The 71,736-nt window shown below is 43.2% G+C and overlaps 3 protein-coding genes and 2 long non-coding RNA genes across 5 annotated transcripts; 2 read left to right on the top strand and 3 right to left on the bottom strand.

Annotated features, from left to right (window-relative positions):
* The first annotated feature begins 28,177 nt into the window (after window positions 1-28,177).
* LOC123084894 (protein FAR1-RELATED SEQUENCE 5) lies at window positions 28,178-32,378 on the top strand. The gene is made up of 7 exons (XM_044506423.1): window positions 28,178-28,321; window positions 28,416-28,559; window positions 29,335-29,597; window positions 29,789-30,479; window positions 30,601-31,058; window positions 31,161-31,448; window positions 31,554-32,378. The coding sequence occupies exons 3-7, from the start codon at window positions 29,508-29,510 to the stop codon at window positions 31,854-31,856; spliced, it is 1,830 nt and encodes a 609-aa protein (XP_044362358.1). The 5' UTR covers window positions 28,178-28,321; window positions 28,416-28,559; window positions 29,335-29,507; the 3' UTR covers window positions 31,857-32,378.
* A 3,858-nt stretch (window positions 32,379-36,236) lies between these two features.
* Window positions 36,237-39,157, top strand: LOC123081639 (uncharacterized). Its single transcript, XM_044504185.1, has 12 exons — window positions 36,237-36,455; window positions 36,771-36,863; window positions 36,949-37,017; window positions 37,103-37,207; window positions 37,302-37,415; window positions 37,503-37,610; window positions 37,690-37,846; window positions 37,931-38,125; window positions 38,223-38,321; window positions 38,404-38,657; window positions 38,739-38,814; window positions 38,915-39,157. The coding sequence occupies exons 1-9, from the start codon at window positions 36,449-36,451 to the stop codon at window positions 38,293-38,295; spliced, it is 921 nt and encodes a 306-aa protein (XP_044360120.1). The 5' UTR covers window positions 36,237-36,448; the 3' UTR covers window positions 38,296-38,321; window positions 38,404-38,657; window positions 38,739-38,814; window positions 38,915-39,157.
* Window positions 39,158-40,271: 1,114 nt separating this feature from the next.
* LOC123084889 (uncharacterized) lies at window positions 40,272-41,545 on the bottom strand. Its single transcript, XM_044506422.1, has 5 exons — window positions 41,354-41,545; window positions 41,148-41,246; window positions 40,814-41,070; window positions 40,642-40,717; window positions 40,272-40,554 (listed from the first exon to the last, which is right to left on the bottom strand). Exons 2-5 carry the CDS (start codon window positions 41,148-41,150, stop codon window positions 40,435-40,437), a joined length of 456 nt encoding a protein of 151 aa, XP_044362357.1. The 5' UTR covers window positions 41,151-41,246; window positions 41,354-41,545; the 3' UTR covers window positions 40,272-40,434.
* A 101-nt stretch (window positions 41,546-41,646) lies between these two features.
* LOC123084890 (uncharacterized) lies at window positions 41,647-43,010 on the bottom strand. Its single transcript, XR_006439442.1, has 4 exons — window positions 42,856-43,010; window positions 42,564-42,752; window positions 42,134-42,425; window positions 41,647-42,062 (listed from the first exon to the last, which is right to left on the bottom strand). It is a non-coding gene; the product is annotated as an uncharacterized lncRNA (long non-coding RNA).
* Window positions 43,011-43,229: 219 nt separating this feature from the next.
* Window positions 43,230-44,204, bottom strand: LOC123084893 (uncharacterized). The gene is made up of 2 exons (XR_006439443.1): window positions 44,004-44,204; window positions 43,230-43,898 (listed from the first exon to the last, which is right to left on the bottom strand). It is a non-coding gene; the product is annotated as an uncharacterized lncRNA (long non-coding RNA).
* Between the last annotated feature and the right edge of the window lie 27,532 nt (window positions 44,205-71,736).

Raw genomic sequence — 71,736 nt, 5'->3', positions numbered from 1 at the left:
TAAGAGATCTGAAAATAAAAGCAAGTAAAAATAGATTGTGAAGGCAAATTTAATAAAGAAGAGACCCAGGGGCGTAGGTTTCACTAGTGGCTTCTCTCGAGAAAAATAGCATACAGTGGGTAAACAAATTACTGTTGGGCAATTGATAGAACTTCAAATAATCGTGACGATATCCAGGCAATGATCATTATATAGGCATCACGTCCAAGATTAGTAGACCGACTCCTACCTGCATCTACTACTATTACTCCACACATTGACTGCTATCCAGCATGCATCTTGTGTATTAAATTTATGGAGAAACGGAGTAATACAATAAGAATGATGACATGATGTAGACAAGACCTATTTGTGTAGAAATAGACCCCATCTTGTTATCCTTAATAGCAACAATACATACGTGTTAGTTCCCCTTCTATCACTGGGATCAAGCACCGTAAGATCGAACCCATCACAAAGCACCTCTTCTCATTGCAAGATAAAATAGATCAAGTTGGCCAAACAAAACCCAAATATTGGAGAAGAAATATGAGGCTATAAGTAATCATGCATATAAGAGATCAAAATACTCAGATAACTTTCATGGATAAAAACATAGATCTGATCATAAACTCAAAGTTCATCGGATCCTAACAAACACACCGCAAAAAGAGTTACATCATATGGATCTCCAAGAGACCATTGTATTGAGAATCAAAAGAGAGAGAGGAAACCATCTAGCTACTAACTACGGACCCGAAGGTCTACAAAAGACTACTCACGCATCATCAGATAGGCACCAATGAGGATGATGAACCCCTCCGTGATGGTGTCTAGATTGGATCTGGTGTTTCTGGAACTTGCGGCGGCTGGAATTGATTTTCGTCATCTCTCCTAGGGTTTCTGGAATATTGGGGTATTTATAGAGCAAAGAGGCGATGCGGGAGGCCACCAAGGTGGGCACAACCCACCTGGGCGCTTGGGGGCCCAGGCGTGCCCTGGTGGGTTGTGCCCCCCTCGGGGCACCCCCAGGTGCTTCTCCGGCCCATTGGGTGTCTTCTGGTCCATAAAAAATCCACAAAAAGTTTCACTGGGTTTGGACTCCATTTGGTAATGATTTTCTGCGATGTAAAAAACAAGCAAAAAACAGCAACTGGCACTTGGCACTATGTCAATAGGTTAGTACCAAAAATGATTATAAAACATCCAAGAATGATAATATAATAGCATGGAACAATCAAAAATTATAGATACGTTAGAGACGTATTAGCTGGCCTTCGCTCGAGCCAGATGGCTGGCCTTAGCGCAGCGCGCGCAAGCAAGCTGCTGCACTACCGTGCCAACCTAGCTAGCAAACCTTGCAGACAAGCAGCTGGATGCATCCAGGAGGGTGTGTGCTAGCTTGGCTAGCTAGCGGCCGCGAGCGCCGCACGGAGCTGGCATCCGGGCTGCCGCAAGATAGGCTCCGCGCCGCCGGCGCTTTTGACATTGCCTTCTACTGGTGGTGATAGCTGCGTCCCGTGGTCGAGGATGACTAGGTGGATGGACCAGGGGTAGGAGGTCACTTGGGGATTCTTGTCCAGACTGACATGTAGGTCCCACAAGTCATAACGCCTAACTTGCCAGTCAAATAGACGACATTGACTTAAGGGGCGACATGGGTTGAAACGTGCCTATAACGACACTTGGTAGTTTATTGTGACGGATTAAGAATATTTTGGTATGTTTTTGCTGATTTTTGCTATTTTTTGTAGAGTAGTGGTTTCTTGGTAGGGCTGGTTGGAAAGTGGTAGTTTCTTGGTAGTGGTTTCTTGTAAGGAACAATGTACTAGTGACAAAAGGCGATTCTAGGTTGCGTTGTACTACTAGTGGTCGCGGGAGTGTATAGCTTGTTTTGTGGGTTCGATACCGGCCTAAAGCACGGCGGCCTTTTTTAAAAATATTTACCTTGCTGCGAGCCAATATTGTACACTAGGAGTTTGACTTTTGAAGTGAAATGGATGTGTCGCACCACAATGTGGGTGCACTAGATAGCTCAGCCACGTGAACGGGTTTTCCCTTCCATCATCTCATGGCTCGCGTACTAGAGTAGTACTAGTACTACTGCATAAAGTAGTAGCACTCTTGTATATCAATTCACATTGTGCAACGTTTCTCGCCTGCGTGCTCTCCCTAGCCGCACCTCTCTTGATGCTTCCTCATTAGCTACCATATTTAAACTAGCGCCTCCCAATTAAGCCTGAGGAGTCGGGGAAGCCTGGATGGCATTGGGAACTGTGCAATATGGCTTTGTACGTAAAGTGCTACTACTCTATAGCTTGTGGCGTTGGCATGGACTTCTCTCCATTATCAGCTCTAAAGTCCGTAAAAAAATTCCTCTTGATGTGATTTTTTTGTTTTGAAACGGAGGCAAAAGATTTGCATCATCTCATTCATAAAGAAGGAAGGACTAACAAACAAAGTTCGACGAAATCCATTACACCTCCACAAATGGAAGCAAAAAGCCTAGTTTCACTGTATCAAAGAACTCAAATGTTCTGCCCTGCAGTAACTGTCACTGATAAACAGGCTGCTAGTGTGTGCGAGAGAGAGAGGAGCGGCTAAGTAGGCCAGCTACATGCTTGAATAGAGCATAGAGAGTACGCACTACGTAGGTGTACTTCCCTTGCATTGATAGTACAACGATGGTTCTAGAGAACAGTAGTACCCTCTACTTGCGACTATAGCTCCTTGGCCTTGAGATTCAAGAGTTCAAAACTGGTGCACTATAGAAGTACAGTACATCGCACTACTAGTTGAGAAAGTACTACTGCTACAACACTACGTATAAGTAAATAATAGCCGCACCATCGCACTACCACTATGTGTGCCCGCATAACTTCCTTGATGAAGGACGAGGCCCTACGGTTACACTCTTATCTCCTCCTCACCAGTTCCCCTCCCCCCGAAGAGACCAAGGCAGTTCGTCGCTGCATCCATGGATTTGCTAGGCGGTTCTGCTCCACGTTGGGGCTGGGAGACCTTGGACGATGATCCTCTGGGAGAAATCGCACGCCACTCCAATGTCCTCACTGTCGCAAGACTCGGTGCTTCCTGCACCAACTATTTTAAGATGGTGCTTAAACAGACTTGGAAAAAGTCCATGCTTGTTGGTCTTCCATGCGTCCTCGAGGAGAAGGTTATTCTATGGGACAATCCATCGAATAGTCCACCGCTCTCTGGCCATGGTTGCACGTTGACTCTGCTAGAGTTGCCGACGTTGAGAGGTAGTCGGATTTTGTCTGATGAGCAAGTCAGTCATGGAGTTTGATCATGTAGTGTATATTATAAATATAGTACTTAATTAGTTATTCCATCCCATAATTTCTCCGCTGCCCACCTTCATACATATAGGTCTGGGTTGGTTCCAACAAAGATTGGCTTGCATACTTCCGGCCGAATACCACCATCATTTTGCACAACATCCACAGCAGTGCGGCCGTTCCCATAGACTCCTTCTCCACCATTGGGATCGGCCTTCCGGACTAGCTGGGCTTGAATACGTATGATGATGCCTACATGAGATTGAAGAGGATAGCAATTGCGGACCCGCCGACAAAGCGACGTGGCTACGATGATTACTATCTCATCACGGTGTTCAACATAAGGATTACCATGAATACAAAAGGAAGTAATGGTAGAGGCTGGCACAATGTTGGTCGCGGCAGATTTGTACCCCTACACGTGCGAAGACGTCATGTGCCATGTAGGCCGCATCTGAAGGAAATATGCCCTAGAGGCAATAATAAAGTTGATATTTATATTTCCTTATATCATGATAAATGTTTATTATTCATGGTAGAATTGTATTAACCGGAAACTTAGTACATGTGTGAATACATAGACAAACAGAGTGTCCCTAGTATGCCTCTACTTGACGAGCTCATTAATCAAAGATGGTTAAGTTTCCTGACCATAGACATGTGTTGTGATTTTATGAACGGGATCACATCATTAGAGAATGATGTGATGGACAAGACACATCCGTTGGCTTAGTGTCGTTTAGTTTTATTGCTATTGCTTTCTTCATGACTTGTACATATTCCTCTGACTGTGAGATTATGCAACTCCCGAATACCGGAGGAACACCTTGTGTGCTATCAAACATCACAATGTAACTGGGTGATTATAAAGATGCTCTACAGGTGTCTCCGAAGGTGTTTATTGAGTTGGCATAGATCGAGATTAGGATTTGTCACTCCGAGTATCGGAGAGGTATCTCTGGGCCCTCTCGGTAATGCACATCACTATAAGCCTTGCAATCAATGTAACTAATGAGTTAGTTGCATGATGATGCATTACGGAACGAGTAAAGAGACTTGCCAGTAACGAGATTGAACTAGGTATATTGATACCGACGATCGAATCTCGGGCAAGTAACATACCGATGACAAAGGGAATGACGTATGTTGTTATGCGGTTTGACCGATAAAAATCTTCATAGAATGTGTAGGAACCAATATGAGCATCTAGGTTCCGCTATTGGTTATTGACCAAAGATGTGTCTCGGTCATGTCTACATAGTTCTTGAACCCGTAGGGTCCGCACGCTTAACGTTTGATGACTATTTGTATTGTGAGTTATGTGTTTTGGTGATCGAAGTTTGTTCGGTGTCCCAGATGAGATCACGGACATGAAGAGGAGTCTCGAAATGGTCGAGAGGTAAAAATTCATATATTGGAAGGTTATAAACGGACACCGGAATGGTTCCGAAAATGTTCGGGGATCTTTCGGAGTACCGGGAGGCTACCGGAACCACTAGGGAAAGTTAATGGGCCTATTGGGCCATAGTGGAGAGAGGGAGGCTGCCACAGGAGGTCCTACCCCCAAGCCCAATCCGAATTGGACAAGGGGTGGGGCGCAACGCACCCCATTTCCTTCTCCCTCTCCCGCCTTTCCCCTTTCCCCTCTCCGTTGGAAGGAAGGGGCCGAATCCTACTAGGAGTGGAGTCCTAGTAGGACTCCCCCCCTTGGCGCGCCCCCCTTGGGTCGGCCACCTCCTCCTCCCCTCCTTTATATACGGGGGCAGGGGCACCCCAAAGACACAATAGTTCTTCTCTTAGCCGTGTGCGGTATCCCCTCCACTGTTTAGTCCTCCGCTCATATTGTCGTAGTGCTTAGGCGAAGCCCTGCACGGATCACATCACCATCACCATCACCACGCCGTCGTGCTGACGAAACTCTCCCTCGACCCTCTACTGGATCGAGAGTTCGAGATACGTCATCAAGCTGAACGTGTGCTGAACACGGAGGTGCCGTACTTTCAGTACTTGGATCGGTTAAATCGTGAAGACGTTCGACTACATCAACCACGTTAACCTAATGCTTCCGCTTATGGTCTACGAGGGTACATGGACACACTCTTCCCCTCTCATTGCTATGCATCTCCTAGATAGATCATGCGTGATCATAGGAATTTTTTTGAAATTGCATGCTACATTCCCCAACAGTGGCATCAGAGCTAGGTCTATGCATAGATGATATGCACGAGTAGAACACAATGAGTTCTAGGCCACAATAGCCATACTGCTTACCACCAACGTCTTATTTTGATTCGGCGGTATTATTGGATGAAGCGTCCTGGACCAACATTACATGACCACGTTCACGAGACCGGTTCTATCGACGTGCTTCGCACACAGGTGGCTGGTGGGTGTCTGTTTCTCAAACTTTAGTTGAATCGAGTTTAACTATGGCCGGTCCTTGTTGAAGGTTAAAACAGCACACTTGATGAAAAATCGTTGTGGTTTTGATGTGTAGGTAAGAACGGTTCTTGCTAAAAGCCTGTAGCAGCCACGTAAAACTTGCAACAACAAAGTAGAGGACGTCTAACTTGTTTTTGCAGGGCATGTTGTGATGTGATATGCTCAAGGCGTGATGAGATATAATTTTTTGTATGAGATGACCATGCTTTGTAAAAGTTATCGGCAACTGGCAGGAGCCTTATGGTTGTCGCTTTATTGTATGAAGTGCAATCGGCATGTAATTGCTTTACTTTATCACTAAGTAGTAGCGATAGTCGTAGAAGCAATAGTTGGCGAGACGACAACGACGCTATGATGAAGATCAAGGTGTCAAGCCAATGACGATGGAGATCATGACGGTGCTTTGAAGATGGAGATCAAAGGCACGAGATGATGATGGCTATATCATGTCACATATTTTGATTGCATGTGATGTTTATCCTTTATGCATCTTATTTTGCTTAGTACGGCGGTAGCATTATAAGATTACCCCTCACTAAATTTCAAGGTACAAGTGTTCTCCCTGAGTATGCACCATTGCTACAGTTCGTCGTGCTGAGACACCACATGACGATCAGGTGTGATAAGCTCTACGTTCTCATACAACGGGTGCAAGCGAATTTTGCACATGTAGAATACTCGGGTTAAACTTGACGGGCCTAGCATATGCAGATATGGCCTCGGAACACTGAGATCAAAAGGTCGAACGTGAATCATATAGTAGATATGATCAACATAGTGATGTTCACCATTGAAAACTACTCCATCTCACATGATGATCGGACATGGTTTAGTTGATATGGATCACGTGATCATTTAGATGACTAGACGGATGTCTATCTAAGTGGGAGTTCTTAAGTAATATGATTAATTGAACTTTAATTTATCATGAACTTAGTCCTGGTAGTTTTTGCATATATATGTTGTTGTAGATCAATGGCCCGCGCTAGCGTTCCCTTGAATTTTAATGCGTTCCTAGAGAAAGCTAAGTTGAAAGATGATGGTAGCAACTACACGGACTGGGTCCGTAACTTGAGGATTATCCTCATTGCTGCACAGAATAATTACGTCCTGGAAGCACCGCTAGGTGCAAGACCCGCTGCAGGAACAACTCCGGGCGTTATGAACGTCTGGCAGAGCAAAGCTGATGACTACTCGATAGTTCAGTGTGCCATGCTTTACGGCTTAGAACTAGGACTTCAAAGACGCTTTGAATGTCATGGAGCATATGAGATGTTCCAGGAGTTGAAGTTAATATTTCAAGAAATGCCCAAGTTGAGAGATATGAAGTCTCCAACAAGTTCTAAAGCTGCAAAATGGAGGAGAATGGTTCTGTCAATGAACACATACTCAAAATGTCTGGGTACCATAACCACTTGACTCAGCTGGGAGTTAATCTCCCTGATGATAGTGTCATTGACAGAGTTCTTCAATCACTGCCACCAAGCTATAAAGGCTTCATGATGAACTATAATATGCAAGGGATGGAAAATACAATTCCCGAGCTCTTCGCGATGCTAAAGGCTGCATAGGTAGAAATCAAGAAGGAGCATCAAGTGTTGATGGTTAACAAGACCACTAGTTTCAAGAAAAAGAGCAAAGGGAAGAAGGGGAACTTCAAGAAGAATAGCAAGCAAGTTGCTGCTCCCGGGAAGAAGCCCAAGTCTGGACCTAAGCCTAAAACTGAGGCTTCTACTTCAAAGGGACTGGTCACTAGAAGCGGAACTGCCCCAAGTATTTGGCGGATAAGAAGGATGGCAAAGTGAAAGGTATATTTGATATACATGTTATTGATGTGTACCTTACTAATGCTCGTAGTAGCGCCTGGGTATTTGATACTGGTTCTGTGGATGACATATTGTTGATTGGAAATAATACAGAATTTCTGGATAGCATAAAAGGATACGTGAATAAGAATTTTTCAATGAAAGACCTCGGTGAAGCTGCTTATATATTAGGCATCAAGATCTATAGAGATAGATCAAGACGCTTAATTGGACTTTCACAAAGCACATACCTTGATAAAGTTTTGAAGAATTTCAAAATGGATCAGTCAAAGAAAGGGTTCTTACCTATGTTACAAGGTGTGAAGTTGAGTCAGACTCAATGCCCGACCACTGCAGAAGATATAGAGAAAATGAAAGTCATTCCCTATGCCTCAACCATAGGTTCTATCATGTATGCAATGTTATGTACCAGACCTAATGTGTGCCTTGCTATAAGTTTAGCAGTGAGGTACCAAAGTAATCCAGGAGTGGATCACTGGATAGCGGTCAAGAACATCCTGAAATACTTGAAAAGGACTAAGGATATGTTTCTCGTTTATGGAGGTGAAAAAAAGCTTCTCTTAAATGGTTACATCGATGCAAGCTTTGACACTGATCCGGATGATTCTAAGTCACAAACTGGATATGTATTTATATTAAATGGTAGAGCTATAAGTTGGTGCAGTTCCAAGCAGAGCATCATGGCGGGATCTACATGTGAAGCGGAGTACATAGCTGCTTCGGAAGCAGCAAATGAAGGAGTCAGGATGAAGGAGTTCATATCCGATCTAGGTGTAATACCTAGTGCATCGGGTCCAATGAAAATCTTTTGTGATAATACTGGAGCAATTGCCTTAGCAAAGGAATCCAGATTTCACAAGGGAACCAAACACATCAAGAGACGCTTCAATTCCATCCGCGATCAAGTCAAGGAGGGAAACATAGAGATTTGCAAGATACATACGGATCTGAATGTTGCAGACCCATTGACTAAGCCTCTTTCACGAGCAAAACATGACCATCACCAAGACTCCATGGGTGTTAGAATCATTACTATGTAAGCTAGATTACTGACTCTAGTGCAAGTGGGAGACTGAAGGAAATATGTCCTAGAGGCAATAATAAAGTTGATATTTATATTTCCTTATATCATGATAAATATTATTCATGCTAGAATTGTATTAACCGGAAACTTAGTACATGTGCGAATACATAGACAAACAGAGTGTCCCTAGTATGCCTCTACTTGACTAGCTCGTTAATCAAAGATGGTTAAGTTTCCTGACCATAGACATGTGTTGTCATTTGATGAACGGGATCACATCATTAGAGAATGATGTGATGGACAAGACCCATCCGTTAGCTTAGCATAATGATCGTTTAGTTTTATTGCTATTGCTTTCTTCATGACTTATACATATTCCTCTGGCTATGAGATTATGGAACTCCCCAATACCGGAGGAACACCTCGTGCGCTATCAAACGTCACAACGTAACTGGGTGATTATAAAGTTGCTCTACAGGTGTCTCCAAAGGTGTTTGTTGAGTTGGCATAGATCGAGATTAGGATTTGTCACTCCGAGTATCGGAGAGGTATCTCTGGGCCCCCTCGGTAATGCACATCACTATAAGCCTTGCAGGCAATGTGACTAATGAGTTAGTTGTGGGATGATGCATTACGGAACGAGTAAAGAGACTTGTCGGTAACGAGATTGAACTAGGTATGTTGATACCGACGATCGAATCTCGGGCAAGTAACATACCGATGACAAAGGGACTGACGTATGTTGTTATGCGGTTTGACAGATAAAGATCTTCGTAGAATATGTCGGAACCAATATGAGCATCTAGGTTCTGCTATTGGTTATTGACCGGATATGTGTATCGGTCATGTCTACATAGTTCTCGAACCCATAGGGTCCGCACGCTTAACGTTCGATGATGATTTGTATTATGAGTTATGTGTTTTGGTGACTGAAGTTTGTTCGGAGTCTTGGATGAGATCACAGACATGACGAGGAGTCTCAAAATGGTCGAGAGGTAAAAATTCATATATTGGAAGGTTCTATACGGACACCGTAATGGTTCCGAAAAGGTTCGGGGATTTTTCTGAGTACCGGGAGGCTACCGGAACCCCCAGGGAAAGTTAATGGGCCTATTGGGCCATAGTGGAGAGAGGGAGGCTGCCACAGGAGGTACCCCCAAGCCCAATCCGAATTGGACAAGGGGTGGGGGCGCCCCCCCCTTTCCTTCTCCCTCTCCCCCCTTTCCCCTTTCCCATCTCCGTTGGAAGGAAGGGGGTGAATCCTACTAGGAGTGGAGTCCTAGTAGGACTCCCCCCCTTGGCACGCCCCCTGGGCCGGTCACCTCCTCCTCCCCTCCTTTATATACGGGTGCAGGGGCACCCCAAAGACACAATAGTTGTTCTCTTAGCCGTGTGTGGTGCCCCCATCCACAGTTTACTCCTCCGGTCATATTGTTGTAGTTCTTAGGCGAAGCCCTGCACAAATCACATCACCGTCACCGTCACCACGCCGTTGTGCTGACGAAACTCTCCCTCGACCCTCTACTGGATCAAGAGTTCGAGGGACGTCATTGAGCTGAACGTGTGCTGAACACGGAGGTGCCGTACATTTGGTACTTGGATCGTGAAGACGTTCGACTACATCAACCGCGTTAACCTAATGATTCCGCTATTGTTCTATGAGGGTACGTTGACACACGCTTCCCCTCTCATCGCTATGCATCTCCTAGATAGATCTTGCGTGATCATAGGAATTTTTTTGCAATTGCATGCTACGTTCTCCAACAGCATCTTCGCGTGACAAGCCAGGGGACTTGTTTCATCTGGTTGCCATCCTACGGTACGTGAGATTACAAACGGAATGCACAAACCATCATTTGCATCCCTATCGGTACTCCATTATTTTGCAGGGACCAGTCATCTGCCGATCAAAATAAGATCGCCGATCTTGGATGTGCATTTGCATCCGCAGTTCGGTCTAACCTGGCACCTTGTAGCTGACTTTGGTATATTGGGATCAACTATCTTAGCAGTCGTTACCCATGGTACCACTGATGTGCAACATGGTCAAACGATCTACCACGATCGGACCGTTACCATCTACCTAGGTATTCCATTTTCTCATTGTTGTGTGTTAGAGTAGTAGTACTTTTTAGTTATTTTCTTTTCTTGACTGGGACATGTTTACTATACCAGTACTACAATTTAGTAGTATTAGATTTTTTTTAACCCTCTCGCCTTCTCTTTCATTGTACTACTTACTAGTACTAGTACTTTTTTACCTTGGAGGACGCATATAGCTAGCTAGGCCCTTGAATACTTGAACCCACTAGGTCCCACCATTTTTGTTTTTCCATGTCTTACTAGCTCATCCATGTAGCCAAGAGTGCATATATATAATAAGCTGGTTATTTTACTTCCTCTATACTGGAGTAGTACTATTTGCTGCATAATATTACTGGCCGCCATATTTGAGCACAACATTATTATGCATGGACCTTGACCATGTACATCACCATGTGTCCACATCTGAGATGCCGCGTGTACCAGAAGAACGGCGCCGAGTTCGACCCTGAAAGTGCAACTAACCCCTGGGTGGTTTTAGTAATTCATAACAACATATTGCTCGTTGAACTAATATCCATTCAAGTTAAATATTTCAAAAAGTTCAATGATTGGCATGACATGGACTAGAGATGTGGACCCCTCAAAATGCTAAGGACATATGTTGGAAAAAGCTCAAGACTCTTCATTTCTATTTTAGTGATCCAAGATCACATTGAGTCCATAGGAAAGCCAATAATATTAAAAGGGGATGAGGTGTTGCCTAATGGTCGACTTGCCCAAAGTGCCTAGTGATATTGCTCCAAGACCCTCAGCCACTTTCTCATTTCCAAATATGTCCAAAACTCAAAGTCAAACTCAGCCCCACTGAAACATCCTATCCAGCACCACCGAGTTTACTTGACCTAGCCACTGCCAGAAACTCTAACACCTCGGTCACACCGATATGGATCTCGGTCTCACCCAGATGGCCTTGCAAACTCTTTGTTGCCTGTTGTAATTATTTCGATCTCATCGAAATGTGCAATCGGTCCCACCGAGTTTGCTTGACCAACTCTCTATTTGCTCTTTGCTGAAATCGGTCTCACCGAGTTCAAGCAATCGGCTTCACCGAGATGAGGTTTTTCCCTAGCCCTAGCACATCGGTCCCACCGAGTTGTTCCATCCGGTCCCACCAAGATTCCTAACGTTCACATTTTGAACTAAATCGGTCTCACCGAGTTCTTCTATTCGGTCTCACCGAGTTGGGTCAAATGTGTGTAACGGTTGGATTTTGTGTGTAGGATATATATACTCCTCCACCCCCCTTCTCCATATGTGAGAGAGCCATCGGAACGTGCCTACACTTCCAGCCTACATCTTTTTAGAGAAAACCACCTACTCATGTGTCGAGATCAAGAAATTCCAATCCAACCACAAGAATCTTGATTTCTAGCCTTCCCCAAGTTGCTTTCCACTCCAATCATCTTTCCACCATATCCAAATCTGTGAGAGAGAGTTGAGTGTTGGGGGGACTATCATTTGAAGCACAAGAGCAAGGAGTTCAGCATCAACATAGCATCTATTACCTTTTGGAGAGTGGTGTCTCCTAGATTGGTTATGTGTCACTTGGGAGCCTCCGACAAGATTGTGGAGTTGAACCAAGAAGTTTGTAAGGGCAAGGAGATCGCCTACTTTGTGAAGATCTACCCAGGTGAGGCAAGTACTCCATGGGTGATGGCCATGATGGGATATACAAGGTTGCTTCTTCGTGGACCCTTCATGGGTGGAGCCCTCCATGGACTCACGCAACCGTTACCCTTTGTGGGTTGAAGTCTCCATCAACATGGATGTACGATAGCACCACCTATCGGAACCATGCCAAAAATCTATGTGTCATCATTGCGTCTGCACTCTCCAAACCCTTCCCTTTACCTTCATATGGAATGTTTTGCTTTCCGCTGCTACACTCTTAGAATTGCATGTGTAGGTTGATTGCTTGACTTGTGCTAATTGCTAAAATCTACCCACAACTAAAATTGGGAAATGTTAGATTTTTATTTGGTCGAGTAGTCTTATCGCCCCCCCCCCTCTAGACCTACTTTCGATCCGACAGACCCCCATGATGCTACGTGGGTGCCGAGGAACACTCTTGGAGAGTACTCACTTTTCATTGGGGACAGCTACCCCATTGTGAAGCGGATGCCACCTTCCGTGCACAACACCGAAGGCCTGCTATTCATGAATCATGGTTGTGTCTTTAGTGCGCATCGCCAGATGAACGGCATGCTGGGACACACTATCCCTGATTTATGCCGCTTCAGCTTGGATGAGTCTCCATCGTGTGGAACCAGACTAGAAAGTTGCGACAATAATTCCCGTTGCCCACCGCTATGGATCGTGCCATCTATGAAGAACACCTGGGACTGGAACCTGGAGGAGGACATGGAGCCCATCTATAACGTGTAAGTGGAGTATGGTAAATTGTGAATGTAGCGCTATAAATATATGTAGACTAGTCGTACACAAATTTATCACATAAAGTGGAGATGAACTTGTGTGGCATACTGGCATTTGTCCTTTAAAATTAATTACTAGTAAATGTGTTATGTGTAAGTGCAACTTGTGTGGCTATTGCACGGGCTCCAACATGCTCTATGAGAAAAAAAGGTGGCACAGTTTTGGCTATAGGTGACGTGGCGGCATGATACAGTAGCGATCGTTCGTTGTAGTTGTAGTATTAGGACGACAACTCCTATAAACCTTGCGCTTGGCTCTTTGCCTCTTTGGGAGGTTCAACAGTCCGTTCTCCTATGAACCTTGCACTTGGCTCTTCGCCTCTTCAGAATGTCCAACAGTGATGATACTACAGTACAATATGCTTCTGGCAATCTGACACCGAATGAACTGCTGCATGTCCACCGCGAGGGCGAGGGAGAGGGAGAGGGCACTGTAGTCAAAACCCTCTTCTCGTCCTGCGAGCCACTGCACGCGTGGGCGAGGGAGAGGGTATAGGAGTATGTAGTAAGCAAGTTTCTCCTCTTCCTGTGAGCCACCGTGTGTGGGCGAGGGAGAGGGCGTAGTAAGCAAGCTTCTCCTCGTTTGGCGAACTGACAAGACACATCAAAGTAGTACTAGTCCATAATGCGTCCTTTCCGGTTAATATGGCTTAATTTGAAACGAGAAAAATACACTCGCGGTCAATGAATATAACAATACGCTCATTACATTCACTATATAGTCTTGCGGTAATTATACGATCACTAGCTCACCGTAGAGCACCGTATTCCACCCTGCTGACCGGCCACATAGCCGATGGGACACTTTTGTTGACTGGTTAAATTGACACCTGGTTTCTGGGTCCCACCTATCAGTTGGCAGAGCAAATAAATCAGTTAAACAAAACTTTACGTAGGTGCGACAGGAGTCCAACCTTTGTGCGCAACCCACCCTGGCTGTTTATGCGAGTGCATGCACATGTACTCCCTCGGTCCGTGAAAAATTGTACATCTAACATTAGAAATTTTTCCAACGAAGAGTGTACATCTGCACTTCCAATGCACTTAGCCTTTAAACCAATCCGCATTGATTGACTAATGCACCAATTTGTGCTATAGCTATAGGCTGCATGTCTATCCTTAGTTATAGCATGCAACAACTTTCATTTAGTCTTCTTCTCTCAATGGTCGCATGCACACATAAGTCAACTCGCCGAACGAGGAGAAGCTTGAGCATGAGCGTGTGTGTTGCGTCGTGTGCTGTGTGCCGCATAGATGCCTTGAGTGTTGTGTGTGTGCATGTGTATGTGTGAGTGTTGCATGCATGCATGAGGCTTTTACTCCCTACCATTGACATGTTCATATTTCAAGCTTCATTAAAACATTGCATGCAAGAATTAAGAGAAAACTCACCATGCATGTAGGTCTTTTGTTCCTCGCGTATGCATTCCAATTAATATGTTCGTAAACACAATTTACTTGAGGAAAATGAGCCCATTATTGAGTACTACTTTTGGAAAAAAATCTTCGGGCACTCATCATTTACTACTACCTTGGTTGATGATTTATTTTATTGACCTGTATATAAACCTCCGTCCTGGTTTATTGGTCCACTTCGTACTAAGTGTAAAATTTTGATCATAAATGTAACTAACAAAGTGTCATGCATGTCATAAAAAACTATGTTCAAATACGAATCCAATGACATGCATTAACATTTTATTAGTTAAATAGATGGTCAAAGTTTGAAACAAAATACTACTAGTACTCCTACATTATTGGCACCGGGTGCCTTGGCCAATGTTTCTTGTTGTTGGACAGGATGAGAGACTAGTTCTTCTCCCTCATATGTCTCAAATGTATCTACAATTTTATCTTGTTTATGCTACATCAATTATTATTATTATTATTTGGACTAACCTATTAATTCAGTGTCAGTGTCAGTTGCTATTTTTAGACATTTCAGGGAAATAAATTCTATGGAGCTTAAAGAAATCAAATAAAATATATCAAAAACATTCCATGGTAGAACAGCCAATGTGCCAAAAGCTCACTAGGAGGGGCCCACCAGTTTTCATGCGTCAAAATCGTGTGGACGGGGGGATGGGCATGTGAGGAGGTTGTGTGTCCCTGGGCCTCCGTTACAACGACTCTCGCCCCCTGTCTATAATAATATCCAAAAGTACCTCCCACATTTTACCCTATTTTTTCCGCCACATGAGTTCCTGATTTGAGGCGATCTTCATTTTAGCCCTTTTTGCCTTCCAGAGAGGGGAATTGATCTTCATTGACCTCTCTATCATCCCTTGCGTCGGTGTAAAAACCGGCGGATCTCGGGTAGAGGGTCCCGAACTGTAGACCTTGGGTCGATGGGGAACAGTAGACGTAGGACATGATATTTACCTAGGTTCGGACCCTCTTTAAGAGGTAAAACTCTAAGTCATGCTTGATTATATTGCTTATGTATAAGGGGGTTATAGAGTAGATCTACCACGAGATCAGACGAACTAAACCCTAACTAGTAGGATGGTTATTGTTCCTCCAGCCTATGCGGACTAAGCCCCTTGGTTTATATAGCACCAGGGGCAGTAGGGTTTACAGATAGTTGGTTATACGAAGGAAACATCATATCATCCATCATGACTTGTGGTGCACTTCAAGGCATAAGAAGTCTTCAGTCCGGATACGGTGCGGCCCATTAATCCGGTTCATGACAGGTAGGCTGGCCTCCCGAGGACCCCCTAGTTCAGGACTCCCTTACCTTGTTGATCATATGATGGTTGGTAGTAGTCCACCGTCGAGGTTGAGAGTTTTTACCATTAGCTATGATCTTACTCTCTCCCTTTATTATGTTCGTTTTCGATGATGATTGCAATGGGCTTTGCTAATGGAGTTTTTATCCCCATCATATTCTTTTCTCATAATTAAATCTTGCTCATCTATGAATTTGTTTGTGTTGGATTGAATCTTTTGGGAATCATTGAGATTAGATGATCCATTTCTAGTATAACTTTTGAAGATGCCCGTAGTGGCAATGGAATGACTCTATGGAAATAGTTTAGAATGATAAAGATTATATGGTGTTGTAGTACTATAATTTCTAGGACTGCCTGATGTGACATTGGGTGGCTCAATAGATTAAGATTAGAAATACGACTTTGAGGTGGTTGGCTATTCGTACACCTACGACATCTCATCCTACTTTGATCTAAATAAAAAAGAAACTTTGGAGTGATTCTTTACTGCGCTTTTGAGGTCATATCATGTTGTTTTAACTATGTTAATGATGTTGAGATTGGAATTATGAACCCTAGGCATTGTTTCCAAGCACTGAGGCACCATTCTACTCACTTCTACTATTGTTTACCTTGTTGTCCTATTTTATTCCAAAAAAAGACACTAATACCATCCATGTTACACATTTATTATAACTTCTTTGTCAAACTAGTGCACGTATACAATTGACAACTATATTGGGTGTGCTGGGGACACAAGATACTTCTTGTATCCTAATTGCAGGATAGTTTGAGTGACCACTTTGAACCAACACCTTCCATGGATTGATAAACATAGGTCATCCATTTGAGGGAATTTGTTGTTGTACTACAACCCTCTACGCTTGGGGGCCTAATAGGACATACAAGAATAGAAGAACATAATAGACATCAAGCTATTTTTGGTGTCGTTGCCGGGGAGGTGAGTGTTTGAAGGTATCTTCTTTAGATCCTGAAATTATATCTTTTAGTTCCTCGTCACTAGTTTGGCTTTTCTAAGAAAACAACAACAAAAATGAGTGCACTTAATAACCTTATAGAGCTTATATATCAAAACAATTGGTCTTCCTACATTAAGAAAATGCTCAATGTGTACTTTTAAAATGTTAAGTTTGTGTTAAAAGATCCTTGTCTTTTGAAACAGCATTCACATGTATTAAAAGATGTTCAGCGTATATGGAAAATTTTGCTTTATGGAAAAATTATTAGTAATTAAAAAGTGAGAAAAAACATAATAAACAAGAAAACTGAAGGGAAAAACTGAAAAACCAACAAAAAATTAGAAACCAAAAGGAAAAAAGGGGGAAAATAAAAATAACGGAATTGAAAGATAAAAAGAAAAAGGGAAAACACAACAAAGGGAATAAATAGAAACATCAGGGAAACCTGACAAAAACTAATTGAGAGAAAACATACATGGAAAACCCAATGAGAAAGCAAAAAAATAAGAAAAATAAATAAAAAGACTAAAAATTGAGAGCAACTAATTCAGCAGCGCTCTTTCGGGGCCCTCCCCAAGGGTCACTTGGGGTGGGCTGAGAGCATCCCACTTGACACGCTCTTAGTCATCCCCACGTGTCGCGCTCTGGACGCTCCCTTCAGATTTTTTTTGCATGCATTTTTGGCTTTTTAGATTGTTTTCCCGGGTTTTTTTCGCCTTTTCAATTTTTCACTAGTCTTTCTTAGTTTTTTGACAAAACAATGCATGAAAAAAAACATTTATGTTTGCTTTTGCGAGGGGTACGAATTTGCTTCCATGAGAGGTAACAAGAGACGACCAACTTGGCCGGCCCAACAGCAAGCGCTGATGTGAATAGCTTCGTCTATTTGACAGTCCACCCTTCCCTCCAGAAAAACTGACACCCCACAAAGACTCTTTAAAAAAAACAGTACCTGGTTTTTTATCACTAAATATGCACAAATTGCACTCGTTGAAAACTAGAATTACACATAAAAATAAAATAACCTAGTTACAAAAAGTGCAACCAAGAGTTTAATTATTTTTTTGGCGCCACTGTTTACACAGTATAATTGCAAAAATAAATCCCAATAAAGCATCCTTTCTACCATTTTCTAGAACTCCATCTGTTCTACCTATACTCTCGGATGACCCACAACATTGGTTTTCTTGAAGCCCACTATCTAATCCAAACCAATAACAAACATAGTATTTTGTAAAATAATTGTTGCTCACAAGACACAACACGAAACCATGGGAGCTATATCTCACTAAGTGCAAGTGCTCCTTTCATCCCACTTGGAATCTTCGTCTCCGCACTATAGCTCCTGGGCAAGCCCATTCTGTATTTATTTTTCATTTGTTGTGTTTCTTTCAGGTTCGCCGGGTTTAGTTCGTGGTTTTTGTTTTTGTTTCTGTGTGGGTTTCTTCTCCGGTTTTTGCCTGTTTTTTAGTTTGGTTTTGTATTTTCTTCGGGTTTTTATTTCTTTGCTTTTTCCTTTTTATTTTTCGCTTATCTTATGTTTTCTCCTTAGTTTTTTCTTGCACTGTTTTTTTCCAGTGGTCTTGTTTCCTTTTTCTCTTTGGTTACTTTTTTTAGATTCCTTTTTCACTTTTCTATTATATTTATTTTTTGCTTTTCCGTTTTTTCTTAGTGTTCATCAATTTTTTTGTTTGTCTTTGGTTTTGTTTTGTTTTTCTTCATCTTTCTTCGTTTCCTCATGCGTTTCCAAGGTTTTCTTTAGGTTTTCATTTTCCTTGGTTCTGAGATGTTTCTTTCTTCTGTTTCCTTGGTTTTCATTGTTTTCATTCATTTGTATTCAACACGTGTCTAATTATTATAGACATTTTTAAATGTTATTTATACATCCGAAACATTTTTATATAGGTTTAACATCTTTTAAATAAATGATTAACATTTAAGAAAATAATTTTTGATGGGTACCTTTTTCATACAGAATTTTCAGTGTATATCAGGAACATATTTAATACAAATTTAACATTTTTTTAAATATATGATTAACATTTTAATACAAGATCAACATTATTTAGAATTTAGGTTTTAATGTTCTATTCTTTTTAATGCATTTCTACATTTTTTGTATATATCCGGAACATTTTTTGTACATGTTTAACACTTTGTTAATGGACGAATAGTTTTTAAAATATTTATGTTTGATGTCTGTTTTTTAATACACATTGTACATTGAACATTTTTCATGCATGTTTATCATTTTTAGAATATATTATTAACATTCTCTTGATACATGATCAACATTTTTTGAAATTTGGTTCTTATGTCCTTGTTTTTTAATACACGTTCTAAATTGTTGGTATACATCAAGAACATTTTTGTGTACACGTTTAACATTTTTGTTATAGATAATTGACATTTTTTCTAAAACATATATTTTTGGATGTCTACTCTTAATACATCCTACTATCCAGGGGTAGTTACCCCACGTGTCTTATATACTATCATGTGGTACTAAATATATGATTTTATCATTCAAGATATGTTAATAACTATAGATAAGATAATTCAAAGTGAGTTATATGAAAAATTTACAAGTTAGCTCATGGTTTTTATTATACTTGTGAGATATATACATATTTGTATGTAAAAAGAAGCATACTTAAAATATGATACATATTACCTAAAAAGTAGTATATATACTACCTAAACATATTTATATACTACATACTACTCGTACGTATTCTCCGATTTGATAAATACTACATACAACATACAAAATTCAACTGGTGGTAACCATCACCGATGGTAGATAAAATTTGTCCTATATATATACGGATTGAGTATTCGTCACCCTGGGTGAGATATAGTTATTTTCCACACACCCCCCCCCCCCCCCCTCCCCTCTATTTTAACATCAATGCACTGTAATTTTAGTCTTTTTTCAAATGTAAACAGAGAACGTTAGAAAATATATAATCACTGTAAACAATATTTTATATTACGTAAAATTACAAATGTAAAAACATAATGTGAAATGTATGTAAAATACAAAATTTCTGGTCTTATGACCTATATTTTTTTCTTAAGCCAAATTTTATGCGATGAATCAATATCAATGTAAATATTTGTATTCCAAATGTAATTTACTTATGAAATTATCGTAATATTACCTCGGGTGAAGAAAAACTTATTCTGCACCATCGATGATGAAATCTAAATTCTTCATTTTTGATAACTTAATTTTATGTCTACTTTTTCAATACTCATTGTATATTTTTTGTATAAACGGAAACATTTTTTCTATACACATTTAACATTTCTCAAGTAAATGGTTAATTTTTTTCTGAATGTATGTAAAGTATATTTTGTAATATATATATGTTTAGAATATTTAGAAGTGTAAACAAAAGTAAAAGCAAAAATCAAAACCTAAAAAAAAGAAAAAAAAACAATAAAGTGGGCTCCTACGCAACTAGGCCGGCCGGTATGGCGCTCGCTTTAGGCGAGGCTATCGTCGAACTCCTATCGAGCCACATATAGGCACGCCCACTGCCTTCTTTGTATAGAGGACTACAGGTCCATGAAAACACATAGAGAAATATATACCGCAAGGGCTATGTCTCCCTTACTGCAAGACACATCCTCGTCTCATTGCTCCTCTAATGGGCCGACGCAATATTGTAGCGTCCTGTGGGTGGTTTTGGAAAGTTTCCATTGGCCAGTTTGTATCCGTTTGAGGTTTCCGTGTGGGTTCTTTCTTCTTTGTTTTTATATGTTTATTAGTGTCAATTTCTTCAGGGTTTTTCCTTTCTTGTTCAAATACATGTTAACTTTTAAAAATAATATATATATTCCAGATACATGTTAAACATTTTGTAGATTCACATTAAACATTTCGAGCAAATGTTTGACATTTTGTCAAATACAGTTTGAAAATTATATGCAGGTTGAACATTTAAAAATCAACTTTAATTTATTTTCGAAATACATGTTGAACATTTGTCAAACACATATTGCACATTTTTAAAATGGATGCTGAACTTTTTTAGAACACAGAATGAACATTATTCCTAAATGCCGTGGAATTTTTTTTGAAAACATGCAAACTATTAATCAAACGCACATTTTTTAGAAAATATTGAACATATTTCATAAATGTTATGACCATTTTAAAAAACGTGTGAAACATTTTTTTGTCATGGACTTCTTTTTAATGGTACAAAATATTTTTCCGAAATTAGGCGAATATCTTTTACATTGTATAAACCTTTTTACATAGGCCAGGAAGTTATTTTGAAACACACGAGAAGTTTTAAGAATGTTGAATAATTTTTTGAATGATATGATTTTTTTACAAATCTAGAAAAAAATTCACGTTACATAAACATTTTTTATGCACGGTGAACTTTTTTGAAATTAAGTAAATTCAATTTGTAAAATATATATACATTTAGAATATTTCCGGCTATAAACAAAAGAAAAAGAAAAAGCAAAACTAAAGGAATGAATGAAATCAACCGCAGTCGACTGGTCCGGCTCAATTGGAGAGTCCCTTGAGGCAAACGGTTCTACCGTCTCACCTACTAGATAGGAACTGCGGCTTGCCGCACCCGGCAGCACCGCTGCCGGGTACAAGTCATATCCAACCCGGTAATACATTCATCAAAGCATTACAAATATATATAAAAAATAGCATGATATTGCGGCCTGCCACACCCCACCTGTTCCCGTTTTAGCTAATCCGGTAATATACAATAGATATCTTCGAATTTTTAACGATCCAACATATGGTATATATTTATTGAGTCTAACAATCCAACACCTGGTAGTATTACTCAAAAACCATAAGATAATATTTACTTACAACAGTAATGGTCCAATTCAAAACATCAAATCTCGTTACAGACCATCGGTGCATTTGTTAACAATTGTAGCATGAAATACCTAAAGATCAAGGTTCCGTACTATATACCAAAAGCAGGCCATACAAGTTATTTATTTACACTGCTTCAATGCAGCATTGTACTAAACTATGTAGTTGGCTATGAGTAGCTTGCTCCAAACACCTTGTCATCTGATTTGCTTGATATTGCGATGGACGCATCTGTTGAAAGACATCTCGTGTTAGCCAAATTATGCATATAGTGTGTGTATGTATAGCAAGAAAACAATTTCATGCACTGGCCCCCTATAAAGGTTTTGGGCAGTGGGTGATAGGTGGTCATCCTAATCCTTAAAAATGAAGACACATATACAAACTTCCTTAAAGTTTGGTGACTGTTTCAGAGGGCATGGTTATGTCCATCCTAACTCATGAGATCTTATGTGTTTTCAAATCACATTAGTTATTACTGGTCCTTTTCGTAACATAGTCAGATAAAAGTAAAAAAGCACAAGATTATATGATAAATTCAAATACTTCTGACCAAATCCACGACCAGTTCAATGTTTGGCTTATAGAATGATTGGATACTACACCACTGATAGTTTTAATAACTAATATATGAGAAATTCAAATACTTTTGATTGAGTCCACAATGAGTTCAATGTCTGGCTGACGGAATGATGGGATACTACACTACTTAAAATTCGGACTCAGTAAGACTTGAAGGAATATGATATGTTGTCACCAATTTACTTACTTACCCTCCTTCCCTCATGATGTGAAGTGTAGCAAAGTTTGGTGAGATTAGGCCTGAACAGATATAAGAAAAGAGCATGAGCAAGAACAAATAACATATACATCTTTTATCGACTTGTCATAGATAATGTAGGATAAACGAACTAAATATGCTTTTGAAAAATAATGTGAATTTACACCACCTAAACAATTGAGAGATTAGTCATAATCCGAAAGCATTGTTCTCTATAGAACACTAATTAGACCATGTGAAATCAGAGCAAGAGTTTGACACGAACAATAGGCAACAAACTGGAGCTAACAATGCAATGTGGTCTAAAGAAGACAAATAGACAATGGATTGGCCAAGCTATTGACATCCCATGCAACATTTATCTGATTGTTCTTATTCTGTATGGGTAGTTGCAGACTGGAGCTAACAAAATTTAGGAATAACAGGTAGTGCATATACGTGAGTGATGGTCACACATAGCAGTTGAAGCATAAAGAGAGCATATTGGAGAGGAAAACACAATTTACGAACCCAGACTGAGCTGCGGGTGTTCATCCTACTCTACTGAAACAAATAAAAAAAGGGTAGTGTGTAGGATCTGCTATACCTAGGGCGTGCAGAGGCAGCAGAAGTTGAGATCCTCTCGGCGCGTGGTTGATGCCAGATCTCCTCACCCACCAATGGAAGGTGCTCGTCCAGAATAGATGGGGCGCCCAAGAATCAAGCGAGGAAGAAGACCACCGGGAGGATGGTAGTGAGCTCGCCCACCAAACCCTAGGTCAGGGCCTGGGGCAGCCCGGCGTGACGGAACCCACTAAAACATATAGGCCACTGTAGCGGCTTGAGAGGAGGGGCGACGGGGGATGGACCTCAGGCCACAATAGCAATAGAAACATAATCTGAAGCAAGATTGATCAGGTTGCTTTTTTTAACTGATTAAGAACTGCTGCAATTTATGCTGCCGATGCATGGTTACATTGTAGTCAACAGGGACTGGTAATGAAATAAAGAAATGACTATACTGCAGAGGAAGCTCATAAATAAAAGGAAACTGCAAGAAAAGTAACTACCTGAAGAAATAGGAACCACAACAACTATCTATATCAATTGCTCCCTCTGAATCTCTATCAATCATCTACTTCCTTTGGATGAACAGACGTAAATCACAGCAAAATTCACCCTAGAAGAATAGAGTACAAAACAAATATAGTCAACAATTTAAAGGTACCACCGACAGTAAACATCATAGCAAATAAACACCATATAGAAGCATGACCCTTTATTAGAAATAGTGTTGTGTGTGACCTATGACTGAAACTACAATCAGGATAAAGCACAAACACAAACGATGTAATAAACTGGGTGTTCACCATATTGTTTCCTATAAAGCAATAGTGTAGGTTGATTTTCTAATATATAACTTTCATACCATTGATTAGAGGCAATAATACAAAGTGATTTTCTAAATCGTTCATACCATTGATTAGAAGCAATAGTACAAATTGATTTTCTAAATCTTTCATACCATTGATTAGAATCAATAGTACAAATTGATTTTCTAAATCTATAGCTTTTATCACATCTTCACCAATTTCTTGGTACCATTTTTTCTATAGCACCCAGTCATGTTGATCCTCTATCTGTATATGCTTATCCATATCAGAAATTCTAAATTCAACTAATTCAGTTAGGCTCTAATTGTCCAAATTTTAGCAGTCAATGTTATTAACTTTTCTTATATTGTATCCTGTGCTCTTAAAAGATGGCATCCAATCGGAGATGAGGATTGTGCGTGTGAGGGGGGGGGACAAGTCTTCTATATCTAAATAGGGGCGCCCCACTAGCTGATTTTCCTGGCTTCTCGTGAAGCCACGTCACCCGAATTGTTTTAGCCATTGATGCAGTATCCCTCGACAGCCCGCAACCGTCTGATTAGGATCCATGTGCCAACTAAGTTAAGTTCTTCTTTATTTGTTTACCTAGACTGCACAAGAAATGGGCACATCCACCCAGCACCTACAAACTTATTTTCTCATGGATACCGAGAAACATGTTTGTTTGACTGACTAACGACGTGGATAACCGACACTTTTCAAAATGGACTTTGTACTTTAATTCAAACAACATATAGTCAACCAAGCAACATCCTATATTCTTCTTGCACATAGATAGGAAGAAGAAGAGAACAAAACTGTACCTATCAATGCCACTTGCCACAACCACTATGTGCAACCCCACGCAGCGATCCAATGGAGATTAGCAACTGCAAAACAATATATAGATAGTAAAGAAACAACATACTGTTAATCAGTTAACATGAACCTAAGAAAAATGATAAAGAAGAGGAGAAAGAGGAAACTGAGAAATCAAAATCCTAGGAACAAATAACCATCTGAGCAATAATGTTCCTATCAATCGAACCAGAATAAACATGAGTTAACCTTAGGAAAGGATATGAATAATTCAGACACACCATTGCAACAGGTGAAAAATTATTCAGTACAACAGAATGGCGTAATCGAAGAGGGGCAGACAACACATAAAACAATGCATGTTTGATAGGCTAATTTATTTATCACAGGAGTGTAGCGGAAGTGGATGATTGCTAACAATAGCATGTCACTACAGATATATTTTCAAGCCAAATGAATATGTTCTACAAAAAAGCCAATTCAAGGCCTGACGTTGATAAAGCTGCAGGATGAATAAAGGGTTAAAAGATATAGCTTTCCATAAAGAGTATGATCATTGGGAAACCACACAAATATCAGTAAATTAGGCATTTTTAAATTTCCTCATGTGATACCCAATAAACTGCATACATTCTTGTCTAAAGGTACCCACGCATATTGCAAGCAAGCCACCAACCAGCAATAACGTACATTTGTGAATCCAAGTTGCCCAGATCAAAAAAAGTAGAGCAGGACCGATTAATGGTTCCTGATATACCTTGCATGCCGGTGACACTATAGACCGTAAGGCTCGTGCATTTGTCGCTATGTGGTTGAGAAAAGCTCCCTACGCATGCTTGAATCCATTGCATGTCGAGAGTAAGCACGACACCATGTAGAGCGATTGATGAAACTGCAATCAAGTGGACAAATTTAATAGAAAATTCACGAGTATGTGCTCATGTATATCTATCATGTATCAAAGTATTTCTTCTTTTCTTATCATAATCAAACAAAAGCATAAGAAGACATGAGCTATTATATTCAGAATTTTATTCAAGACATGAGTAATCAAAATACTACTGAGCGCATAGTCAGTATTAGGAAGTAAGCAAGTGTTGGTTACTTACTCTCATGGTAACTAAGAGTAGAGCAAAGCCTAACGGAATTTTGCCTGCACATCAACATGAGAAAAACACAGAAAATGTCATATATACAAATAGAAGCATAAGAAGTGGTTTTAGAAAATATATCAAGGTGCAAAGATAAATAGAACTACTTTCAATATATATAGTAGATGCCAATGCAAGGGACACACAGTTTGAACCTAATTAATTAGGTGGCAACACAGTGAGGCCAATCATTATATCAAATTGTGAGCCAAAGAAAGAAGGGAAGTAAGTTGTGATGGTTAAAGATACCTGAACTTCTTTCCTCTGTATCCACATGCAGTGCAGCAGCAGCCATCTCCATGTGGCAGATATTTTTTGCCACGTCTATTGCAGGAAACAAACCTCCATGACTCCCCAGGGACCATATTTTATGACGACAGTGCATCTAAAACCTTCAAGCTTCACAAGGAGAGGGAAGAATCATTACATAGACCAACTGGGTGCATGCATAAGAACCAGCAAAGCATAGGAGATATGAACTAACCAAAACTGGTACGCTCTCAACGCACAGGGCTCAGCCAGTGTCTTAAGATTCACAAGGAGATATGAACTAACCAAGTGGCTCGCCGGCTCAAATCGATCCATGAATCTTACAGAATCAAGACAGATTGGTAACTCTAGTGACCTAACTTCCAAAAAATTGCTAACATGCATAAGTGGGATAGCGTATCAAAATAGGGTCATACGTGTGTTATACCTAACATATGCAAATATATTAGACTTGCATAGCTGGGAACTGGAAGATGTCATTAAGCTAAAACGGTAGCGAAGCCACCGAATCAGAAATACAATCAGTTCTAAAAGTTATGATTTTCTGTACTTTGTTCTATAGTCCTGTTATATATGATGATCTACTGATGGTCAAATGCAACAATGCTAGAAATTACTTTGCGTCTGACTGAAATTTATTTAACCTCCCTAAAGCATGAACCAGACCTGCTCTTAGGTACCAGCTTTGTTAGTCGAGCAAGTGCATGTATACTCTTTTTATGATTTCCTTCTGATGTCGGAAATATGGAGTTTTTACCACCTCACTCCCAAACAGCGGATACGCAGCGGCAGGCAACATCATCTTGTGTTGTATTACTACCTTACTCTCACAGAAGCACATACATCATGCTCATAAAAATATAAAGAGCCGACGAAGCTTACATCAGCAATGGCACCAGGAATAACCACAAAAAGCTCATCTAAACTTTTAAATTCCCAAGCGTTTTCCTTTCTCTCATGAAGTTAAGCTTCAGTATTACTCTCACAGGAAGCACAAATCATCACAACAAATTAAACTAAGCTATGTGATGAGCACAACTACTTCAAAGTATATGATATTTTCAAAGAAATTCTAATATGCCTTGGTTGTAATGATTAAGGAACAACCCCAAAACCACCAACACACACCAAACAAAGGACAAAAAATGGATATTAGATGAAGAATAATAGATATCAACACATAACAAGTAACAAAAAATAAAGCAGGGCGTAGTTTACCTTATGAACCAATCAACAACAGCAAGGTCCAGCAGTTTCTAACAGTGAACAGGATTCCAAGGGCACTTACAAACTGAAAGAAACAAACCAACATAAAGTAAAAAGATAAAAAACATTAACCAGGAACTATAAATTTGAGCACAACCATCTCAGAGAGTTGTTACTGGGGTCGTAGCATGAGTGAAAGCGCAATAGTATTATTACTTATACTCATACAACATTATTGTTTTAACTTAACTAAGCATCCGACAGTGTGTGAACAAACACCATTTTGACAAACCAAATGACAGAAAAAACATTTTGGATCTACTGTTAACTCGATTCGGTTTTGAAGGTAATGCTGGTTCAAGCGAGCAGTGCAACCTGCAATACTCTGGGCATGAAAAGGACACACAAAATTGGTCAGTCGCAATCATGTGTATGTGTGGCCCTTAAAAAAACTACAATTTCAAATAGCAAAAGAGATTCGGTTTCAAACTGCAGTTTCAAATAGCAAATAAAAAATCATGTGTATGTGTGACCTTGAACGCCGTCCAACTGCAGTTTCAATCACCCTCGTTTGTTTCCCTTTGGATTCCCATCACGCCTTTCTTACTCCTTGTATACTCGCTTTAGAAGTGGTGCGGGATTTTGGAGGCCGGCCTACAGGCACGCCGCAATATTGTGCGTTGGAATGGGCTTTGGGATTGCGTATCAGTCACCTCAGTCCAGCTGTGTGGTAGGCCTATGTTTTGAAATACGGTCCGTGATACAGCTAGTATCACGTAGGCGTATGCTGTTCGGCCCCTCACCGATTCCTGTCCCCCGGCCTGCTGGACAACTCATTTGGCTGGGCCGGCATTTTGGTACACTATGGACTTTTCGAAAGAGAACAGGTTTATGGGCCTGGGGACATGTGGAGCAGGTAGATCCACGCGAGCAGTTTTCATCGGCATTATCCTCTCGTCCACAGAAACAGAGAGCTTGCATCGGCGGCGGCTCTCTTATTCCAAATGGGCACGGCGGCGACGATTCCCCAACGGCGAAATGTCGACAGACGCACTAGAGCTCAGTGGGTATGTTTTGTTTTTCCAGATCTCTATGCCCCCTGATCACTGCCCCCATTTTATTTGCAAATCCATCCACTGACGGCGATATCCTGGACTGCAGGAATTGTGGTGTGTTCCCGATGGAGTCCCAAGATTCCATGACTGCCCCAGCTCTAGAGCTCGAGAAGGGTGACGAAGAACCGATTGGTGGAGATGGGCAGAGATACGAGCTGTGTTCTGAAGCTACCAGCGGCTGGACGAGGAGGTCAGTCTTGTTTCTGTTCCCCCACCATGCTTCATTACCACGTGTTTTAGATTTGGGGATAAATCTCGCAAAAAATTTGGTTGTACGACCAAGGGATGCGTTTTTGTCAGCAGCATTTTCAACTAGTTCATTGTATGGAGTAGGTGTGTTGTTCTGTTCTGCTCATATCTGACGCAGAGGGCAAATTTTTCGTGGTGTTCACTTTCACGTTTTTAGATTTCAGAGTGGCACATAGCACTCTATCCCATAAAGTATTTTTGGATAGTCATCTGCTGTGTATTAATTTGGATTCCAGTATTACTTAGACAGTTAGACTGCTAGCGCATGTAACAAAAAATTGCCTGCCCTTACTGGACTTTTAGGATGATCTGGTGGATTTTAGCAGGTTGTTCATTGGTTTTAGGGGTATGCTATTTCTGATCATGTAATTAGATGTGTTTTTTCATGATTTACATGATGAAAAATGGTAAAAAGTTACCTGACAGCGGGAAATCTATGTTTGAGCTTAACGTTTGGGTTTCATAATTAAGGGAGAGATAGTTGGATCAGTAGCTCCCCGGATGCATACATAAAGAATGTCTGTTTGGGTTTGCATAATATGATATTTTGTTTAGTCTAGAAAAATAACTAAATGTTCATTTAGTTGCGTGCAGAAAAATAATGGTTATGGTTGTGGAAATGTACAGTTTGTAATTAGAGATGGATATTGGTGGTTTGAATAAAAAAATGTGTCTAATTGCTAACTGTTTGTTTTTGGTGCGACGTACCGTTTCAGGGTGAGGCTAGGGAAGGCGCCTGAAGAGAGGGAGATGAACCCTGACAGGAAACAGCTCTTGAGTCGTCTATCCATGCTTATGCTGAAAATCGTGAAGGGCATGTCATCAATCCAAAGATTGGCACAGAATTTGACTCACTGGACGAGGCTTATGAATTCTACAACCTTTATTCATGGTAGACTGGTTTTGGTATACGGTTGGCAAGGAGCAGGCTAAATGTGCAAAGAGTACGATGTATGCAAGAGATTGTGTGTGCCTGTCGGTACGTGTGCGGGAAAAATAATTTTTTCCATGCCTCTGGTGTAATAGTCGTGTATCAAGCTAGTTTCATTAATATCTGAACTGTAGTTAGCATGCATCTTTGAGAAAAATTATTTGAGCCAGAGGGAGTGTAGTAGGATGTAGACAAGTCTTGATGAAAATTGTGGTTGATGGCTATTTTTCTTTCCGTAGGGTTCCCCATTAAAAGAGAACAACCGTTCGTCAAGATGTGGTTGCAGTGCAATGATAAGGCTGCCGAGATCCAAGGATGTTGGTTGGTACATATCAGAGCACAAATCAGGGCACAACCATCCGCTCTCTATTACATGTGGCCAGAAAATGCATTGGAAGTCGCACAGGCATATAGATAGATACACCAAGGATCTTGTGAAGCAGTTGAGGGACAACAATGTTTCCCTTGGGAAGGTTTTCAGCATTGTTGGTAGCTTCTTTGGTGCTGCGGAGAATGTGCCATTTACAAAAAGGTCTCTGAAAACATTGTGCAGGAAGCTCAACAAGGAGCAATCGGATCTTGATGCGGTCAAAACGATGAACATGCTTGCGGATATGAAAGCTGATGATCCAGAGTTCAACTACACAGTGCAGGTCGGCGAGGAGAGCCGCATAAGAACATTAATGTGGGTGACAAGTAGAGGGTGCGATCAGTATAGGTATTTTGGAGATGCAATAACATTTGATACTACATACAGGACAAACCTGTATGATATGCCGTTTGGCCTGTTTGTTGGCGTCAACAACCACTTCCAAAGCATAATATTCGGTGGAGCCATGATGAGAGACGAGAAAGAGGAAACATTCAAATGGATATTCAGGGAGTTTGTCTGCATGGTGGGTGGCAAACATCCGCAGACAATACTTACAGGTTTGTGTGCATAACACCATAATTCCATTTCATAACAACATTCTTTTAGCGTTATAGTAACCAGCACGTTGCCTGATCTGATCATTTTTTCATTTGTTTTTGCTTCTATATGAAAATGCAGATCAAGCACGGTCTATGGAGCTTGCTATTGAAGCAGAGCTGCCAAACACAGTGCACCGTTGGTGCAAATGGCATGTTTTGAAAAAGGCTAAGGAATCCATGGGTGTTCTCTGGAGCAAGAACAGTGATTTCAAACTGGAGTTCCACAAGCTTGTCCATCACATGATAACTGAAGAAGAATTTGAGGCTGGATGGGACCAGATGTTGGAGAAGTACTCGCTGAGAAAGCATCCATTCTTGACGCAGATATATGAGGTGAGGCATAAATGGGCAAAGCCGTATTTCCGAGGGGTGTTCTGTGCTAGGATGACAAGCACTCAACGGAGTGAGAGCGCAAACCATCTTTTGAAGGGTTACGTGCCGCCAGGGTGCCCAATGCATCTGTTTTTGAAGCAGTTTCAGAAATTGCAATTTGATAGAGAAGCGGAAGAGAGTTATCAAGAGAAGAGGACATCCCTGGTGAGTGTGCTGCAGTTTTTTTGTCTCCTTGCGATCAGCCTCCTAAAACTATTATTGTTCCTCCCCTTGATCATTTCGACAAACTTGTGCTTCTGATGATAGAGCAGCGTGCCTCTTAGGGTGAACCTTCCAATAGAGAAACATGCTAGCAAGGTGTACACCAGAGCTATGTTTGAAAAATTTGGCGAAGAATTGTATAAATGTGGGGCACATGTGTTGGATGAGGTGTTGCCTAGGAGGATTTACAAGTCTACCCGTGTAGAAGCGACAAACAGGGAGAGGTGGAGCAAAGTTGAATTCAAGATAGAAGTGAATGAAGATGAGAGTTTTTTCAGTTGCGAGTGCGGGTACTTTGAGCATGCTGGGCTAGTGTGCTGCCATGCACTGCAGGTGAGCTCTTTGTTCAAAGTTATTGTGTAATTAAGTTCCGTTGTCATGTTTGATATCCCACATGCAAAAAAATCACATGACATGATTTGTTCCACCATGATACAGGTAATGGTGCACTTCCGTTTGCAAAAAATACCACCGAAACACATACTTAAGAGATGGACGAGAGATGCTCGAGACATTCTTCCTGAGCATCTGGTTAGGTATCAGAGAGACAGAGGGCCTCCAGCCAGCGATACATTCAGGCACCACACCATGTACATGAAAGCGCTGGAGTGTGTTGTGCTTGGCGACAGCAATGTCAAGTGCTATGATGTTTTCATGGCCATGATGAAGGAGGTGCATGCGACTCTGCTTCCACTTAGTGTTGATAAAGATGGAATGGGGCTTGCAGAGAGAGAGAAATAACAACAGACTCTAGCCGAAAAAGAACATGCATATGTGGGTGGCAATGTTGTGCTGCAAACAAATAAAGTTGATGGTGAATCTAGTTGCTCAGCTGTTGGGTTGAATGAGAAGAAGAGGCAAAGGGGAAGGCCAACGACAAGCAGGGACAAGGCTCCGTATGAGCAACAACTTAAGAGGTCGCGTTTTTGCACGATCTGCAGAGAACAAGGGCACAAATGTACAACTTGTCCGCAGCGAGGTGATTTACCTAAGGCTCCAAGGAAGTTGTCGAAATGCACGAACTGTGGTGTTGTTGGACATCGGCGCAACAATTGTGGCACTAATAAATCCGGCCCATTTGAGCCAAACTTCCTGTACTCATTAAGAGTTCCTCAGGATAGAGAGTTTTTTAAATTGCATCGAATGTGGGACAAATTTCTTCCGTTGCATGTAACCGTTGAAAAATTGTGGTTCGTCAACTTTCATGTAATGTGGGCACGATCATGTCTTCCTTATGTGGGGTTAGGTAAATTTCCTTTATTATTTGAAGTGGTCTGTGTTCAAGCCAAGAAACAAACTAAAAAGTTGCCTCTGTCAAGGCTTGGTTTTTTTGCTCTTACAAATCAGTAAAATGGCGCAAGTAATGTCATCTATTGCTTGGTTCAAGGGGCATGTGTAAGCTGCCAAGTTCTGCTTGTGACAACTTCAGTCTAACCCACGTACCACCATGAAGACCGAAGTCAAGAAATTGTACAACGAGGACGGCGCTGATGTCGCTGCTGTCGTCTTTTCAAGTGACAAAGGTTAGTTAGTAGCTTGCAGTAGAGTGCTCCATTGCACTGTGCACCCAGGCGCCACTGGGTAGCACGCGAGCTCTGCCTTGCGCAGGTGTACTCGACGTATGGAACAGGATTTCATGGCCTGCACCCATACCGGCGTGTGATGTTGAGTTCCATGGTGGATCGCAATGCATGGCCATAGAGCTCGTTTTGGCTGTGGAAACATTGTTTTTTTTGGGCGAACTAATTCGCGATTGGGAAATCTATATTGTTTTAGAAAAAATGCAAAATCGGAGAGCTGCTTAGGACTGATAAGAATATTTTTGCACAAGTTTTTTTCCCAGCACATGGCGCCGTGCTTTTGGGTGTGCGACTCACGGTCTGGTATGGGTGGGGGTGGGAGTGGGGGGTGTGGGGTGTGGGTGGATTGGATGACGAGAGGAGGAGGGGGGCGCGAGAACACAAGCTTGGGCATGCTCTGAAGTGACTGGTGATGGAAGCACTGCTCCCAAAACCTTTTTCTTTGAACTCATCACGCCGGTTCATCTGCGGGCCAACCGGGCAAGTGGTTGAAAAGATTAGTGGACAGGTGCACCACTCCGCCCATCTGTGCTACAATTAATGGACATGACCAAACGTGCTAGCTTTCGTATAGGCAGTAGCCATTGTATATGCAATGCGTGGTTCATCTGGTGTCATAGATTTCAAAATCAAAAGTAGATATGATACGTAGCTGGGTTTTTTCGAAATTTGAACCGTTGTTTTGGAGGGAAACCAAAATTTTGGGTCCTCTATTTATGGACGTGGCGCGGACACTCCAAAAAATCATTCTATCAGTGAGTAGGGGATGGCGCCCAGCAGTGATGCCAGCAGCACGGGTTCCCCAGCTTCCCAGCTCACGGAGGCATCCGGCTCAACATTGACACTTGGTGGGGTGCAGGTTAGAGCATGTATCTCGCTATTAAAACTTACCGTCTCAGTCCTTAGAAATGATTTGGTCTTCTAATATGTTCTCCCTATGCATCACCAGGTCGCTAGTGCTGCCGTAGGTCTCGATGATCTCGTGTTCCATGATCCGTCGTCGGACATAGAAATAGCCAGTGATGAGGTTGTTTGTTTTTTGTGCAGACTTAGCATTAACAAAAGAGTTCATTTTTTCGTTAGAGATATCATTCTGAACTCCATCTGGTTGCTAATTGCAGGATAGCGTTATTGGACAAGGGCCAGCGATGCCGATGGATCAAAAAAAATCATCAAGAGAACGTGCCATCTGTGAGTGATTCTTTATTTTGCATTTTTATTCCGCTATAAGCATTATGCTTGTGAGAGCTCCGAATGCAAAAATATCTAACCGGGTTTACAACTGCATTGTGAGCCGGTGGATCTTACCATGCAGCTGTCGTTGTGCTTGATCGAAGACGAGACAGCAGACTTCGATCCTTGCATGGCACATGCAAAGGAAAGCGTTGCATGCGCGCTGGCTGATGGGGACCACATGTCAGCGACTGGGCCTTGCGACGACGGTGGTGAAGAAGATGACGCTGAAAGCCCTCCATGCAAGCGTGCCAAGATCTAGATTAGTTAGAGCAAAAAATGTATCAGTTGCGGAGATTGCAAGAAAATGTATCAGTTCCCGTGCTTAAAGATTAATTTGGAACATTTTCTTTAGCATGATTTGTGTGACCTATCTGTCGCGTGTTACTGTTTGAAAAAAAATTGGGTAATTACTTGTACATGTGCCAACAAAAAAAATCAACTCTCCATTGCATGCTTATGGTGTTAGCATAGTGTGATTATCGATGGGTATATTTGTAGTTAATAACAATAAATGCGGTTAGGTGGTGCTCTCTCATTTGTTCGGTGAGGTGGGGTGAATAAACCAATCGGGGCTTCGGCTTGTGGACATGGCTTGACGCATGCGTGGACACACCGGCGCCCACTAGGTTAAAAAACAATTCGAGGCACAGGGACCCGTGTGGCCGGAGCAGGTCAATATATGTACTACTCGCATTGGGGGGGAGATTAAACATAGAAGCAAAGCACATTGCTCCGGAGCTGGGCGGAAGAGCAGGAACCCAAGGCAAAAGGTACTACCTGTTCGTTGTTCATCTCCTGTCCATATCACCTTGGCTCCTCTCTTCTCTTCTTGGTGTTCTTACGCAAGTGTTCTTCTTGAAACAGATTTGCTGGGAGGATGGGGCGCAGACCAAGGTACTGCTCGCCTGCGGCGCCGCCGGATGTGCCGTCTTCCTCTACAATGGTGGCTACGAAGAAGGTTCCCGTCCTCAACACAGCCTACAACACGGGTATGCTTCACTCCATTGCGGGTGACTGGAACCCGAACATGAAAGTTGTGTTCAAGGGCGCGGGGATAGATGAGTTGTGCAAAATCAAGCTCCTAGGCAATAACAATCGTATCTTCTCCATGTCTCTTTTTTTTGCGGGGGTTCTCCATGTCTCTTCTGTCACGCATAGATCCAAAAACCATGAAGATGGACATGGGGGATGGTAACTTTGTAGAGATAAATGGTAGGGAGGTTTCCAAATGCCTAGGACTAGAGCATTGTGGTAGGAAGATAGATATCCCCGGTGGTGCTTGCTTGGCAGACCGGGGAGCCTTGCTAGCAAGGTTGCATGACATTTTAGATACACAAATGCACAAGGCATGCAAGATCCCGATTGTGAAAGTAAAAGAATATAGTGCAAACTGCAAGCAAGGTAGCAATAGTTGGCGCAGAGAAGGAGAAGATGATGGCGGCATGTACAATCATAGCTGCCTCGACTTTTCTTGTTCCAAAAGGAGCCCATCCGAAAATTTCGAACGAGATGCTGCCAGTTCTTGCTGACCCAAGTCACATATTAGACTATGATTTTTGTGACTATGTGGTCGAGGGGTTGAGAGAGGCTGCAACCAAGCTAAGGGAGGATCTTCTCCATGACCCTTCTCAGTTAATCCTCCAGGGGTATCTCGTTATACCGCAGGTTAGTTTAAGTTCTTGTTTTTGATGCATCTTTATTTTTTCCCATGATTTCATGTGGCCTCGCTTGCAAATGACAAGTTTTGCTTGCTTCTCTTGCCAAAAATGTCACACAGATAATTTTCTGCGACTACCACGAGCACGGGATGCAAGGACGTGAGGGCTTGCCACTTCCTAGGCTAGCTCACTACTCGGACACGTTCATGAGACTACAGGTCAAGAAGCATGCAGCGAGGAACGGGGTGGATGCTGGCTTTGAGGTGACATAGCTAGAAAACATTCTCTTCAATAAATGCAAATTCTATCATTTAGTACTCCGGAACTGCATGTTTAATAAATTCACTTCGATTGTTCGCATGCAGGTATCAGATGTGCCTAGATCTCCGGCATTCAATGTTGCTTCTGGGAGTGCAGCTCTAGCCCAACCGTTGAACACACCAAGCCCTGGTGTGCATGCTACGGCTGCCGGATTTGGCATGGCCCAGGACAAGGAGGTGGATCCGCAGGTGTGTTACAACTTTTTTGTTCGCTTCTGTCAAGTATTGTACGGCTAGTAGTTTTTTGCCGATCCTTCCATGCGAAAGTAGACTGACAACTCTGCGTTTGTCCATGTGTAGATTCTAGCGGCTCTAAGGGAAGCAGTGGAGAACCAGTTCAGAAAACGCGAGGAGGCATTTGTCAAGATGGTCGATGAGGCGAAAGATAAGGTACTGGAAGAAATACGCACGAAGGCAGCTGCAAAACGGCAGAGAGATCTAGAGGAAACTCTAGATGATTTCATTGAAAAGGTTAAGAGGCAAGCTCCTGTTGCTGCGGCATTTCCTAATGTGAGCCAGTCCCGCATGTTCCAAGAAGGATGACAGGTATGCATCTGCGCAAGTGTACTTTCTAATTTTAGAAAGAATAAAGTGATTAGCGAGTATATAAAATGTGCATGCATATAGTTGTAGCAATGATGTGTTTTTATTTTAAGGGTCTGGTTTAAAAATTAGTGTGCCATGCATGGATTAGTGTGCCATGCATGCAGCCTAGAGGAGGAGGGGTGGTGGGTGAGGCACGAGTCTGCATGGATGTGGGCCACTGGTTTGCATGCACGATATATTCTAATACGTCGCCTGCTCTGCTTAAAGCCTGGATGCTAACAAACGGAGATCTAAATCTTTGTTTTATTCGACTAGATATTGTCACCGATCTCGCAGCAATGTCACGTGAGGCGGCGCGTTCTCTCATGGCTGTTGTGGTCCGAAACGAGGGTGCAAATAAGGAACATGGTATGTTTGGTCGCGATCACGCTAACATGTTCTTCCTTTTAGAAAAGCGTATATTGCAAAGGCTGATTGCTAATTATTGTTCCAGTGCCGGAAGCAGGCCAAGCTGCTCGTCAGGGCGCGGCCATTACAACCATCGAGTCTGCACGTGGAAAAGGTTGGTGCCAGCAAAAACGTGACATTGGTGAATTCCTTTTTTTTGGAGGTTAATTAATCTGCTTCACTACGTGTTATGGTTGCAGAGCCAGTGGCCCCGCTTGAGTATGATGAGCCTATGGTGCCTGATGACGAGCCGGAGGATAAGCCAATGATAGAAGATGTAAAAGGCAAAGGTCCTGCCATTCAATGTAAGTGATCGTTGACTTTTACATGCTAATTGCACGGCTGGTTTGTTCAGACAAAATGAATGGCCTCATGTATGCAATTTTCCGACCGCTGCAGTGCCTCCTCGTAGATGCATGAGACAGACTACCATGCATGAGGCCCTTGGCTGTGGTGCAAGGGATCAAGTGGTGCCTGATATGATGCATCGTGGAGATACCACCATGGGCGAAGGTTAGTGTATCCAGATCCAGACATGTGCTACTTTTTATTTTATGTTTACTTATATTGTTAATTGGAAAATGTGTGGGGCGTGTGTAGCTGTTGCGCCGGACCTGCCAGAACAACGTATTTCTACAGTCACACCGCTAGGGAACAAGAGGCTTGCCTTACCTGGAGGTGGCCAGCAGAGTAACCCACTACCTCTAGGTGCGTTCCAAAATTCTTCCTGTTGCATGCATGTTTAAATTGACCTTGGGCAGGACTGACATGTTCCTCTTGCGTGCAGCGGTTGTTCCAGCAATGCCACCCCAGCCACCTGCTCCACATAATTATGGCTTTTCGCCGTTTGAGCTGGAACTTCATCACTTCTTCTACCCAGACCACGTCTGCATGGGTTTATATGAGACGGCCGAAATGCTTAGCGAGCCGTCCGAACTTAGCAGGTTAGTTCCCGTTCCTGTGTTCTCCATACGGCAGAGCGCATCCTACTAGCGCATTGATAATTTACTGTTATTTGTGATTAGCAGGACTTGGTTCGAACACTTCAATCCTACTATCCTACGCCTGGATGGTCACAAGATCAAGTACCAGTTCAGTTTGCTTGGAGAAATGTTGTACACGAGACTCGATGCATGGGTGCGTGGGTGGAATGAGAGAGAGAGTAGGATGATGCAAGAGTACACCTGCCAAACTGGAGGGGTTTGGTTCCTCCTGATGTTCTGGTTAGTTCATTGTTAGTTCAATAAAAAAGGGACTAAGTGAAGCTCCATGATTTATGTCAACTATGCCGACCTTTCAAATATTTTTTATTGTTGGCAGCTACACATGGATAGCATCGATACTGCCGAGACACGCGAGCTCTTGTTGGGGATGCTTGCTGCACCAAGGCTAGGTTTTAGGCTCTGCCTGTGCCGTCTGGTACGTAGACACGTGCACACACCTGTTGCTAGCTGATTGAGTGAGTGGGTCCAGCTGATATAACTAATTCTATGGTTTGCAGATTATGATGCCAGCGTGGCTCTGCCATGCTTGGAGCTTGTACGTCTTTGACATGGAGCGCAAGATACTCAATGTGCTTGATCTGTTGTGCACAGATCAGACTACGTGTGTGTATGAGATAAAACATGGTAGTACGGTGCGCACGGTTGTTAGAGCTTTGAAGATTATTGGCATGATGATGGATGACGGCTGGGATATGGACATTACCAAATGGAAGGTGGTCTATAATGTGGGGATGCACGTTTCGTGCAGTGGGTGAGCAACAGTACTTGTTCATTAATTATGTTGGTTCTTATTTTTCCCGAGGAGCTAATATACTTTGAAAAATGTTGGCAGGGGTGAGACACCCGGGTACATTGCGTACTACGCTGACAATTTCAACGGTTTCGGCCTCGAGGAAGATGTCCCAGTTGTAAGTTCTCTTTATTAACTATTGCATTTTCATCATTTCTCTTCTTAAAAATGTGCTTAACTCACTCCTTAACTCGATTGCTTTTCATGTGCGAGAGCAGCATGGGCTTCCACAGCGTCGGAAGAGAATGCTTTACGAGACATTAGCATGCCAAGGCAACACTGCTCCTCGCCCTGGCATAATGGAGATAGTTGAGGAAGAGCAAGAATAGAGTTGCACCGAATGATTGCGTCATTCGGGCATCAGTTCGTTCGTGGCAAGGTGTGCCATTTTTTGTAGCTGGCTTGCAGCCGGTTTTGTCATCCAATGAGATGTGTTGGGATTGGCATTCACATTATCGCTTGAACTTGCTTAGTTGTAATTTCTATGTGGAGTGAGTTGCCATGCACGAGGGCAACTGTATTTTGTGAACACGACTTCTGGTTGCTAATCAGCCGTGACCATACATGAGTATGTGTCGGTTTGCATTAATTTGTTTGCAAGAAATGATTGAGTATGTTAGCCTAGCTAAACATGTTGAAAAGATAATGTTGTTGTTGTCTGGGCTGTACAGGGGGGTAGTCTCACCAGCTGCGCATGTGGGGGGTCAACATATATAAATAGTTTCCCAGCTGAGTGGTTGGGCCCACATCTCTTAGAGAAAAGTAGCCGTTGGGCAGGTCCTGTGCTATATAATCCTCCATCCCTTCGAGCTAGCAACGGCCAGAAGAGCGAGCCATGTCTTCTTCAAATTCTGCCACCTCTAGGGCGTCTTCTTCCTCAAGGCGTTCGTACGCTTCTAGCTTTAGGTCTCCGGTGAGATACAGAGTTGGCCCGATGGACTACCATCCAGCTGTGCCTTGCTGGTGTAGGCAAAGGCCGAAGGCGGCCATGTGGATCTCCTGGAGTGACGACAATCCAGGCAGGAGGTACTACACGTGCGCCAAGGCAAGGGTTAGTGTTTCGAAAACTCTTCTTCTTCTTACTATGAGGGCTTGAGTCTTGGTCTGTCAACTTGTCTTGTGGCAATGTTGTTGCAGATGGGGGGTGCGACTTCTACGCTTGGCACGATGATCCTATTGAAGATGAATTCCTGAAACAACTATTGAAGATGAATTCCTAAAACAACTATTGATCGATCTGCGGGACAAGGTTCGTCTGCTTGAACGAATGAATGACGAGCTCCGTTCGGAAGCAAGAGCAGTCCAACATTTTCAAGAAAGAAGTCAGGAGATTGCAGAGCAAGTCCCAGCGCGAAACCTTGCCAGACAGCACAGTGGGTACGTGCTGAAAGTTGTTGTGTGTGTTCTTGTGGTAGCACTTGTTTACAAGGTGTTCTGCATGTAGATGCAGATCGGTTGGCCTTGTGAACTACCTAGATCAATTTGCAAAGATTTATCAGAAATGTATCCCTGCCTTAGTGAGGCTTATGTTATCGAAGCATTCAAAGGTGAAAAAAATGCAATTGTTTCCGTAATGAAAGTGGGTAAATCCAGAAAATTATTCAGGTGCAGTTTTGTCTTCTTCATTTAGGTAGTAAAAAAATACATCTAGTTGGGGGAATGACTCGCAAATGATGTTCTTAAATAAGGGAAAGCATCAACCGATGCTGTTTCGAAACTGCTCGTCTTTCTAGCTGCCCTAAAGAACAAGGAACGTTCCTTTGATTGCTTCGAGTGAATCGTGTGCCGCCTTGGTTTGGTTCCCTTGCATCCGCATCAGCTCGTAAAACATGAGGTTGCTGTGTGATGCCAACGTCTCCTGAAAATTACAGAATTGTATTGGCAAAACAGAAATGAGCAGATGTAGATGGCTTTAGTATGTTCGACTAAAAATCAAAGTAATTACTTTGGTCAGCGGGATTTGTAGCCTGTCACCGTCGAAATTCCTAGCAAAGAAAGTAGCACCCAAGCCAGTTTCATCTCTAGAAAAAAATATAGATGGGCGGGCAATCAAAATCAGGGTGTAAACAGTGGCAAAACTGAAAATAAGAGTGACTACAATGGAAAGGGAAACATACCTCTCATTTTTTTCCCGCATTATGATCGGGAATGTGCGTCCCCAGTTAGTGGAATCACAGTGCCAAGAACTGAAGAAACTATGTAGACAGTTGAACAGGGCAGCATGCAGTTTGTTGCTTACAAACTCGTGCATGCTGACCCGTCGATTGCTATACCCAAATGGGCCAACTGCTGGGTCTAACACAATGATTTGTTTCCGCATCATATCAAATAAATATACAGCCCATCCATCTGGAAGAATTGCTGGGATGAACCACTGCATGAAGAAGAACGTGTTACATATGTTTAGTGTTGACAAATTGCCATAAAAAATTGATTTCATAAGTGTCGTACCATTCGGCATGAAGCTGGGTTGCAAAGACCTGTTCCTTCCTGAAACCCAGTGCGGATTGATTGAACAGTCAATGGATCGGCGTTCGACAAAACAGTTGTCTGCGAACATGATAAAAATGTGTCAGCTCTAGTAAAATGGGGTATGCATGTATGGAGCGGTAAAAAAACAGTTCAATTCGAGTGGACAAGGGTGATGGGTGTCTCACAGCAAAGTCAGGCTCTATGTACTTCCTCCAGATGTTCCAGGCGTGTCCTTAGAGCAAGACTGGTCCAGTTGGGCAAGCCTCCGAAAGATAGCAGTACATATCTCGTGTGACATTGGGTCTCCATGTGCAAGTTGTCGCTGGATTTCAACCCCTTCGATTGATATGAGCCTTGGTTTAAGGTGTATAATCCAATTCCTACAGTAATATTAAAAAAATGTGGTTAGGATATACTATGAATTTGGAGGGTCGACGTAAATAATTGATGTGTTGGGTCCAGGTTTATCTTGCCTCTGCAAATTGGTCATGGACGCTGCTGACATCCAGTCTCATATAGCCCTAAGCGCATTTTCTGGAGGGGGCGGGGATACCGAACCAACAACCCATGGGTCCCTCCCAAAGTTGCACTATGCCAGGTCAATCTTCACAGGTGCTCCGTCTATTGTTGCGCCAAACAAGATCGCCGTGGGTGCTGGACGGATCTCGGCATAATAAGTGACAAGGACGGCTGTTAGATCATCATACATTGACAGGATGCTGCTAGCGATGTCCATAAGTGTAGAATCTTCGGCTATTGGTCTCTGTTTTTGGCAAAGGTCATCTTCTCCAATGGAGGCTGGTAAACAAAGTCTCTTAGATGGACCGGACTGCATACTTGATGATAGGCTTCCATCCCTTTTCCTAGAAACTAAACTAGTAGCAGACACTTGACCTGAAAAATTGTGTAAGCTATGAGGTGGGGATGCATATGAAAAATGGTTGGGATTGTATCAAAAAACACACCTTCTGGCATTCCTGGTGCAGGAAGGCGTGGTCCAATCTTGGTGACTAGTGGAGTGCTTAGTTGTTCAGTTGATGGAGTTGGGGGCGGTTCGTCTATGGTTTTGTCTTCGCTCTTGAGGACACACATTTTCCGTCCGTGTGCTTTACAACATGTACACATTTCTCCAAGGCACGCCATTAGCTTGTCAGTGAATGTGAACATGTTTGATTGGAACGCTTACCGCATTTCCGATATGTTTGCCAGGCCGCGTGCATTTTGTTCCCGGAGGAGAATGCCAAGTTTCTGTGCTGACTATAGATTTTAGTACAAAGAAAAGGGAAACTCATGTTAGCAAGTTCCGACCTTTTCAGTATCAGGAGTGCACAAAAATTTGGTTGACAAAGGAAACAAAGATATGACAAAACTAACAAAATTGTGGATGGTACTTACTATGGTGGGGTACCGCGATCGTATATAGTTTGAAAACTCTTGCGGGCCATTCTTCGTGTAAGTAGATCGCAACATTGGCGAGCATGGAGTACTTGCTCTTTTCGGGTTGAAAGCTGGTTTGGCAATCTTTCCTGTGCCCACAACATTTAAATGTGACTCAATACCCCTTGCAGGCGTATCATCCCTGACCTGATTTCCGTAAACATAGTTAGTCCTGGATGAGAAAATGAAGAAAATTTGTCTTGTGGGTTGCGTATGCTGTTGGAAAATTGAAGAATAAGTTCAAACGTACCTTGCCACCGCTGAAAGTGACTTCACCACCTGGGATGTTTACTGTGATTTGCTCGACCATCTTTTTCATTGACTCATAATCGTACAAGCCTATTCTTGGTGTTACTCCTTGTTGCTTGTTTAGTAGACCGAGCTCTAAGTTGTCAAGAACAAACACCTGTTTTGCAGCAAAACATATGGGCATGAATGAATCTTGTTTTAAAAATGTAAAAAATGAATTTGTTTGCTAAAGAAATTACTTGCCTGCAGGAACAGATGGCATCCAACTATATGTATAGTTGGGTTCCTCTTTGAAACATCGGTTTTGAACTTCCTAACTGCTTGTAACAAATTCTTCAGCACATATGCCCCCAGTTCCAATCTTTGATCTTGTTGACATCGTTCAGTGCAGCCCAAAAATCTACTGATATGTAGTCATGTTTGGCGGTCGGAGCAAGCACATGTCCAATGATGAAAATCACAAAGGCAATTTTGAAACAATGCTTCTCTGTTTCCGTTGATTGTTCTGTTATGGGTGCAAGCAAGATTGATTCAGCAGCTTTTAGGTTGTGTGTGCCTTTCTCACCGAATGATGCTGCTACACGCGTGTACTCAATACAAGCTTCAGATGGTTCAACGCCTTCATCTTGAATGGTTAGATTGCCACATGGGATGCCAAATACATAATTTATATTCTTGTCAACCAAATCCAACACCCCCTGTGACTCCAGGTTCAAGGAGCATGAATCTAAATCAACTCTATCCATCAAGTACGCACTGTATTTCAGATTAATCTTTTGCCATGACTTCAACTCTAACATTCCTCCAAAACCGATTTCGCTAACTAACTGCCTCTTAAATTCGCTAAACTGAGCAATTACTGAAGCAGCCTTTAGCACATATAACCGCGAGGTGAAGCATGGTGTTCCAGCTAACCCCGTTGAACAACCTGATCCATCACCGTCGCTATTCCAATCTTCAACAGATTTGTCACTATTTTCTACACGGTTTATAACCATCGCAGCTTGTATCCCACTAAAAAGGCCTGACATTTTTATAACTCCCCTAAAAAATGCTGTGGCGATTTAGATTGAGGACGAACAAGCAAGAACACAAGAAAGAATGAACACGTTGGCGGCGAAAAACTAAGTGGGGATTGGCGTTCGGTACCTCTTCCGTGCGGAGCAAATCGCCGGCGGCTGGCGTCGCGCAACGCCGGCAGATGAGGGGGCTCGCCGTAGTAGCACCGCTCGGCGGCGAGGCACAGGCTGCCCCACCTAGATGCGTCGGAGCTGAGGTTCCGGTGAGGAAAACAGAGTGAGAGAGAACTAGGTTGGGTGGGGGAGGGAGATGACAACAGGGTGAGGTTGATGTGAGGGAATAGAAAAAATGAAGACGTGACACGACTCTAAAAGTGGGACACGGAGGGTGGCGTGTAGCTGTACCACATCGCCCAGAAAAACTTGCTGCACCCAATACTAATTAGGGGACATGTTTTCATTAGAGCGCATGTGTACCGTGGTCAAGTGGAATGGTCAAGTGCGTGTTTAACTAAAAGCTTCTAAAACTTCAAGTGTAAAGACAAGAAAATGTTGAAATGTTGCGGTAATCTGCTGACTACTGCTAATTCAGGTCATTAGGCATAACGTGGCGAGCGGGAGAACTGCCTTCCGTTCGGAAAACACTACCAACGTCATTAACGATGATTAAAAAAGGTGCACTATAGCACTAGTGTCTGTTTTATCTGCTCAGGGATTCGCCACGAAGGGACTTGTGCCTCCATTGCCTACGCAGTGGACAAGGGTCGACCACGACTTGCACATCCAGTTGGAGTGGACACGGCTCGACCACGACGTGCACGTCCCGCTGGTACAGATGAGAGAATGGCATGGTGCATCGGTGCTGCAAAGTCAAAACATGTGCGTACATGTCAGAAAGGTTGTAAGACACCCTAGGGGCTTTGCATGTGCGTGGGCCAGCGCTGGATCAATACAAGCAGAAAAAAAATCAAATACAGCCTCTATACAATGGCAGCGGGAATCTAGATGGTGGTCGGGCGGCAGGGATAGCGGCCTGCTGCTCGGCCTCCATTAGCATTTTTCGCTTTAGAAGCCACTATGCTGATGCGTATAAGGTTGCCATATATCGCAGCATGGCCCACATCTGCTATGCCGGCTGTTCGTACTTGGTACCCCTCCAAAACAAATCATGCACCACGAGTTGGGAGGTGTTGAGCAGGCACATGGGCCATGCATAGGAATCTTTCATCACGGCCTGATTAAAAATCAGCAGTCCCCTTAAAAACATGTTTGACAGACCCAAAACATTATTATTTTAAGTAAACAATAATGATCAAATCATGCTAATTAATTATTTTGCATTTAGCATGGCCCCTGGTTAAAAGTCGAGGTAAATTTTGGAAAATCAACGCAAGCAGCCAGATTCAAATTTTAACCCGGCATCCAGCACAGGAGACGCACGTAGGGTCTACGAGGCACATTCAGTACCTAGCTAGAATATAATTAGTTCTTCTTTTGAAAGTGAGATTATAGTTAGGTCTTTTTTTCGAAATAAAATATAGTTAGTTCTAATCAGCTCAGTTTGTTTCGGGTTAAAAAGGGATCATCACTTAACCATCATCTCCACGACGCCACCTGTACGAGACTCGGCACATATCCTCCGTCGGATTCCCGCATCACCTTAACTAAAGAAATCCCGCGACTGGTTCTTGAATCTTTCACCGGCACAACGCGGTGGATTAGATGATCATTCATTGTGATGTGGGGGTAGTTGGGGAGGAAAGCTCCAGCATGGCATGTCATTAAACTAGTTGAGCATTGTTCACGTTCCTTCGCTTCGTCCAAACCCTATGCCTCACGCTAAATCTGACGCGTTCTCTTCTGACTCGATACAATATTGTATACCACCGGTCTAATGTATAACGAAGCCTGGATTGTTCGTAAATACAGCGTGGACAACGGCAAGGGAATCACGATCCTTATATGAGCGAGTGAGATAACATCCTACGAGGTGCTCGTCCGCTGAAAATGCGCTCTATGTCTTGTTTGTATATGCTGCTCACTTGGTCCAGTATAGAGGACTAGAGGTCCATGGAAGCACATAGATGAAGATATGTCACCAGGGCTAAGTCTCGCTTACTGCGAGACATGGCACGTCTAGGTATCGATTTATGCAAGACCTAACGTAGCCTCGCCTCAAGAGATATGCTAGTGGGCTGGCCAGTAACGTGCTTCCGCTGATATTTGTTCATTAGTTTTTTTTTACTTTTTCCTCTCTCTCTCTCTCTCTCTCTCTCTCTCTCTCTCTCTCTCTCTCTCTCTCTCTCTCTCTCTCTCTCTCTCTCTCTCTCTCTCTCTCTCTCAGGACCTTCAAAGACATGGTGACGATACTAATTAAATGTTTGTACATTTCAACATGGTTTACGGGTTACAAAAAAATGATCATGAGATATTCTAAAAAAATTATACAATGTAAAAAATGTCTGCGTAATTCAAAAAAATATTTCATCCTATTCAAAAAGTGTCTCATTTAAAAAAATGTTCACATGTATCAATTTTTTGTCATATTGAAAATGTTTATAAAATGTTCGTATGGTTTAAAAAGTTCATGCCATTAAAATAATGTACCACGTGCATTTGGAATGTACCACGTCATTAAAAGAAAATGGAAAAGAAAACACGTTTTCTATTTTTCTTTCTTTCACGAGAGGCACGGTTTTGATTCCGCGAGAGGCATGGTCGTGGTTTCGTGGGAGGCACGGCCGTGCCTGTTTTGGAAAGGGAAAAAACCGTGCTCCGGGTTTGGTTTTTTCGTTCAATTTTTTTCATGAAAAAGGTCCGTCAAAACCTATCAACATGAGATCTAGCTTTGAAGATCTCAACATGAGGAATCCAACGATGAAAACGGTTCGAGATTTGAACGCACGGTTTAAGAGATAAAACATTTTGAATAAATGGGTATACGAAAAAAGGGAAAACTCCCAGGTTGCGACAAGTGGCGCACATGCAACACGTCACTTGTCACAACTTGGGAAGGTGGGAGTGATCTTTGCAAGGAGTACTCCTCAATTAGTGATTTCATGTTTTCGAAGCTTCGGTGCGGATTTTCTTCTACTCTGTTTCTATGTGTTTTTGTATTGGTTTTCCGTCGATCCTTTTTTCTTTCCCTTTTTTATTTGTATTTTATTCTTCATTTTTTCAAATACATGTTGACTTTTTGTACATATTTAGTCTACACATTAAACATTTTTTAGATACACATTGAACAGTTTTTTATTCGAGTAGATGTTGAACATTTTGTCAAATTCCCATTGAGAAAATTGTATATGTTGACCATTTTTCAGATACATTGAACATTTTTTAAATACTCACTGAACATTATTCCGAATATATGTTGAACATTTGTCAAATGCACATTGAACATTTTTCAAATTCATGGTGAACTTTTTTTGACACACATTGAACATATTTTTCACAAATGTCATGATTTTTTCAAAAAAAAATCAAGAAATATTTCTTAAGTGTAAAACATTTGTCAAGTGCACATTAAACAACTTTAAAATACATGATGATTTTATTTATCCTGGATCACACATTTAAAAAATCCATGAACATTTTTCAAGTGTTTCATGTTTCTAAATGTCATAGAATTTTTATAATTGTTTGAAACATGTTTCCAAAATTATGAAGTTTTTATTAAATTGTGTAAACATTTTGTAAAAATGTCAAGAACATATTTCAGAAACAAACAAACATTTTAAAAAGTTATGTGAACATTTTCAAAATTATCCGAATGATATTCTACATTGCATGAACATTTTTTAATTCATAGTGAGTTTTTCAAAAATAAAGTAATGTGTTTTTAAAAAGAATATACATTCTTTTCGTTATTTCATCGGGGTCCTATCCAAGAGAACAGATCCAAACCTTATTAGGCGCCTTCAGGGCTAGTTTGGATCATGTCCACGGCCGCGTGCCTAGGCATAGGGCTGCCTGGCTGGCGTGGACATGGTTTCAGATTATTATTCTGTCTGGTCAGACAACGCTGGGTGAGAGGCGTTTGGTTATTGCCCTAAGCCTGGATAGTCATTAGGAATAAAAAAGATCAGCTCATGGGTCCATGTATGATGAACAGTTTGTCATTAAAGCCCAGGCAGCTGCTTTGTGTGCCCAGGCGCCCAAATTGTCATGCCTTGCTCAGGCTAGTTACCTCCATGGCTGCACTGCCCAGGCTAACCACCTGCATGCAAACCCCTAGGCCAGGCTATACTAGGCATTTTCAGGACATGTGAACCAAACAACTCACATGCGACGTCGAGGCACACGGCAGGCCAGGTGAGGCTTCCCGAGGACGCGAACCAAACTAGTTGTAAGTGCTCTTGAAGTTTATTTGGCAAACCGACGCACAAACACCCTCCACCTTGGTCTTGGCCCATTTATTTATTTTTCTCTCCATTGTGACCGCAATTTTTGGCACACTTCGCAGTGCACTGAATGAATCAGCCCATGTAAGTGGTCGCTTCTTGTTTTTTCCGAAACGTTCCCAGCCAAATTTTTTTTTAGTCTTTTCCTTTTTCCATTTTGCTTTTTTGGCGAACTTTTGCAAATGTGTTTTGTTTTCAAATTTGTAAACTTTTAAAAATCTGTGATCTTGTTTAGAATCCATGGATATTTTTTGAATGCATGAACTTTTTTCAAATTTGCAAACTTTTTAATATTTATGAACTTTTTCCTCAAATCCCATGAACTTTTTCGAGTTCATTTTCAAATGCGCGAACTTTTTTTGAACCCATGATGTTTTTTCAAATTCGTGAACATTATTCTTCAATTTATGAGTTTTTGAACATTTCATATTTTTCCCAAAAAGTCAACGGTCAACTACGAACCAAAGCGATCAGGAACTGGGAGAAGTGGTGCGTCGCGAGGGAGCTAGTTATCGGACCAGCCCACAGAGCGGGGCGCGTGAGTGCTCGCTCCTTTATCTGGCAAAGAAGGCGCTGAGTAGGAGGTCTCGAGAACAGCCCCCCCCCCCCCCCCTCCCCAAAAATCTATTGTTAAGCCCTTAAAATGGTAGATGGCAAGTAAAAAAGTACTATGTATATCTCTGCAATTTGTGAATGACACGTTTATTAAAAAAAATCTTGAAACTCAAAATTAAGCATTCTTTATATGAGAAATGTGTCATTGTTCGGAAGAGGATTTCGAGCACTGGGGTGCTCCCCCCCCCCCTATCCTATGAGTATTGAATTCAAAAAACAAGCCAGCAAAATCCAAAAAAATCTGGAATTTTGTGATATCAAATCTGGGTGCCCAATATACCCCGGTGTGAAGTTTCTTGAAAAAAATACTAGGAAACATATTCACAGTAAAAAAAGAAATCATATATATAGAAAAAAAAATGTTTGAATGGATTGTAGGCCGGACTTTATTTTCTTCGCACAGATATATTTTCTGGTATTTTTTCATGAAACTTCACACGGGAGTATATTGGGCACCCAGGTATAATACCCCAAATTCCAAGTTTTTTTAAATTTTCCTGGCACTTTTTGAAAATAATATTCGTATAGGGGGTGGAGTATCCAGGAGCTCCTGTGTTGTATCATTGTTCTAGCTTTCATTAATACCAATTCTTCAATCATATATTTTTCGGTGAATGATTGACTATCGTACGTGACTCCAGGCAGCGGCCTCCTCCCCAACAAGGGTTCCCCCGCCTCCTACCGGCGCCATCACCGGTCCGCCTCGTCTCCGGTGGCCTTAGGGTCATGGGAGCGTGGCGGATCCGGCCCTTGCCGATGGGAGGGATCCGTTTGTAGATGTGTCTTCGAGATTTTTTAGGGTTTGTGTCCAACTCATCCGGGCTCGGGCCTCGGCCATGGGGGTGAAGCCTTTGTACTGGCCCAGGTTTCGATAGTGAGTCACACACTGAAAATTTGCCCTTGATAATCTCTTCAACACAATCTGAGAAGAGCGGAGCACAAAAAAACCAACGGGGATCGTTCAAATAAACCGATGGACCCTCATGCAGTCACAGGACATTCACGGACAATGTGTGTTAGCTGGGAGTAAAGTCTGAAGTAATCCTTGACTTTGTAGATGCCGACCCAAATGAACCCTCATCTTCAAATCCCCGAAGTTGATACTTTGACCTTAAGGATCCCGGTCTTTTCTAGCCATAGTCACGTTTGGCGTACTAGGGAAAGAGACGATCAGGTTCATCCGCTACTCTCACTGATAGTATGGGTCCACAAATCATATTCATCTCTCTCCTCTATCCTCTTCTCTCCTGACCCCCTTTCCCTCTCGAGCCCCCGACTCCCCTTTCCCTCGCCACTACCAAGAGATCCCTCTTGCCTCTCCTACGAGCCAGGCATGCAGTGATTTGTGTCAACGACCAGGCCGACTAAGTCCCGCCGACCATCAGAGGCGGCGGCTGTTGGAGAACTTTGGATGGTGGGGTTGGACAGAGTGGTGGCGGCACGCGATGGGGTCTCAACAGAGCGTGACGTGGCCACCAGGGGCAACGCGTGATGCAGCTAAGGTTGGTATATCGTGGCGGCCTGCACGCGGCTCGACCACGGCGAGCACGGCGACGAACGGGCTAGCCGGCAAATGATGCGCGCGATCAGTGGGGCTAAGGTACGCGGTGGGCGGCGGTAGCCGGCCTATCACGCGGCATCCGCGACTGCCATAAACGACGCTTGGTGTCGGGGGGATGACCCCCTGGTAGGAAAATTATGACCTAACGATTTTCCAAAACAACGGGGCGACAAGCACCCCACCATCAGGCTTGCCCCGCCATCCGGTCGGCCGGCTCTAGGCCATCTGGGCATAGCAGTAAAGCTCGACCCGGCCGGGCCAGCTCCTGCTTAGGCTGACAAGACGACCGGACACCCCCTCCTACGATGGGCGGATGTGGCTACAATGCTCCTATGGCCCCCGACCGAGGCAGGCGTGGCTACGCTGCGCCCCGAGACCATGCCCTAGAGACAGCGGCGGCGACCCAGCGCGGTCCTGTAGCGAGTCGGCGCCCACCACTCCGTGACGCAAAAAAATGAAGGAAATATGCCCTAGAGGAAATAATAAAGTTGTTATTTATATTTCCTTATATCATGATAAATGTTCATTATTCATGCTAGAATTGTATTAACCGGAAACTTAGTACATGTGTGAATACATAGACAAAACAGAGTGTCCCTAGTATGCCTCTACTTGACTAGCTTTTTAATCAAAGATGGTTAAGTTTCCCAACCATAGACATGTGTTGTCATTTTATGAATGGGATCACATCATTAGAGAATGATGTGATGGACAAGACCCATCCGTTAGCTTAGCATAACGATCGTTAAGTTTTATCGTTGTTGATTTCTTAATTACTTATACATATTCCTCTGACTATGAGATTATGCAACCTCCGAATACCGGAGGAACACCTTGTGTGCTATCAAACGTCACAACGTAACTGGGTGATTATAAAGATGCTCTACAGGTGTCTCCGAAGGTGTTTTTTGGGTTGGCATAGATCGAGATTAGGATTTTTCACTCCGAGTATCGGAGAGGTATCTCTGGGCCCTCTTGGTAATGCACATCACTATAAGCCTTGCAAGCAATGTGACAAATGAGCTAGTTATGGGATAATGCATTACGGAACGAGTAAAGAGACTTGCTGGTAATGAGATTGAACTAGGTATGATGATACCGACGATCGAATCTCGGGCAAGTAACATACTGATGACAAAGGGAATGACGTATGTTGTTATGCGGTTTGACCGATAAAGATCTTCATAGAATATCTAGGAACCAATATGAGCATCTAAGTTCTGCTATTGGTTATTGATTGGAGATGTCTCTCGGTCATGTCTACATAGTTATCAAACACGTAGGGTCCGCACGCTTAACGTTCGATGACGATTTGTATTATGATTTGTGTGTTTTGGTGACCGAAGTTTGTTCGGAGTCCCGGATGAGATCACGGACATGACGAGGAGTCTCAAAATGGTTGAGACGTAAATATTGATATATTGGAAGGTTATATACGGACACCAGAATAGTTCCGAAGAGGTTCGGGGATTTATCGGAGTACCGGGAGGCTACCGGAACCCCTCGGGAAATTTAATGGGCCTCATGGGCCATAGTGGAGAGAGGGAGGGAGCACACACTGTTGACACCTGATTTTGGCAAGATACAGATTGCAATGAAGATGGTCTCAAGTGAACAGGTTTTCAGCATGAAAAGATTCACGTCGCCGAGTGGAACCACTTTGATGTTTTGGTTATATTCATTTGACTTTATCTTACGGACCGAAATTGTACTCCGAGTGGCATAATTCAATGTTTCGAGTGGTTTTTGGCCAATCACGTATTCAAGATGACCTCGGATGAAGGAGAACTCTTAAGGAATTGTCTTCGTCTCGTCGAGGCAATCAATTTTTATATATAAATCATCTCAATTTGAGTTCATATGCAAAAGTTAGAGGCAATACACTGCAGACCGAACCTCAACGGAAATATGGCGCGAGGTGCCACACACTTGTCTGATAGGTTGCGCGAGTAATTCGGCCATCAAGACAGCCTTCAATCGAAAAACCTTCAACACGAAAAAGTTTTGTCTCGTCGAGTCGATCGTTTTTCATATAAAATTTGTCTCAATATGAGGTCGTATGCGACCTGGAGAGGCAAATCAAGATCAGGCTGTGTTTTCAGTCGGGAAATCCGAGTGAAAAGTTTACCATCCGAGTGAAAACCTACCGATCGAGTAAAAGGTCGAGTGAAAAACTTATCGATCGAGTAAAAGATTGGCTTCCGAGTGAAAATATAGCAATCCGACTGAAAATATAGCAATCCGAGTGAAATTATCATCCGAGTGAAGTTATTCCGAGTGAAAAGATTACCATCGGAATGAAAACTTGACGTTCTAATAAGATATTGCCTTGCGAGCGAAATATAGTCATCCGAGTGAAAGATTGTCTTCCGAGTGAAACTATAGTCATCCGAATGAAAGATTGTCTTCCGAGTGAAAGACTCTAACATCCGAGTGAAAAGGTCCAGTCGGACGAAAAACTCTAATATCCGAGTGGATGAGCTCGGGTCCGAGTGAAACTAAAGATGTGCCCGAAAGGTAATCCAGATGACCTCGGATGGAAAAGTGATCAACACGGAAGTTGTGTGCATTGTCAAAACAGTGAACTTTGGTTTTGGAGTCATTATCATATGAGATAGTATACGGCCTGTAAGTTCACTACGAGTCTCGGACAATCCAGTCCGTTACATGACCGAGTCCGACTGGATATTAAAGATGGCTTTGTAGAGTATTTAAGATGGTCTTATTTGGAAAAGTGTTCAACATAAGGATTGTTCGTCTCGTCGATGCGCACAAGTTTCATATTTGGGCCGTCTTGATCGGAGGTCATATGCAAGCTCGGCGGCCCGCGCAAGGAGGAAGACAGAAGTTGGGCCAGATTCAGACTGAATCCGAGTTGGAATAGAACTAGGACTCTAGGACGTGAATTGATGTAATTTTTTTGTAAGGAAAGCCTAGATGAATCCTTTGCTTGTACGGGAAGTCCAGACGCCTCTTATATATGTTGGGGGTGATGGTCGATTTAACAACACCAATCGAACAAACACATCTACTACTTTTTCGTGTTCATCTACTTTTTATCTCTCCCTTGTATCTTTCTTCTCGTTCTTTGCTAGTTCTTCATGCTGGAGGGCTGTGAATCCACAAGGCTCTAGGGGCGAGCGAATTGACCTGGAGCAGCCCATAGCCACCGCGAGCCCTGACGGGGTCCCTCCCGGGCAAGCGGGGCTTCGGGTCTACAAAAGCATCTGCCGGCTGTCTTGCGTATCACGCTGCCGGTCGGATCTCCTTCGACGCGAGCTGCGGTGCATCACCCCCGGCGTCGAGGGTACACGGTGATGTGTTCGTGTGTGAACACACTTTTTGGCGACTCCGATGGGGAAGAAGCTTTGAACAGTCTCCAGCATGTTCTTGCTACGAGGAGAGCGTCATCGAGCGGCTGCAATCTACAACGGTAACACGTATCATCAATCTCCTTACGTAGATGCAAATAGCCATTATGTTGATGTTGCTAGATCTTTCAATGGACATGTCATGTCGGCTAGGCCTAACGAGCAAAGGCCGACTAGTTATTCCGTTGGAGAAACTTGGAATTTACATAATCGCGGCATGCAACTTATGAATCTGAACTTTCGTGCATCGACAACATCTTTTAATATGCCGGTGAACAACACGATTTGTTCGAGTGATCAATATATGACACCTCATGTGCAGGAGGGCATCTCACAGTTTTATACATCGGCAGCCAACTCGCAATATGCGGGTTTATCCCCAAACATGCCGATGAATGAGGCAATCGGCCATGCTTCCATTAGCTATTTGGCCGTTTATCCTCAGTCATAATATAATACACCTCATGATATTAATTGTTCAACATCATATGCAACTAAAAGTATTCATGACTCAGATCACTTGTATGGCCGAGTGAATGGAGATTCTTGTAACGCCCCGAGACCGATGTGCCAGGTGTCTTGCGGTTATTCGCTGTTGTTGCCTTGTCATTGCTTGCGTGTCATGCATTCCATATCATGTCATCATGTGCATTGCATCATCATGTTTTCAAAACCTGCATTCGTCCGGGTTCCCCCAGTTCCTTCTGTTGTCCGTTCTGAGCCCAGCCACACTTGCACGCGCCCGCGGCATGTCCGAAATATTATTTCATAAGTGGCCAGAAAATGTTCTAGGAATGGGATGAAAGTTGGCATGCGATCTTATTTTAGTGTAGGAAGACCGCCTGTCAAATTTCATCGCGTTCGGAGTTCGTTTGATAGCCCAACCGTTAAACTATAGCGGCAGTATAGCCAGCCAATCGTCGGACGTTTTCGGTCTCCGGAAACAGTCGCAGGGCCTTTCGCTCTTCTCTTTTCTCAGTCTGAGGCCTTCTTCACAGTCCACTACCACCGTCAGGCCCAACCTAATCTCTCTCGTCAGCCCGCGGTCCTCCTCGCGCGCGCCCGGAAGTTGTCCCGAACCCGACCCAGGGAGTCGTCACCATTGGGTCCAAAACATCGCCAAACATCTACAAAATATCATCGTTTTATTTATTGGATTCTTTAGCATATTTATTCTCGTCTGTCGAATTTCGATCCGATGATCCAGATCCCTCTCTCTTCACCTACATGCTATATATAGCCCCTAACCCTAAATTCTAGGGACCTTGTCCCATCCATCCAATCCCCACACCGCCGCCACTCCCTTTGTTTTCAGCGCCGAACCAACCAGTCTCATCCGCCCCGATCCAACATTCGGTCTGCCTCCTCCTCCCCCCCCCCACGCTCGATCTTCCCCGCAACCAGTTGGCGCCCGGTCCAGGATGGATCGAGGCCACAGCCTCGCACGCCTCTGCCTCCCCTGCATCTTGAGCAAGTCCGGCCGCACGCAGCTCCTTCGTCCCTGACCGCGGCCGCGCACCGTTCGTCGCCAGCAAAAACCCAGCAGATGAGTCACCGCCGGCTTCCTTTTTCCTCTCCCCTGTTTTCCTCTCTTACCTCCTTTAATCTCTCTCCCGCCCTCGTTTGTTTTTCTCCTCTGCCAGGAAACAAACGGAGCTCGCCCCTGCTGTCCTGGTCGCCGGTGCAAGGTTCTGCACCTCCCGTGCTCGCCGCCGTCCCGTCTTCCTCCTCGTCGCGCGGATCCAGGAGGAGCCCCCGCCGCCTGCGACCTCCATCTGCGCCCTTCCCGTCGTCTAGACCCGCCGCCCTGCCAAATACCTCGCCGGAGTAGGCTACCAGCACCGCCGCCCTGTTTTTGCCGCCATCTGCCCACTCCTCGCCGGAGAACGACGCCCTGCCCTGGAACCGCTCGTCTCTGCCGCTGCTGTTACCTCTGAACCCCGCCCCCGCTGCAGTGTTCGTTCTTCAGAGACAAGAGCAGAGTCGCTCGCTCGACTCGTTCGCGTCGACCGCAGCCCGATCCAGATCAACTCGTCCCACCGCGTCGAGCAAGGCCCAGCTGGCTCCCCTGCGAGCCCTGCACGGCCTACCTCTCCTCCAGCGTGAGGCCTCCTCTATGTTCTTTTGAACGGGCCAAGCCCATGGTAAGCCAGATCAGCGCCAGGGTATGGTTCATCTCGAGCATAAGACCTTTTCACCATAGTTCCATTGTAGCCCATCTGGTTAACAGCACGTGCACACATCCAAGGGGTCTGGGGTTTGAGTCCCAGGCGCCCCAATTTTTGCTCTGTTTTTTCTGTATACTGTTGCACGCACACAACCACATCCACTTCGGGCCAGATCTGCTATTGGGCTTCCACAGTGAGCAGCATTCAGCCCACATTTTTTTTGTTCGCTGCGATTTTTCTAATTTCAAGGGCATGCATATTTACAAAATATGCCATCATTTTGATTTGTTCATAACTAAATATCCGTGCATCCAAATAAAACATGTCATATATGAAACATGCTTAGAATTTCATCTAGTTTAAAAATATGCAACTTTCATCCATGTTTAAAATATTTAAAATGATGTTTGGTTAAATTTGCTCCTATGCCATGTAAAAATGATTTAATTCATAACAAATTAACCGTAGCTCGGTTTTAAACAAACTTTATATGTAAATGGGGTAGAAAAATGCCTAGTTTAACATGGTGGTACCAATTTGCATGTTTAATAACTCTAAAATTGTGTTTGGGGAAGATCAGTCTCAAACCTAATTTATGCATATGGGGATTTACCGGAATTGTTGTTCGTTGCTTCCGGCCTCATTTAAACTTGACTAGATAGGTAGCCTTACTTTGCTTCACCCTCTTGCCATGCTAACAACATTTAATATTGTTGGGTACATAAACGAGATCGAACTAAGTAACCCGAATGTGGTGTTCCGTCAATATGCATCCCGTTGCATATTGAGCTCCACTTAATTTGTAGGATTGTTTGTGCATTTTGCCATGCGATGCCTCTTTAAACCGGACATGCATCATACTTGGTTGTGCATCATGCCATGTCTATGTGGTGGTTGTTTACTATGTTGTTTCCGGTGTTGCTTCTTCGGGTTGGTTCCGATAATGTCGCGTTTGTGAGAAACCGTTTGTCTACGTCCGTTTGTCTTCTTCATGGACTCGTTCTTCTTCCTTGCGGGATTTCAGGCAAGATGACCATACCCTCGAAATCACTTATATCTTTGCTTGCTAGATGCTCGCTCTTTTGCTATGCCTATGCTGCGATACCTACCACTTGCTTATCATGCCTCCCATGTTGTTAAGCCAAGCCTCTAACCCACCTTATCCTAGCAAACCGTTGTTTTGGCTATGTTACCGCTTTGCTTAGCCCCTCTTATAGCGTTGTTAGTTGTAGGTGAAGATGAAGTTTGTACCTTGTTGGTACATGGATATGTTGTTCCTTGTTGGAACATGTTTACTTGTTGGGATATCACAATATATCTTATCTAATTAATGCATCTATATACTTGGTAAAGGGTGGAAGGCTCGGCCTTATGCCCGGTGTTCTGTTCCACTCTTGCCGCCCTAGTTTCCGTCATATCGGTGTTATGTTCCCGGATTTTGCGTTCCTTACGCGGTTGGGTTATAATGGGAACCCCTTGACAGTTCGCCTTGAATAAAAATCTTCCAGCAAGGCCCAACATTGGTTTTACCATTCGCCACCTAGCCTTTTTCTTTCCCTTGGGTAGGCCTGCCCAAGGGTCATCTTTATTAAACCCCCAGGCCAGTGCTCCTCTGAGTGTTGGTCCAAACTGAGCGATGTCCGGAGCTACCAGGGGCAACTCTGGGCTGGCCCACCCGACGTCTGGCTCATCCGGTGTGCCCTGAGAACGAGATATGTGTAGCTCCTATCAGGATTTGTCGGCACATCTGGGTGGCTTTGCTGGTCTTGTTTTACCATTATCGAAATGTCTTGTAACCAGGATTCCGAGTCTGATCGGGTCTTCCCGCTAGAAGGAATATCCTTCGTTGACCATGAGAGCTTGTGATGGGCTAAGTTGGGACACCCCTGCAGGGATTTGAACTTTCGAAAGCCGTGCCCGCGGTTATGGGCAGATGGGAATTTGTTAATGTCCGGTTGTAGAAAACCTGAAGTTGATCTTAATTAAAATACATCAACCGCGTGTGTAACCATGATGGTCTCTTCTCGGCGGAGTCCGGGAAGTGAACATGGTGTTGGAGTTATGCTTGACGTAGGTTGTTCTAGGATCACTTCTTGATCATAGTTATTCGACCGTGCTTTTGCCTTCTCTTCTCGCTCTCATTTGCGTATGTTAGCCACCAAATATGCTGGTCGCTTGCTGCAGCTCCACCTCATACCTCTTACCCTACCTATAAGCTTAAATAGTCTTGATCGCGAGGGTGCGAGATTGCTGAGTCCCCGTGACTCACAGATACTTCCAAAACCAGTTTGCAGGTGCCGTTGAACCGAGCAGGTGACGCAACCAAGCTCAAGCAGGAGCTCGATGAAGATCTTGTACTTTGTGTTGTTTTGTTCCAGTTGATCAGTAGTGGAGCCCAGTCGGGACGATCGGGGATCTGTGTAGCATTTGGGGTAGTCTTCTTTTATTTTGGCTCCATAGTCGGGCCTTGATTGTAGCTGGTTGATGTAATGCTTTATTCATGTAATTGTGTGAAGTGGCGATTGTAAGCCAACTATGTATCTCTTTCCCTTATGTATTACATGGGTGGTGTGAAGATTACCTCACTTGCGACATTGCTTTCAATGCGGTTATGCCTCTAAGTCGTGCTTCGACACGTGGGAGATATAGCCGCATCGAGGGCGTTACAAGTTGGTAATCAGAGCCTTCCCCGACCTTAGGAGCCCCCCTACTTGATCGAATTAGCTGACGTGGTTGAGTCTAGAAAATGTTTTGAGTCATTTAGGAATTATATATCGGAGAGTTTAGGAATTCTTTTTACTCCCCAGTCCCTTCATCACTCTGGTAAGGCATCCTGACGTAGAGTTTTGACTCTTCTCTTCTCAAATTTCACTAAAAAAAATTTAGGATCACGCGGGTATCTTGGAATCGTTCCGATTGATTTGTGACGAGAACATTGTTCTTGGTGCCTGCTGACATTTAGGGGTTGTGGCAGTGTCCTGGGGAGTTGAGCTCCGAGGTGTTATCGTCACAATTTTATCGTTGCAGTTCTAGAATACCTGAGATTAGTTTCGCCGACATCGAAAATCTCTTTTATGCAGTTGTTGGTGAGATAACCTCGACGCCACCCAGTACTGGGGCGGGAGTTCGAGAGTATTGCCATAACTTGTATAATGGATGCTTTTCGAAGGTTGAGGTAGATGATTTCCGAAGGTTTCTTGGTTATGTGTTGAAGGATGGATACAGCTGGATGTAGGATTTGCTAGTTTTGGGTGAGATATTATGCTTCCCCTGTATCCCCAACACATGATTGCATAACCGGAAAATTTCAGGAGTTTATAAGTGGGAATTCAAGTAGCTCTTAGGATATCTTTCCAACAGATGTATGATATGAAATTGGGGTTCGACGTCTAGTGGTCCGCCTATTCACGATTGGTTTTACAATGGCCTCGTTGTGTCTTAAAGAGTCCTTGGCTATGCCGACTCAGGGACGCTTCGTATGTCATGTGCACTGCCTTGTACATGATGGTGCTGTACGATCGAGCCCATGTAGGCCCCACCATGAAAACTTCGGATGAAATCTCTATCATATGTTTGTTCTGGCTTATTCTGCAAGCCAATCCTTCGTTTTGTTTTGAGTTGTGGTATTCGAGTTGCTTCGAAGTCAAATGTGGATTCCATACCTTTTCCTAAGCGGTGCTCTCATACCTCGATGTGAACGCTAATCCTTCTCGATCATCGAGATTGCCATGTCAATCCTTTTTAACCGGTGTACTTCTCTTCAAGTGGATCCGATCATTGCAACATCCGCAAGATCAATTATCAGTTCTTCTCAACGGTGTTTGTTTCATCCGTCTCCAAGTTGCCTTTGTTTTTTGCTGCCCTCCCACCCTTGTTTCTTCAAGGACTCAAATTTCTTAATCAAGTGTCCTTTTATTCATGTGAAGTCTCGCCATTCTTTTCCTTCTTGTTCTTACCCGGTGGTTCTCATGAAGATGCTCTACTAGTTCAATATTCTCCATTCTTTTCTTCTCCGGTGGTTTCAATTCAAGCTTTGTGGATCATATTCTTTTCTCGTTTCAAATGCCTTCTCATGCCGGTGCACCTCTTAATCATCCACTCTTGCTATTCGATTATTCCGGAGTGCTAAAGATATCTCAGAAGGATCGTCTTGTCATTCTAGATCAGTTCAACCTATTTCAAGGTTGTTATCTCATTAAAGCCTTTTAATTCAACCGGTGCAATCTCTCTTTTCAAGTAATCATTTCAACGGTGTTTCTTTTGAGTGGGCCCTAACCCACAGGTCTTTACCCAGGATCTTACCTGACTCTTTTTTTTCTTCCCGGAGCTACCCTCAAATTTCTTTTCGAAGTTTGACGTAAGAATGATTTATCATCAGTGAAATGTCTTTCTCCAAGATCTTCCAAATTCTTTTCATCGTTGGCTCAACCTTCCCATTCTTCATTCCGGAGTGTCTAAATAATCCATGGTGGTGTTTCTCGTCGTCATTCTCGGATTTTGAAGATAGAAGAAGAGTTTCTTTTAAATCTTGCCCCATTTTTAGCCATCCTCCCATAATTGTTTCGGTTGTGAGTATTTCTTTTCACCCATCCGAAGTAATTCAGGAGTCTCTTCAGTTTGTTTCATCCAAAGGCCATCATCTCAGATTATTCATTCTAGCTTTGAGTTCTCATCCTCCTAATTTTACTGGTGCATCGATCAAATATCCTCTAATCAGTGCATGATCTCTTCGTTCTCTCATATATAAATTCTCTCAAGCATCTTCATTCATTTGCTAATTCTTCCTGGTGTTTTCTTTATCTTCTCTTTGTTCATTTTAATTCTTACGGTGGTTCGTTCAAGAGTTCTCATCATTCATTATCATATCAATTTATTCGTTGTTTTCAATCCTACTGGTGGATTCGTCGAAGACCTTCCCAAGTTTGTGCTATATCTCGCTTAATCCTTTCTACGAGAATAAGTAGTATGCCAATTCCATTGCTTGTCATCAATTTTAATTGGTGAAGGATACGCATAATGTAATTCTTATTCTTGTTTCATCGAGTTTATTCAATTCCTGTTTTCCGGAGTGGTTCATCATACTTATTATTGGTTTCAAGTGCTCATCTTTCTTTCCCGGAGTTCCAAGCTCTCGCAATTATGTAATCATGGAGATCTATCTAAAATCTTTACAAGGATTCACCTTGTGTTTTCAACTTCTTTTCCCTTCCGTTTGATCATCCTTTTGTTTAACGGAGTTCTTCATGAAGGTTCTACATGATGGTTCACCAAGGATTTAATTCCTTCTCGAAGTGTTCATCGAGATTCTTTTCAGAGGAGCTCAAGTATTCTTTATCTTGCATTCTAAAGTGCAATTCTTTCAACCGTATCATTCGAGGTGGTATTATGTCATTCTTGATAATTTGAGTTCATGTCTCATGATTCACATGTTGTAAGAATGAGGTATTTTAAATCCATCAATCTCTTCTTTGGAGTTATCTTGGGTTTATACTTCACCTAAAGCCTTCTCTAAGGTTTGTTGCTATTATGGTGCTTATAAATGACCCAAGTTCTTCTTTTATCCTCCCGGTGATATAGCTTTCTCGTCTCCTTGTTCTTATCAATCCAATTCTTTTCCCGTGAGTGGCAGGTTGTCACCTCATAATTTGAGATGTATTCCTTAAGACCATATCAAGCTTATTCTTTTCATTGTTGGTTTTCCAACAACTCCGTGCGACCCTTCTCTTTAAAATGCTTTTCAAGATCATCGGAGGTAGAAGATGTTGTTTTCTTCTTTGTTCTTTTGTTCCGACGATCCAACTTCTATTCTTTCATTTCTTCCGGAGGCTTTGTATTGCTGCTATATTCACCCATCACCTCGTTTGCGCAAATATCATGTTCTTTTCGTGCTTATCCTTTTAACCGGATTGTGTGCCCGCTGCTCAAGTTCTTTAATTTATCAAGCCTTGCATATCTTTCCAACCGGAGAGCTGTTCGAACTTGTTCTTCCTTGTTTTCTTTAACGGAGTGTTTTTCAGCTTCGTTCTTCTCCATTGTATTCTTTTCTCGAAATGGCTTAACCTTTTCAAGGTTCGTTGGTTTCACTCATTTGTCAAAGGAGCAACTTAGTTTTACCTCTTCTTTATCTCTTCCGTTTTCCCTCCGGTGCCATTCTAGATCTCGAGACGAGATCCTCTCGTAGTGGTGGAGTGTTGTAACGCCCTGAGACCGACGTGCCAGGTGTCTTGCGGTTATTCGTTGTTGTTGCCTTGTCATTGCTTGTGTGTCATGCATTCCATATCATGTCATCATGTGCATTGCATCATCATGTTTTCAAAACCTGCATTCGTCCGGGTTCCCCCAGTTCCTTCTGTTGTCCGTTCTGAGCCCAGCCACACTTGCACGCGCCCGCGGCATGTCTGAAATATTATTTCATAAGTGGCCAGAAAATGTTCTAGGAATGGGATTAAAGTTGGCGTGCGGTCTTATTTTAGTGTAGAAGACCGCCTGTCAAATTTCATCGCGTTCGGAGTTCGTTTGATAGCCCAACCGTTAAACTATAGCGGCAGTATAGCCGGCCAATCGTCGGACATTTTTGGTCTCCGGAAACAGTCGCCGTGCCTTTCGCTCTTCTCTTTTCTCAGTCTGAGGCCTTCTTCACAGTCCACTACCACCGTCAGGCCCAACCTAATCTCTCTTGTCAGCCCGCGGTCCTCCTCGCGCACGCCCGGAAGTTGTCCCGAACCCGACCCGGGGAGTCGTCACCGTTGGGTCCGGAACATCCCAAAACATCTACAAAATATCATCGTTTTATTTATTGGATTCTTTAGCATATTTATTCTCGTTCGTCGAATTTCGATCCGATGATCCAGATCCCTCTCTTTTCACCTACATGCTATATATAGCCCCTAACCCTAAATTCTAGGGACCTTGTCCCATCCATCCAATCCCCACGCCGCCGCCACTCCCTTTGTTTTCAGCGCCGAACCAACCAGTCTCATCTGCCCCGATCCAACATTCGGTCTGCCTCCTCTTCCCCCCCCCACGCTCAATCTTCCCCGCAACCAGTTGGCGCCCGATCCAGCATGGATCGAGGCCACAGCCTCGCACGCCTCCGCCTCCCCTGCATCCTGAGCAAGTCCGACCGCACGCAGCTCCTTCGTCCCTGACCACGGCCGCGCACCGTTCGTCGCCAGCAAAAACCCAGCAGATGAGTCGCCGCCGGCTTCCTTTTTTCCTCTCCCCTGTTTTCCTCTCTTACCTCCTCTAATCTCTCTCCCGCCCTCGTTTGTTTTTCTCCTCTGCCAGGAAACAAACGGAGCTCGCCCCTGCTGTCCTGGTCGCCGGTGCAAGGTTCTGCACCTCCCGTGCTCACCGCCGTCCCGTCTTCCTCCTCGTCGCGCGGATCCAGGAGGAGCCCCCGCCGTCAGCGACCTCCATCTGCGCCGTTCCCATCGTCTAGACCTGCCGCCCTGCCAAGTACCTCGCCGGAGTAGGCTACCAGCACCGCCGCCCCGTTTTTGCCACCATCTGCCCGCTCCTCGCTGGAGAACGACGCCCTGCCCTGGAACTGCTCGTCTATGCCGCTGCTGTTACCTCTGAACCCCGCCCCCCGCTGCAGTGTTCGTTCTTCAGAGACGAGAGCAGAGTCGCTCGCTCAACTCGTTCGCGTTGACCGCAGCCCGATCCAGATCAACTCGTCCCACCGCGTCGAGCAAGGCCCAGCTGGCTCCCCTGCGAGCCCTGCACGGCCTACCTCTCCTCCAGCGCGAGGCCTCCTCTATGTTCTTTTGAACGGGCCAAGCCCATGGTAAGCCAGATCAGCGCCAGGGTATGGTTCATCTCGAGCATAAGACCTTTTCACCATAGTTCCATTGTAGCCCATCTGGTTAACAGCGCGTGCACACATCCAAGGGGTCTGGGGTTCGAGTCCCAGGCGCCCCAATTTTTGCTCTGTTTTTTCTGTATACTGTTGCACGCACACAGCCACATCCACTTCGGGCCAGATCTGCTGTTGGGCTTCCACAGTGAGCAGCATTCGGCCCACATTTTTTTTGTTCGCTGCGATTTTTCTAATTTCAAGGGCATGCATATTTAGAGAATATGCCATCATTTTGATTTGTTCATAACTAAATATCCGTGCATCCAAATAAAACATGTCATATATGAAACATGCTTAGAATTTCATCTAGTTTAAAAATATGCAACTTTCATCCATGTTTAAAATATTTAAAATGATGTTTGGTTAAATTTGCTCCTATGCCATGTAAAAATGATTTAATTCATAACAAATTAATCGTAGCTCGGTTTTAAACAAACTTTATATGTAAATGGGGTAGAAAAATGCCTAGTTTAACATGGTGGTACCAATTTGCATGTTTAGTAACTCTAAAATTGTGTTTAGGGAAGATCAGTCCCAAACCTAATTTATGCATATGGGGATTTACCGGAATTGTTGTTCGTTGCTTCCGGCCTCATTTAAACTTGACTAGATAGGTAGCCTTACTTTGCTTCACCCTCTTGCCATGCTAACAACATTTAATATTGTTGGGTACATAAATGAGATCGAACTAAGTAACCCGAATGTGGTGTTCCGTCAATATGCATCCCGTTGCATATTGAGCTCCACTTAATTTGTAGGATTGTTTGTGCATTTTTCCATGCGATGCCTCTTTAAACCGGACATGCATCATACTTGGTTGTGCATCATGCCATGTCTATGTGGTGGTTGTTTACTATGTTGTTTCCGGTGTTGCTTCTTCGGGTTGGTTCCGATAACGTCGCGTTTGTGAGAAACCGTTTGTCTACGTCCGTTTGTCTTCTTCATGGACTCGTTCTTCTTCCTTGCGGGATTTCAGGAAAGATGACCATACCCTAGAAATCACTTCTATCTTTGCTTGCCAGATGCTTGCTCTTTTGCTATGCCTATGTTGCGATACCTACCACTTGCTTATCATGCCTCCCATGTTGTTAAGCCAAGCCTCTAACCCACCTTGTCCTAGCAAACCGTTGTTTTGGCTATGTTACCGCTTTGCTTAGCCCCTCTTATAGCGTTGTTAGTTGCAGGTGAAGATGAAGTTTGTACCTTGTTGGTACCTGGATATGTTGTTCCTTGTTGGAACATGTTTACTTGTTGGGATATCACAATATCTCTTATCTAATTAATGCATCTATATACTTGGTAAAGGGTGGAAGGCTCGGCCTTATGCCTAGTGTTTTGTTCCACTCTTGCCGCCCTAGTTTCCGTCATATCGGTGTTATGTTCCCGGATTTTGCGTTCCTTACGCGGTTGGGATATAATGGGAACCCCTTGACAGTTCGCCTTGAATAAAACTCTTCCAGCAAGGCCCAACATTGGTTTTACCATTCGCAACCTAGCCTTTTTCTTTCCCTTGGGTAGGCCTGCCCAAGGGTCATCTTTATTAAACCCCCGGGCCAGTGCTCCTCTGAGTGTTGGTCCAAACTGAGCGATGTCCGGAGCTACCAGGGGCAACTCTGGGCTGGCCCACCCAACGTCTGGCTCATCCGGTGTGCCCTGAGAACGAGATATGTGCAGCTCCTATCGTGATTTGTCGGCACATCTGGGTGGCTTTGCTGGTCTTGTTTTACCATTGTCGAAATGTCTTGTAACCGGGATTCCGAGTCTGATCGGGTCTTCCCGCTAGAAGGAATATCCTTCATTGACCGTGAGAGCTTGTGATGGGCTAAGTTGGGACACCCCTGCAGGGATTTGAACTTTCGAAAGCCGTGCCCGTGGTTATGGGTAGATGGGAATTTGTTAATGTCCGGTTGTAGAAAACCTAAAGTTGATCTTAATTAAAATACATCAACCGCGTGTGTAACCGTGATGGTCTCTTCTCGGCGGAGTCCGGGAAGTGAACACGGTGTTGGAGTTATGCTTGACGTAGGTTGTTCTAGGATCACATCTTGATCATAGTTGTTCGACCGTGCTTTTGCCTTCTCTTCTCGCTCTCATTTGCGTATGTTAGCCACCAAATATGCTAGTCGCTTGCTGCAGCTCCACCTCATACCTCTTACCCTACCTATAAGCTTAAATAGTCTTGATCGCGAGGGTGCGAGATTGCTGAGTCCCCGTGACTCACAGATACTTCCAAAACCAGTTTGCAGGTGCCGTTGAACCGAGAAGGTGACGCAACCAAGCTCAAGGAGGAGCTCGATGAAGATCTTGTCCTTTGTGTTGTTTCGTTCTAGTTGATCAGTAGTGGAGCCCAGTCGGGACGATCGGGGATCTGTGTAGCATTTGGGGTAGTCTTCTTTTATTTTGGCTCCATAGTCGGGCCTTGATTGTAGCTGGTTGATGTAATGCTTTATTCACATAATTGTGTGAAGTGGCGATTGTAAGCCAACTATGTTTCTCTTTCCCTTATGTACTACATGGGTGGTGTGAAGATTACCTCACTTGCGACATTGCTTTCAATGCGGTTATGCCTCTAAGTCGTGGTTCGACACGTGGGAGATATAGCCGCATTGAGGGTGTTACAATTCTACATGAGTGTATGTGTCTAATATTGCAGGAGATGAGGTGACTTTTGCTGCGTTAAAAAGCTTAGCGCAAAATAAGAAGATTACCGGTCTTTGCCTTGAGCAACATGATAAAGGTTTGGTTCCTAATTATGATGCAATAAAAGCTAGGGTTTCGAAAGAAGATGAAGTGTTACCGATTGATCAAATTGGCACGAGAAAATATTCAACAACAGTGCACATGTCTTCACCTATCATTGCAGCATGTTATACACCCCCTATACAATCGCAAAATTTCGGCAACATCAGTTCATTGCCGAAAGATCATAAAAGTATTGGGGGGCAAGCTGATCCAAGCAGGGCTGAGTTTAAAGAAAAACATGTGGCCCAAGTGGACAAGATCAAGCCAAAGCTCACAGGGAATAGCGTCAACGAATTTACTACGCCAACTCTTGAGGAATTACCAGCAGAATATCGGCATGCTTATGAAGCACTCAAGAAGAAATGTGGAGTGGAATATTTGCAAGAATACGTCAAGTGCCTTCCTCCATGTAGCAACCATGTTGGATCCTTTGTAATTTTGGGGCAAGATAAAAAAGAAGCTTTGCAAGAAAATCGTCAAGAAAGGGTTCACTTGGCTAATACGGTTGATTCGGTTGAAACTGAGTCGAATATGACTAAGTCGTCTACAGCTGAGTTGAACAGTTCCTTTAGTGACAAGACAATGGTGGATTCAATTGAAACCAAATTGACCACCGAGACGTTTAAGGCCGAGTGCGTTGCAACGAGCCAGCCGAGTGCTTCGTGTCAGCCGAGTGCATCATTCCAGATGAGTGCATCACCGGCTAAAGCCGCTAGAGCCGAGTGCATCAAGCCAGTTATTGCTGCATGTACCAACATATAAGATGCAAGCTTTGCCGAGAAAAAGAACGGTAAACGCAACAAATTGGCCGTGCTCGATTTTTCTGGATGTGAGGGAGCTTACATGCTGCCCTATGAGTTCCGTGCCAAAGAAATTGATGAGAATCAAGAGCAAAGTTATATGGCCAAACAAAGTTTGACTAGTGATGAAGACCAAGAACTAGAGCGTGCAGCTGAACAAAGTATAGCTGACGAAGAGCGGCCGAGTGGAATCCATTCGGGTAATCCGAGTGAAATCTACTCGAGAAATCCAAGTCAAATCTATTCAGGTAATCCGAGTGATGAGGCACGAGATCCAGAAAAAGAGGAAGATGCATTTGAGAATTATTCAGAAGTGGAGCGAGGTATTGTTCCAGTGGTGCAACCATCTTCTCGTTCCAACGACTTCACAAAGGTACACCTAACCGAGAGTTTACTCAGTTTTTGATTCGGTCAAAATCATATTGTTGATGCACCAGTTAGTAAGATTCTAATTAATTTTGAAAGATCGATCGAGATGAGTAATCTGTTTGTTTTGAATTATCTTGTTACTAATCATGCTGATCAACACATGGCACCATTCATAGAGGCTAATAGTGACAACTTATCGCAACCAAAGTTGTTCCCATCATGCCGACTGAACTTTATATTCATATGGGCAACTTTGTTTGTTTCATGCCTGGCTAACATTTGGTCTAAGATGAGACGTATATTCTGTAATTATTTTGGTTGCAGGAATATAAAGCCAGGTTCAAAGTTCTCCAGGATAACAGATTCAAGAGCATCGGGAAAGGAGGACGAAAATCAATGCATGGACGAGTCGGATGATGTTAAACTGACACCGCTCGGTTGTTTTGTATCGAAGCCGGTATCACAATATCGGTTAATGGACCAGGAGTGTACATCCAGTGCAGTCATAGTGGATCACATAATCGGTACATCACTGACTAATCCTATTATTATAATTGATCACGATGTCGAGCCATCAAGACAAGAGCCAACGCAATGTTCATTCAAGCAAAATGTCAAAGATTGCAACATGATCCATCAAGTCAAGCAATCGTACAAGATAGGACAATTGGAGTTTGTTGAGGCACGATCATTTGGACAGTCGGATCATTTTGACGGTCATCAAATGTTGACTCGGCTATCTTCAGCTGATTTATCTAAAAGTGGACATGTACATGTCAGTGATGATGGGGTCAAGTCTTCAAGCAAGGATATTGTTAAGAAGTGCATCAAGAACAATCTTGAAGACGGAAATTCCATCAAAGCTACAATGGTAACATCTAGCACTAGGGGGCAACAAGAGAATTCAAAGACCGGTGCACGCACAACCAAAGAAAGGAAATGCCATGGTAAGCACAAAAGCAAAAAGCCGAAAGTCACTTTCGCGCAGTTATTAGAAAACTACCAAAAGATAAGTGAGGCAAAGAGTGCTTATCGGCCAAGTGAAGCAAAAGCATCGAAGTCACCCCCAAGGCATAAATCTGAAGACTTGGATTGGTAAAGGAAGATGTTGAGCAAGCAGACTTCATATCCTGCTTTTGGGCCGCCAATGCCAATGTCGTGGATGCCTCCCTATGCTCATGTAAATCCATATCCATCATGGGGCAGGTATGATACAAGGGCAAATTATCCATCTTATTTTAGATCATCTCACCAACATTATGCAGCTCCAAAAAGATTAACATTTGATGAACAATCACACGTCAAAGATTGTTTCAATCATAAGGAATCGGTCCGGAGCTCAAGGAACAAGAAAGAGGTGGTCAAGCAAGTGTACCAGGTCAAGAAAGATGGTTGTAAGTGTGCTACTTCAGATTTATTCTCAAATAACAAAGAGCCTGTTAAAGTATTGACATTGGCTACAAAAGGCAACGAGGCAAGTCAATCAAGTGCCAAATCTGAAGGGAAGAAGTTGAGAGTGCACAAGGCCAAAAAAGAGTTGGCATTGGTTGAAACAGAATCACAGCCGAGGTGCCCACTCGGCTTAGCACATTGGCAAGAGAAGGAATTACAAAGACTTAGTGCACATGAGTTGAGAAAGAAGAACATGGCATGGGTTCCCAAGAGGAGCAGTCAAAATAGAAATGATGTCCGACCTTCTATTGCAACAAGTGTTAAAAAAGAGAAGAACAAAAAGGATGGCCGCAAGAGTGCAATTTCAGATCCGACTCCAAATGACAAAAAGCCAGCCGAGCCTATGTTGGCTGCTAAGGACAAGAAAGTGAAGCAAGTAAATTTCAAGGATCCAATAGTCAGGAAGAATTTTCCAGTGCATAAACCAAAGTCCCAGCCGGGACGCCCACTCGGCTTACCATATTCGCAACAGAAGAAGCTAAAACGTCTTAGGGCCAAAGAGCTGGAGAAGAGGAACATGGCCTGGGTTCCTAAGGGAAATCCTCGAGTCAAGAGCGGCATCACATCTCCTGTTGCGAAGCCAGCAGAAATAAGGGAGTACAAGTGTAAAGCCCATAGGCGAGGATGACAATTTTCATATAGGAGACTCCAGAAGGCGTCTCATCCATATTCTTCAATCCTACCATCAAAATCAACACTATGGAATTTATCCTCAGCCGAAACATCTGACTTATTTCGGCTATTCACACTTTGGTGGATGGACTCCCGAGCACTTTTGAGATAAGAACGCATGGCCGATATTTGCATATCGCCCTTAGAATTCATTGTGTTGGCAAACCCGACATCTGGCTAACTGTGTTCACCATGGTTGATTTCCGACTCCTATAGCCGATGCTCAGTGTTTGCCAATACCGGCGAGGCCGACTTAATTATTGAGTCGACCACCAATCAAGGGTCTAGTGCATAAAAGAGCCCTGACTCCAAATGTTATTTATTTGCAGGATCCAAGTCAGGAGACAGACGTTGTTCGGCGGAGGCTTGATGGTGTACTTTGATAACGAGTTGAGACGCCGAACAGTTGACGGTATTCCTTTGAGGTGCATGGTCATAATCGTTCGGCAACCGTCTTCGTTGAAGGGTTCTAATATTCCCAGGGAATGCCTGGACAAATGCAAGGTCTGGATTGACATAAGAAACTTACGTGGAAGCCTTTGTGACATCCAATTGTTGTTTTCAGACAACTATTATCCAATATGGTCTACCAAAGAAGCAACAAACATGAGCATATGGACGATTAAAATTATCATACTCAACATGCACAGCCAATGGAGTGTTGACATCGTGCTTAAACATTACCCTAAGCAAGGTATTTTCTGGCACGCAAGCTCTGCCAGAAAACAGGGGGGCATGTGTTGACACCTGATTTTGGCAAGATACAGATTGCAATGAAGATGGTCTCGAGTGAACAGGTTTTCAGCATGAAAAGATTCACGTCGCCGAGTGGAACCACTTTGATGTTTCAGTTATATTCATTCGACTTTATCTTACGGACCGAAACTATACTCCGAGTGGCATAATTCAATGTTCCGAGTGGTTTTTGGACAATCACGTCTTCAAGATGACCTCGGATGAAGGAGCACTCTTAAGGAATTGTCTTTGTCTCGTCGAGGCAATCGATTTTTATATATAAATCATCTCAATTCGAGTTCATATGCAAAAGTTAGAGGCAATAGACTGCAGACCGAACCTCAACGGAAATATGACGCGAGGTGCCAGACACTTGTCTGATAGGTTGCGCGAGTAATTCGGCCATCAAGACGGCCTTGAATTGAAAAACCTTCAACACGAAAAAGTTTTGTCTCGTCGAGCCGATCGTTTTTCATATAAAATTTGTCTCAATCCGAAGTCGTATGCAACCAGGAGAGGCAAATCAAGATCAGGCTGTGTTTTCAGTCGGGAAATCCGAGTGAAAAGTTTACCATCCGAGTGAAAACCTACCGATCGATTAAAAGGTCGAGTGAAAAACTTATCGATTGAGTAAAAGATTGGCTTCCGAGTGAAAATATAGCAATCCGAGTGAAATTATCATCCGAGTGAAAAGATTACCATCGGAATGAAACTTGACGTTCGAATAAGATATTGCCTTCCGAGCGAAATATAGTCATCCGAGTGAAAGATTGTCTTCCGAGTGAAATTATAGTCATCCAAGTGAAAGATTGTCTTCCGAGTGAAATACTCTAACATCCGAGTGAAAAGGTCCAGTCGGACGAAAAACTCTAATATCCGAGTGGATGAGCTCGGATCCGAGTGAAACTGAAGATGTGCCCGAAAGGTAATCCAGATGACCTCGAATAGAAAAGTGATCAACACGAAAGTTGTGCGCATCGTCAAAACGGTGAACTTTGGTTTTGGAGTCATTATCATATGAGATAGTATACGGCCTGTAAGTTCACTACGAGGCTCGGACAATCCAGTCCGTTACATGACCGAGTCCGACTGGATATTAAAGATGGCTTCATGG

Source organism: Triticum aestivum, chromosome 4A (assembly GCF_018294505.1).
Source record: "Triticum aestivum cultivar Chinese Spring chromosome 4A, IWGSC CS RefSeq v2.1, whole genome shotgun sequence".
In the NCBI taxonomy this organism is placed as follows: Eukaryota; Viridiplantae; Streptophyta; class Magnoliopsida; order Poales; family Poaceae; genus Triticum; species Triticum aestivum.
Note: the sequence above shows the minus strand (reverse complement) of the source record. Positions and strands in the feature narration are given on the sequence as shown.

Excerpts from the sequence above, each read along its gene's own strand:
- LOC123084894 (XM_044506423.1), top strand. The coding sequence starts at position 29,508 with ATGGTAGACTGGTTTTGGTATACGGTTGGCAAGGAGCAGGCTAAATGT. Across the intron at positions 31,059-31,160 it reads AAGAGAAGAGGACATCCCTG|AGCAGCGTGCCTCTTAGGGT; the intron begins GTGAGTGTGCTG and ends TTCTGATGATAG. Across the intron at positions 31,449-31,553 it reads TGTGCTGCCATGCACTGCAG|GTAATGGTGCACTTCCGTTT; the intron begins GTGAGCTCTTTG and ends ACCATGATACAG.
- LOC123081639 (XM_044504185.1), top strand. Across the intron at positions 36,864-36,948 it reads GGGTGCAAATAAGGAACATG|TGCCGGAAGCAGGCCAAGCT; the intron begins GTATGTTTGGTC and ends TTATTGTTCCAG. Across the intron at positions 37,847-37,930 it reads GAGCCGTCCGAACTTAGCAG|GACTTGGTTCGAACACTTCA; the intron begins GTTAGTTCCCGT and ends TGTGATTAGCAG.
- LOC123084889 (XM_044506422.1), bottom strand. Across the intron at positions 40,718-40,813 it reads ATGCGGGAAAAAAATGAGAG|AGATGAAACTGGCTTGGGTG; the intron begins GTATGTTTCCCT and ends ATTTTTTTCTAG. Across the intron at positions 40,555-40,641 it reads TACAAATCCCGCTGACCAAA|GAGACGTTGGCATCACACAG; the intron begins GTAATTACTTTG and ends TGTAATTTTCAG.